Source organism: Dromaius novaehollandiae, chromosome 4 (genome assembly GCF_036370855.1).
Source record: "Dromaius novaehollandiae isolate bDroNov1 chromosome 4, bDroNov1.hap1, whole genome shotgun sequence".
Classification (NCBI taxonomy): domain Eukaryota; kingdom Metazoa; phylum Chordata; class Aves; order Casuariiformes; family Dromaiidae; genus Dromaius; species Dromaius novaehollandiae.
Genome location: NC_088101.1, coordinates 81,988,232 through 82,049,179, shown reverse-complemented (window position 1 = coordinate 82,049,179; position 60,948 = coordinate 81,988,232). Strand labels below are relative to the sequence as shown.

Genomic DNA, 60,948 nt, shown 5'->3' with positions numbered 1-60,948 from the left:
TATTTCTGTTTCCCCCTCTCAGCTCAGAGAAGCAGCAGCTAGAAAGCTGAGTTTAAGAGACTTTGTCATGTCAACAGCCCAAGCTCAGCAATCTCTGCAGGCACTCAGAGCAAGGGAATGGCTGCCTGTTGCCAAAGACCCTCTGCCAGCCTTGAGGTGTCCCTTTTCCACTTTGAGGGGCCAGAATTAAACTAAATCAAAACAAGCAGGTGAAGAAAATAATGCTCCAAATTAATCATACTGAGATAACAGCTTTTGCATTACTGAAAGAGAGCATTAAAACTAGGGGATACTCCTTTATAGGGCTGCTTCAGGAATTTAAGCCTACATCCATTACGCTTGCTTGTCCTTAAGGCATTTCAGGGATTCCAGAAACAAGTCCAAGGCCCTAGTGAAATCTATGGCCATACTGGTTTTTAGACTCTGGCCTGTCAGAATCTGCCTTGCAAAATTGTATTAAAACAAGCAAGAGATGAAACAACAACACCCCCCCAAGAAAAAAAACAAACAAACCTCAACTGAACAGGGAACAGTTGAGTGGACTGCTGCCATCTCCAAGAGAAGAAATCAGTGCTTGAACAGGAAAATATCTATTACAGGATGTGCAGTGACCATGGAATATATTATCCCAGGATTAGCTTTTCTAGGAATGGCCATTCCTTAAGTCATCTCCTAATAGAGTGGAGAAAGCAATCGACAATATGGTGAAGGGAAGGCACCTGCACTACAGAGTTAAAAATTACCTAGTGGGCATTTTTCATCTCCAGCCTGGTATTTCCACTAAGTTTCATCAAGCCCTGTCCCCAAGAGCTCAAGCAATCCTTTCTTCTCCAGCAACTACTAGCCTGGGAGTTTGTGGCTAACACTCCCAGCTGCTTTACCCTTACATTCCTGGCATGAAAGTGGGGAAGGAAAGGGGGTTTCTTTCAATGCAGTGTTTCTTCACAAAAAACCTTCTTTTGGGCAATAAATCCATTTGCAGAAGTGTTAAAAGCAGAGACAAGAGAGGAACAAAGGCAATAACAACTACAGGCTTGTACTTTTGCTTAAAGGCCTAAATGAAGGAGAAAGAGAACAGAGCAGAAGAGTCCTGTGCTTACAGGAGAGCAGAGAGCACAACAGAGCTCTGGAGGGAGAGCAGAGGCAGAGAGAAGACTGTGGTGGGATAACTAGACTGAGAAGAGCAGAGGGCTGGAGGACAAGGAATAGCAGAAGTTTAGCAAAAGCAGGCAGGAGGGACAGTCCCAAACACCCTTTCAGGGCAGCACTGAAGAGAAGCAAACACACTGGTATAACTGAGAGCCTCATTGCTAGCATCTAGCTCAGACACACATACCACCACACAGAGTCCTGGATGATCAGCTTGCACACCAGAAGGTCCCCAAACCTCAGGGTCCTTGAGGCAGGCAGTACACTTGCTGCTCCAGCAACCCCACAACAGCATTCACCCCCTGCAACAGGTCCCCCATCTTCCTCCAAGCTCAAGGTCTCATCCTTTTACCAGACCTCTGAATTTCTAGGGAGTCCTTAGCCATTAGCCTCCACTCCCAGAGCTACCTGCTGCACAGCAGCAGAGAACATTACCTTCCCAGGCTCATCAGGTGACTTACCCTGCTACACAGCTATTTCTCTTTTACTTCACTGTTTCTTCACTATGCTCAAAGCTGCTTTTCCCAGCTCTTGAGGCTGTACTCCTCCCATAACCAGTAAGTAGCTTCAGGGGATTGTTTGCAGACCCAAGACCTCTGCTTGCAGACCATACCCTCACTTTTAAAGGGGCTGCTATTCTCCTGCTTTTAAACTCTCCATCGCAACAAGAGACACCTGGTATCAAGCATGCAGTATGTTCTTGTGACAAGCTGTAAATGAGCCTAACTCATCAGCACTGGGGCCTCGCAAAAGCACAGACAGCAAAACACCTGTGGGCTGGTATTAGTAGCACCTAAAACTGATTTTAGTGAGTTGTATGCTGAGTGTGGTCTTTCTTAGAGTGTGTTTCTCAGCAAGCTGTCTCACTACAGGTTCAAGCAGCTGGGGAGGTCTGTGAAGGCTGCATTAGCAGTGAGCACTGATGCAGGGCAGGGCAGGGCTGGGCTGGGCCGGGCCCTGCTGAGGGTTTTGCAGGGAAGAGGAGCAGACAGCAAGAGCAGAACGAGCTCTGGGAGGAGCAGAGGACATTGATGCACTGAAGGATGGAGCGATACCACTGGCAGGGCTGATCCTCCTCTGCCATGAGGAGGGCAGAGCACTGCCTCAGCATGGGGAGATGCGGCTGCTGCCAGGACCGAAGCTCCTGGAAAGGTGATGGGGATGGCAAGCGCTTTCAGATGCAACAGCCACAAGCAAAGAGATTCTGGGAACTGCCGGGGTGGGCGGCTCTTCTCAGCAGGGCTGCCTGCAGCTAATTTTTTTCAAGTGGTAAAAAGCCTGAGCCTCTCGAAATGCGTGAAAACCTTTCCAGGGAATGCAACAGTCTTTGGATGAAGCTTTCAGCATATGTGAACCCACCTGTCTCTGCAAGAACACACAACGGTGATCATGCCATAGTAAGAAATGCAATCTGATTTGGGGAGACTTTCTGTTACATATGTCGCAATGCGGCTAATTTGGCCCTCCAGTTAAATTAGTTTTAGGCTAGAAGGTGTTTTGCCTAAATTCAAGAGGATGTATGGTATAGGTGATTATACACGGTAGCAAATCTTAACACCTATTTGCTCCTCTATGTGATGTCTAAGACAGCTTGATTGAAATAAAATCCTTAAGTGTTTATTTTTGCTTTTTGTATTTATTCACATCTTTTATATGCACATTCCTTGGGTAAATACAGTAAAATCTCATTATAGTGAATCTAGCACTTTTCAAAGCACTAGCAGGTGGCATAGCAAGCCTGGAAGTCTATCCTGTGTTGATTAGAACAGAAGCTTTTTGATGAGACCGTTTGCCCTGCTGACCTATTCAATTAATTGGCTCATTATGGAGCAAAATGGCCAGAAGCCATGTCTTGTCTGCTGAACTAGCTTCGTTCAGATATGCAGCCTGTAGAGAAATGAAATCTATTTCTTTTTCCTATTGCTAAGGCATCTCATTTTACTGTTAAGTAACACAAATGGTTGTATATCTCCAGCTGGATGTGGAAAGATTAGAACTGAATTAGCAGTTATTATAGCATATTTCAGTTTGACAATGTCAAATAAAATGGAAATGTTTAATACTGGCTTAGTTCAATGTTAAGACTGGCGACTCCTGAGACGTCGCAGGGACGAATGCTTGGTTCGTCGGTTGTAGGTCAGGGTGCCTGGCTGGGCTGTGGCTCTGAAGGTCTTACGAAGGCCTTGTGACCCCAGCATACCTCAGAAATGTCGGATCACAAGGTAAAGGGAGGGCTCATGACACCCAAGCTACAATTTTCTGAAGACCCTGTGGCAGATTAAGCTGCTAATGAGGAAAGCAAAACATTTGGGGCAGCACAGCCTTCAGATGAAACATTTCATTTTGAGCTCACTGAAGGAGAATTGAAAAATAGTGGCAAAATCAAAACTTCAGTATTACAGGAAATGTAGTTTCCAATTAAAAAAAAAATGGAAAATCTGAAGCAGCTTTACGGATGTGGTTTATATCTGACAAAGGCATAGTCAGCAAAATCAGCAAGCAATGTACAGGCTGACCACCACACATGCGGAGGTGTCAGTGCCAAGCCTAACAGCCGACCTATATGTTTTCCTCCAAAAGATACAGAACAAAAGCAAAGCATTCGGTACCTGCATCTGAGCTGAGCACAGGCAAAGCCATTGCATTTGCAATATTTGCTATTGATCATGTAGCTATTTATAGCTATAAGCCAATTTTTATCCTGTAATTGCTTCTGGGGTATATGTAGACAATAAATGGAGTCATTACTACCTGATAATACATTCCCTTTCATTTGAAAGAAAAGTGTTTCATTTTCTACTGGATAGCTCATGCAGTTTTTAACCAAACCAAACAAACTCTTTACATTTAAGCAAGCTCAGATAAAGGAAATGAAGACAACTGAAGTGCTTGTGATTCTTCTATGAATTCCGTATCCCACCTTCAAGCCCAGCAGATGCGGCCTCCAAATACTGACAGAGCTCAAGCTGCCGCATGGAGAAACAAGAGGAAAAAAGACATGAGGCCATTTCAGACTGTTTGGAAAGCAAAAGACTTGATTTGGGGAAAATTGGGGGGAGTGATTGACAGTTGCATTCATTCTCAACTGGCAATGCATTGGTTGCTTTGCAATTAGCCCTTCTTGCTTCTCTCTGTTTCTCTCAGTATCTTCTGAACTCTATTGTAGACCCAAGAAAGTTTCCTTAAAACATACGCTACTCCCAAAGCTTTGATTAATGTGCACTTCGTGGTAAAAAATAATATTTTGCTGAAATATGTTAATCGACCAGTTTGGTGCTGGTCACCCTGTGCTCATACTTCCTGCTGTGGCTGAGCCGCAGGCAGGACTTAGGGTGGAAACCTGGCAGCAACATACAGCATTTCCATATCATTAACTCCTGCTACTTCAGCTTCCTCCAAGGAAGGGCATTTCCAGACCTCACCGTGGTTGTTATTTTATGAAACGTTAAGTGAAGAACCTGTTCCAACAAAACTCTTAACACGCATTAACCTAAGCACATGGATTGCAATTAAGAGATCAGATACGGTGCATCGGTGGAGTGCCCTTTAGGGAAGCACTTCTCTTCAGTGATCCATGGGAACGCTGCTTTTCCAGCCCATTAAAGACAGTGTGAATACTGACATGCTCAAGGTTGTTGTGCTCTAACTATTAATTGCCACACTAGGCAGTGGGACTATTTATAAGACTAAAATTAAGCACATGCTGAATGATTTATTGCATAATTGCTGTGTTGGGCTGTGGCTATGGGGAGAATTTACTTAGAGAAGAAGAGGACGAGTTGTTTGCTCAGTGATGGGGCTGAGGATCATACATATTACAGAAGTTCGGACATCCTTAAAAGCCTTCCAGGAAACAGGGACTTTCAGTGAACGAGACACATTTTGGAGAGCAAATGGTTTAGGTGTTATAGCAGTGGTACTGCAGGTTCTTTTGTGAATTGCCTATTATAGCAACGAGGTTCCGAAAAACAATATTTTGGCTGTGCTGGGTTAAATTCAGCTTCTAATTATGTTTGCAGAAATACTTCTGCGATTTTATGACTGTTCTGTCACAAACCGTTAGTTCTTCCTAACGATGCTCCTCCAATGAAGCTTTTATGGGTCTGTTGCAGTGGTATTTCTGCCTGTTCCCATGCAAGTTGCACAGGCACCAATGAAAACATCTGACTGTTTGGTCACTCAGTGGTGAAAATAGGTGATGACCAGCACGGCCACAGACATATTTTTAGGTTCTCTTTCAACACTCCATAATCCATTAAATTATTCAATAAGGAGATTTTATACCTTTAACATCCAGAGATATAACTTGCAATGAGATCTAGAAAGCCCCAAAGTAAAGGAATAATCATTATGAAATTAACTTCTGATGTTTTTGAGTGAATTCTCCCTTAGAGGATGCATTTCGCAAACTGGACAATCCTTGTAAGTTCAGAGTTTAGTGTTCTTCCATGCTGGGAAATACAAAGACAAAATCAAAGATGGAAATTTGGTCTGAGATAAATATGCATTTCTGCCAACTTAACTCTTGGGCCAGATTCATCTTTCACTGGACTCACTGAGCCAGAACTAATGGACCTCAGATCTGAATGTCTCTGTGGGGCTGGAAAGGAGACAACTGTCAGCAAGGTTTTATTTCTAGAATAAATCCCTTTCCTTTGCTTTTGAATCTGTTGATTTTCAAGTCCCCTGTCCTCTTTTACCCAAGATCCTTATGTAGAAGATATTGAGAAAGGCAGTTGGTCTCCACATCAGAAAAGTTTTATCATCAGTATTGTGTCAGCCTGGATTTATCTGTAAGCGGCATTCACTTTTCTTCAGTTAACCGTACATAAATTATCGGATACCTCTTTATTTAACTGGACTAGCCAGGTCAGTTTGGTACTCCAAATTAGCCCATACAGAAGATGGTGGTGACAGCAGTCTCCAGTCGCCCCACCTGCCTGCAACAAGAACCTGCTTCTTTTTGTTGCTTTATTCTTGATAATTTCTTGGCCCAGGCTCATTTCTTACCCTTTTTTCATCTCTTTCTGGTCATCAGAGGGAGATCTGTTCCTCTCCGTGGATCGAAGGAGACCCTTGCCCAGAAGACGCAGCCCACCACCAAAGGAGGCAAGGAAGTGGGTTTTGGTCTGGAGCCCACTGCGTATGGACTGGTGTTCACCTAGACAGACTTGCCACTCTCATGTGTGCCACTTGTTGCAATGGCAATACAGAAATGCTCTACCTTTACAGTAATACAAGTGATTTGAAAGAAAGCAGTTAACTGATGAAAACTCTGTCCTACCGCGAGGTCAGTCTCAGCGAATAAGGCTGGAATGAGTGTTTCCCCTCAGGCAAGAATTGGCATGTCTCTGAAAATAAGAAACACCAAACTAAAGGGACCTACAAGACGAGGAGGGATGCAGAGATCAGTGGCATGGAAAACAAGCATTAACAGCTGCCTAGGTTTCAGTGGCTGTCTCTCATTTTCTAAGTTGTTTGTCCAGTGTTGTTCCTTCACTTCACTTCCCCAAACCTCGCACAACTTAGACAGCAGGATAACGAGAAAGAAAATACACCCCAGAGGCTGGGGAATTGCACAGATATTGTTGCAGAGTTGCTTGGATTCCCTGTAAAGGTAATGTAAGTAATAACGTGGGAAAAGCCTATATCCCTAGTACGGTGTCTTGTCTGACCCCGTTGATGAGGAGTGAAATAACGCCACAAATTGGCTGCCGCATCTGCTGTGGCACATCTGTGGCACCGTCAGGCTTCCAGTGCTGCACACTACAGCCACTTGGACGCTCATCGTGATGACAAGGAATAAATCCAGAGCACCCTTTTCCTAGGACAGACATCCCTATTATGTGTCTTACGGAAGAAATGCATTCAACAGTTACCGGGAAGAGGCACTGTGTGGTGTCCTGCTGCTGTACTCACAGAAACAGTTGCTAAATGAGTCAACCTGCACAGCCAGCGACCAAGCGAGTGGTTGGACCACATGTTGCACCTCCTGGCTGAGAACTTCCCCTTCCACCCAGGAGATGGCACTAAGGCACTCACGCAGAAAGCATCACTTTCACCTTAACTAAAACTTAGGTTTTTTGAGGTCATGCCCTGGGGAGAAAACCCACAAAATTTGCTGCACTATGTTGCTGCATCATGTGGTGGGACCAACTAAGTCTGATTTCTGACTGTTCTGTGGATGCCATTACTTGGATTTCAGCTGGTTTCACTCTCTCATAGCTTCAGTGTGTTTCCTACTGGAGAACTGCTCCGGTGAATCAGACCAGCCTCCTTCTAGGCATGTTCCCTTATTCTGGACAGAAGCCAGGACCAAATGCTTTGGAGAAATATGCCCAGCACCTACTGCAGCAGTAACAGGGTAACGTGCTTCTGGAAGACAGCTCCTGATCTCTGTTAGCCACGGTTTGACTCACATCCAGCTTGTTTCTCCGTGCTGTTTTTTTCCCTTGTTGCTAGTGTAAAGCTTGATGTCCTCCATACAAACGTCTCATCCCTTTCTGAATCCTGTTGAGATCATAGCTGGTGTTGTCTGGTGCTGAAAGCACAGGCAGCTAATTCGGGTTGTGCAGAAAAAGGACTGAAAGGCTGTGCTGAGGTAATTCCAGTGTTAGCTGGAGCTTTTCACCTCTTTTTGACCCTAGCACTCTTTGATTTTAAGCCTGTATCATTCACATGAAGAGGCTCCATCCCCCCGGTAATGGGAACATCAAAGGGAGCACCAGGGAGACAAGGGAAGTGGTCTGTGTCGCTGGCTCCCTTCTCTAATTTGAATATATTTGCATGAAGCCTGAATGTCCCCCATTACAAAATACTAAGCACTCCCTGGAGCAGTATGAGAGCTTGCTGAAGTCACACTTCACACTGTGATAACCACTGCCTACCCATTTGTGTGCTTGAGCTGGCTTGGAGCCATATCAGTTTCCATAGCAGGGAACAAAAAAAAAAAAGCATTAACAGAAATCACTGCCAATACCAGACAGGCCAATATCAGGAAGGGGCGATGAGGGTTTCCATAAACAGGCCTGGAAAGACAAAGGTATGGGAGAAAATAAATGTATTTCTGGGAAGACAAATGGTAGAACCTGAGGATGCAAAAGGCAGGATCCTGGCAGGGCTGTGGCTAGATCAGCAGTTCTGCATTTCTCTGCCAGGGAGCAATGAGCTCAGCCTTGAAGAGCTCCTACAAGAGAAGTAGCCTCGGGTGGGAAGGTGAGACCCCTCCAGCCATGCCACAGACTGGTGCTGAATGCTGGTGTCCAGACTGGTCCCCGTTGGCTGCAGGCAAGTGGGTTGCTGGGCCTGCAACGTGGAAGAGCAGGTTTTGAAAGCCTTGTCTCAAGTCTGGTCACCAAAGCTGGAAAGAGTTCAAATGAGTATACTGCCAAAACATCCAGGAAGGACAATTATCCTCAATATCAGCAGCTCCACTCCTTCTCCCTGGCACATTGTTAAGGACCACATTAGCAAATCCAGCGTTAGTATCTCTGATCGAGTTTCTTTCTTAGTGCATCCAGCAGTGTGTATCACTAACATACCTTCTGATTCATCCATTTGTTTTCTTCTTAGTTGCCTGTTTTGATTAGCATTTAACAACATATTTGTTCCTGGTGAAGATTACTTGCAATTACCTTGTGTATGTGCCCTGAAGACTCACCTAGACACACAGCCTCTGTCAGCATAACAAACTGGTGCAGTAGAGCAATCTCAAAAATCTGTTGGAGGAGTCTGTCTCCAGCATGGGGAGGCAGGTGAATGTCATTCTTTCATAAGAGAAGCCAATCAGGCAGGCCACGAGATTGATTTTAATTGCTGCAAAAGTGCATGCCCCATTAAGAATACTTCTATTCTCATGGTCCTGGTCTCTGAAGAAATCAAACCTCTCTGTCTCCTCAGGATCCCCTGATGTAGGCAAGTCTTATTTTTCCCCCATTTTTAAGTTAAATGCAGTTTCCTTCTGTCCTCCAAATTCTGCAGCCTTTGCAACCAACCTGGCTTCAAGTTATTCCCTGTTTTCTAACCATGTTCCCGATGACTCTCACACCTCTTTACACTACCTCACTATCTTTAGGTACAGTGGAAATAACCTCTAGTACCCAAAGTGCTGCACTGACTGTGCTCAACATCTCATCCCAGAGTGGGAAGAGGGGGCAGCTTTGCAGCAGCTAGAATCCTTTTACCTCCCAATCTCATTTGCTTTGAGCTTGGCCTTACCAGATGTCATTTTTCTAAATCTCCCAATACTTCTCCTCCTGCAGTGAAACAGCTGTGCACATCATTTTCCTAAGGTCCTGCAGCAAGTTAATGGCAACATTTACTGCAGGTAAGTGGTGATGGAGTGAAACATTTGCAGAGTATATGGAAACAGACAGCAGCAAGGTCACACAGCTAAGCAGGAGGGCTGGATGTGCCTGGCAGGCTCCTTTGGGAGCAGCATCCCTGGGACATCATCCTTCCCAGCACTGGGCTTTGCACCAGCCTGGGGATCGGCAGCTCTGCAATGCCATCTTCAGGCAAGCAGCAGCCTTGCTCCCTGCAGAAATCCCTGGAAATCTCCCCGAATTCAGGAAGGCCGGCAGAGGGAATCAATTCTAGCTTAACAACCATTAGTAGAAATTGGTGGCCAAACCCTAGAAGGTGTTAAATACAAAGAAGGCAAAGAGCTCCGCAAGGTACCAACCCATCTGCCCTGGACAGCACAGATACTTCCTTCCCTGTGAGCACACAAGGCTACTAAGAGAGCCCATTAAAGCAGTGCTACTAACACAAACTACTTCTTGTTGGAAGATGAAGTTTATTGGCAAGTTTTATTTAGAGTACATGAATTGAAACTGCCAGCGTGATTTTAGCTCCATGGACTGCCTTGTACAAAAGATTGTTTTTCTGACACTGAGAAGAGCTGGTGTTCTTGGGGGATTTTGATGAACATATGTGTATAAAAGGGTCTCTGCTGAGCACTTCACAAATATTCACAATGGTGAGTTTGAAAGATACAGTGTTTCCAGGCTTCCAGGGTCTCTCACCGACAGTATCACACAGATAACTTGGAGAGCCACTGAGGTGTAATCACAGAATAGTGTGGGCAACACATCCTAAAATAAATCAGAAAATGAGAGAATAATGTAGACCAAGAGACCTGTGGAGGCCTTCTGGTCTAACCTGCTGAGACAGGGCCAGCTTGGAAGAGGCTGCTCAGGGCACTGTTCAGTCAACTTCTGCACATCTCCGTGAGATTCCACCACCTCTCTGGTCCCCAAGCAGAGGGTGGTCTGACCACCTTCACAGTTAAAAATACTTTCCTAGTATCTAACTGATATTTTCTTTATTGCAATCTGTCGCCTCTCATCCCATCACAGTATAGTGATTGTCCTGTAACTATACAGTGTCTTAGGCATTAGCATAAAAGATTCCATTATGGAAAATGGTTGGAAAAATCACTTTTTAGTACCCCAGATGGGGAGACTGTTGCCATTCAGAACAGTATTTCAGTTGTGAAGCTCTTACTACTTTGTACCAGGTGTCACAATTGTGTGTACTTTTTCCACAGCCTCAGCCGCAGAAATCCCGTGATTACCAGGGACTCAGCTTTCAACACAGAAGTGGTAACTTCATGGATTATCTCGGCACTTACCACGGACAGCTGTAGCACCTCTCACTGGGCTGTCTCCACTGCAATCACTTTCTGAGAGGACAGCCTGCGGGGGACATGCCAGATGGGCTTTATGGCCGAACACAGCCCCGCAGTGGGGGTTTGAGGTGACCGGTTTAGCCTCTGCAAGAAAACGCTGTAGTTGTCCTTGTACTCTGACACCCAGTAGTTCCTGCAGAGAACATGAAGAAGGGGATAAGAAGGGGATGTCCATCCTTTGCTTGGCATACCTGGACACCAGGACAGGGCATCTGCCGCTGCTTGGGCAGTGGCTGCCACCCAGCCATGAAACTGTGCAGTGCAAATGAACGCACATGCAGACGGCATGGGCGAGACTGGGAACAGCCTGTCTCCCCCAGAACAGCACGGATGCTGCCACACACTCGGCTGTCATTGGGACCAATCTCCTACCCAGATTAACCATTACAAAAGCTTGGTCTCCAGCCCAGACATAACTCCAAGATCATAGATCAAAATCGAGACTTCAACGCAAATCTGATGTGTGTGTTAGGGGGAGGGAAGGGAATGAGGCAGCAGGGAAGAATTGCCTTTCCAGTGAGAAATAAGAGCTCAGGAGCAGTTGATGCCTGTTTGCTCATAGTGTGCAGATGAATCACATTGCAAACAGCTCCTGCCCTAATTTGAGAGTGCCCTTTCCCAGGGGCAGACCAGGCACTGCAGGGTTGGGAGACAACTCCCTCCACCAGTCCCACAGGGGCTTGACTCCTTCTTTCCAAGGGAGATATATCAGAGGTAGTCCCAGGAGGGGAAAGTTCCCCAGCTCATATCAACCCCACCGAAATTTTTTCCAGAAAAGACTAAGCAGGTCTTGTGAAAGGATTTGACCCTGAGGGAATTCGTTTGAGCTCATTGCATAACATGAGCAAGAAGAAATACACTTGAGAAACGCCTTCTGATCCCATACCGTTCCAAAACCTTCATATCCCCACTGCCAGCACCCACCCTCTCCCCTAGCCCTGCTCTCCCTTACTGGTTAAAGCACTCATCTTCAGCAAAAATGTGAGAGAGAGTCCTATTTGCTTTACAGCATCCACCATGGGCTCCAGGCAAGGGCTGGAAATCTGTGTTGTAGGTACTTCTGCAGTCAAGGTCAAAGCATTCTGGTAAAAGAGAGTTCAGATAATTGAAAGGCTTTTTAAAGTCTCTATCTTCTATATGCTGTAGTCTGTCTGGTCCCCCTTCACTGAGCTTCATCAGCTGTTAATGCTTTCAGCACTCCCGTTGTAGATACCATTACTGAGATGTAATGAGAATTAGCCACAACAGGAAATGCAAGAAGCACTTCCCTGGTCTAGACAAGGCCTTTTAGACAAGATTATTGAGCCCTGATTTTCTATGGCCGTTTAAGTATGATGGTAACTCATGCAAAGCAGGGCTGGAAATGATATCTTAAGTTCTTCCCTTATGGACATTGACTTGTCAGCTGCTATGTATTTTCTTCTATTTTCTGGATTTTCTCTTTTATCAGGCCAGAGCAATGTGTCTGCTTTATGTGATCAAGGACTAAATAAGGAAAGAGGTCCGGGGCCCACTGAATCTTTTCAGAAAAAAAAGAAATCCACTAACCATCTTGCACAATGTTGCCACAAGAGTATACACGGACAACAAGCCAAAATATTAGGCTAAACACTAAATATTCACTTAGGGCTCTATTTCCCCATTTGTGTGGAAATATGTGTGTAAGTGACCCTCCCCAAAATGGTTTGCCATGAGTTTGTGGAGCACCCGTGGTTCCTGGACTGTAGGCTGAAAGACGGCTGCTGAAGGGCTGGCACTAGCGCAGGTCTGATATAAAGCTGGAAACAGGGCAGCATCCCAGTCCTCCTCTCAGGGTGCTAAGGGAAGATCTCAGCAGGCAGAGGGGATATACACTGGAGAAAGGATCCCACAAGTGAGGACTGTCACTTCTGTTCTGCCCGCTTCACCTAAAATCTTCATAGGAGCTGGTTTGAAGGGATATTATCTCCTGTCCTGCTCTGCAGGGCTGCCCCACCTGTATATTAACAGCCTGTGTATGCAGCCTTCTGAGTGAACAGATCTGCCTGTGGAAAAACGTGCCACTATCTCTCACAACAAAACAAGGAAGATGCACAAAGAACTGCAGATTCCAGATGTTTCAATTTTTTTGTATATTTTAAAAACAACATGATCATGTAATGAGTCATTATTAAGGGGTTTTTGTTGTTTTCAGTAAAATTGAGGTTACAGATATTTCACAGGCATCCACTTGTCTATGTCCATGTCACGCAGTTAATTTCTACACAGGCCACACTTAGCAGGACTGCGCTTCATGGTGTGGCCCATACGGAAACTGGGAAGAAAGAAGCATTATTTAGAATGCTCCAACCTTCTCTGGAAAAAAATAGCAGTTCTCTGCTGTGTTTCACCCCCCTGGCAGGTAGATGGTTGTGGGACTGCTCACCTATTTGGGATCTTGCAGCTCAGGCAGCTGGCTGCAGATCAGAATATGGTGCTTAAGCCACACTCTCTCCAAGAAGTGGAAATCCCGTCAGAAACCTTCATGCCACCTCCAGTTGTTGTCCTCATCACGCCTGGTAAATACAGCCTGGCATTTCTGCAGCCAGCAGCCTGGTGTGCAGGATCCTGCACAAATCCTTTGGCGGGCACCGTCAGTAGGCATCAGCGTGGACCACAGTGGCTGTATGGGGGATGAGGTCTCTGAGGACTAGACCTTGGCCTCCTCTGGCCAGACCGTTCTTGTGAAATTGTGGGTGTGCAAAGCTGCATGAGAAGTGCAAACCCAGTGACAGGTGCCCATTGAGCGCATGGCAGTAACCTTCCCACCAAACCTGCTTCCAAGGACCTTTCCCATTTCATTCACTTGCCCTTCAGCTTCTTCAGTCTGTTCCTGCACTAACTTCAAAAGCCCAAAGCCAGACCTAAGGCCACAAGTCATCTATGTGAGGCAGTTGTCACAGCCTCCATCAACTGACCTTCCCCTAAAACAGATGAGCCTAAGACCATGTTCTTGTTTTGTTGAGCTTTAAATTGCCTTGCCCGACACGTCTCCAAGACGAATTGCTGGTAGGTAGCCCAGCCATGAGCCAGCTCCTGCTTGCGCAGCAACATCCCTGAGAGATTGAAGGACAAGAGAGCACATTAGACTGGGAGCACCATCAATTACTCACCCAAATCCTACCCTTGGGCAGGCATAAGCTAACAGCAATTTGGAGCCTCAGCTGGCATCAATCAGGGGAGACCCATTCACTTCAGCAGAGCCTTGCTGAGTTGTATCAATTTTGAATTGATTTAGTTCATGAAACCAGTGAGGGAAAGATATATAATGATGCTAAGCAAGTGGGTACAGCCAGCTTTGTGAAAGGTGGGAGCCATGCTGTCTCTGTGTTGCCCTGGGGCATTAAAAGGAGCTGAGACCCTTGGCAGGATGTTAAAGTATAAAAGGGAAAGACTTGCAGGGCATAGTGCACTGATGAGCTACACAGGGCAGAGTGGAAAGGGAAGGGCCCACAGTGGTTGTTTCATTAGCACAAGACAGCCTCAGATGGGCTTGGCAAGGAGATGCTTAAAGCCCTCAGATGTTAAGTGAAGGAATCACCTATCCAAATGGAGACATCTCCAGCAGGGCTGCTTGTCCAGACTCTCCTTCCAGTTTGTGGAGAGAGAAAAACCCTGCCAGGGTTTATTCTTCTCATCTTCCAGGTGGCATTTAAGCTACAGTAGATAGCTGAGGCATTTCTCTCCACTGATCATGAAGAGAGCTGAGATGATCATCTCCAGAGATGAACTCAGGGAGCAGAGAGAACATCCCTGGTTCATGTTCTCCTGTGTGGTCCCGGAGCACTGCTGAGAAAAAGGGACCCCCAGCAGGACTCCCCACCAAACTGAGCCAGGACGTTGTGTCTGACTGAGGCTTTGCCAGCTCACGGTCTGCAGCTAAGCACAGCTTGACACACAGAAGAGCAGGCAGGTCATCACCAGGAAAGGTGATGGAGCAGGAGGGAAAAAACAAGAAACTCTTAAAGTAACTTGGTACCTAAAAAGTCTGTTCATGGCTGAGTTTCCATACCTAGGAACAGCAACAAAATTCATGGCTGCTCCTGTGCACAGTAATGATGGAAAACAAGATCAAAGTTCTGAAACCCCATGGAGAACAACAAATAGCCCCAACTCTATTTTACAGCTTCCACCATAATAAAAGGACAAGGACCTTGAGCTAGCTGCTTCATGAGCAAGAAGTAAATCGTATTCTTTCTGCTGCCCTCTTCCCTTTCATGCAGGAGCTCAGAGGGAGATCTCAGCTGCTTTGGGAACGTTTTGCAGGGCTGGGTGACATTTGGTGATCACTAACTTTGTTCTCCTGAAATCCTAGCACAAAATTCCATCAGCATTTTCATCTACACAAGTAGACAGTGAACTGGAGATCAGCTGAGGCTTTGCTAACAGTCATTTCCTGCTGCATTTACTGCTGAGCCAGGAACCTCTGACAGAAGGGCATTAAGGGCTTTTGGCTTGTTCCAGTATCTTGAACACCAAAGCCAGAGTCACTAGAGCTCAACTGTGGAGCCCCTTTGCCTCTCTCTGTTCCTCCTGTTCCCCACTTCCAACGTGGGGTTGACTGCATGTCCCTGCTTCACAAAGGAGTTGTAAAGATAAAACCCTAAAGACTGCAGTGCAGATACTTTGGTAGCAGGGGCTCTTCAAACACCAAGAGTGGGTCTGCGGAGTTTTCTGAAGGCAAATTCAAACTCACTGTGTCTGCACTTTGAGCTGGCCTGAAAGCTGCATATTCGTGTTAAAAGGGTGCTGTGCCCAGGCTGCTAATCTTTGCTGGGCACAGCCCTGCGCTAATGCTTTGTCTGGGGTCTGGAATCCGCTTGTGTCCGGCCAGCTCAGTCCATGAGCAGAGGGAGCTCAGCTGGCAAAGGACCATGCAGACAGCCCCTCAGGTAGCTAGAGAGGGCTAGTCAGCTGTTCACCAGCAAACAGTGCCAACAACGTGGGAATTACCTTCTGTTCCAGGAGTTTGAACAGCAGCTGGAAGACACTGGGAATAAGAAAGCTCATTTTCTGGCTTAGTGAGAGCCTGTGGCCTCTCCATTTTCTCCTCCTGGGTTGCTGTTGCTTCAGTGGCAGGGTAGTATTTTGGTAGGTAGCTTTCTGAGTTGGAAAGGATTGAATTAAAGTACTTCCTCTGCTCTTTTTCGGCCTGCTGGAATAACTCAGGACTGGAGGAGCTACCTTCCTGCTTCTTCTCTGGCATGTCATCAGAAGGCCTGTTCACTTTACTGCATGGTCCTGGGATGACTTCTCTTCCCTCTCTGACCACACTGCCCCAGCAGTTCATCAACCGCTGCTCTTGAGGCACTGCAAACTCCTTGGCTTTTAGCTGGGAATCGGAAAACTTTAGCTTCTGCAAAAGGAAGTAATGTGTGAATGGAGATGCAGTGAAGGAGGTCAATTCCTATGGCAGCATCGAACACAACACTATCTGCCCACAGCAAAACATGGACTTTGGTGGTGTCAGTGAGACCAAGGACATAACAGCCACAAAGCAGCTCCATAGCTCTACCATTAAAATGCACAGGGCATCACAGCTTCCTCTTTCTGTCCTTTTTATGGCTGCTTGGGCTGTGTCACCTTGCACCCAAGCAGTGTTCCCCTGAACCATCTCCACCCAGATACTCTGCGGGGTCCAGCACCAGGAGGTCAGCTCTGCAAGCTGTGCCCTGATCTCAGGCTGTTGATGAAACCTGGTGGCTATGGCAGGGGTCTCGCCTGGGAAGGTTTCCACAGATGACCTGGAGGCTCAGCATCAGCTGGGACATTGCTCCACAGGCAGATGAGATGGATGGTTTGGGCTGGGCATGCCCTGCGCTGTATGGAGACGCACACTTGGGCCTCTTCTTTCCCCCACCTTCTTCTGTCCAGCTTGCTATGCCCAGACTCTGCTGTACCTGCAACACCCTCGGTAAATCCAGCTGAAGCGACACTCTTCGAGCCAAAATGGAGCTATGTGACTCTCCTGGGGACTCTGCTGGGCACCATATGGACACAGAGATCTACCTGTAGTAATCCAGTAGCAAGCCCAGAGTGCAAACCTTGACCCACAACAGATCCCACACCACGATTTTCTCACTGGTGGCATGTCGTTAGGAAATAAACCACCATTTTAGCCCGTCTTCTTTCTGCTGTCACAGAGAGCTGTGAAGCCTCTGCTAAACCACCTCCATGTTCTCATGTCATCGATGAGGACATCAAATAGCAGGCAAAAATAGCCCACTTAACCTTCCTTAATGAGTATGTTCCTGATAAACAGACAGACCAGACAGATATATGAAGGCATATAACACTGCAATGACCTGATTACGGCATTTGAGCCCCTCAGCCCCTGGAGATCACAACATAACCTATGAAGGGAGGGCAACGAAGATTATGGATGCAGCTAATTTTGCCAGCAGAGGGAAGACAATCAATCCTGGCACAAACAGAAAGACTAATGTGGTTGCTGGTATGGCTGCTCTTGGGGGTCTGCTGGCTTCAGCATCTTTTAAGCTGCATACTGCAGCTCTGTGAAGAGCAAATTGCTTCCTTTTAAGGGCCCAGTAAAAGACCCTCCTGCTGTGAGCTCCTCCAGGCCCCTGAGGTTAGCAAGGTTGCTCGGTGACCATCCTCATGGGGTTTGCTCCTCAGCTCCTCCATGACATTGCTTTGGACCTCCACAGGTTTCTGTTTGTCCCTCAAGATCAACTTCCCGCAGGGCTCCCCCCTTCCCTATCACTTCTCCAGCCCAGGCTGACTTCTCCTTAAACACACTTTCGACAGGGCAAGTCGGGGTTGCAGAGCTCTGGGAAATACCTGTATTTGGGGGCTTCTGCATTTGAGGGTGGAAAGGGCTCCTAAGGACCAATCTGAGAGAGTGAGATCCTCCAGAGGCTCACAGCGGCGACAGCTCACCAGACAGTTTCTGCTTTAAGAAGCTCTCCAACCTCCCCTTTGGGAGAGGGCTCCAATTCAAAATTTCATGTAGGAAAATGCCAAAGTGACTCTATCCTCTTTAAAAATACCTAGTGAATCTAAGAAAGAAATCTGGACCTCCTGAGTACCTCATCAGTAGGCTGCCCAGTAGGACAACTTTTCTTTACAGGCCTTTAGATTTAATAAAGGATCAATAAAGAGCCAAAGAGTCGCAGCCCAATGAAATCAAACATATACCGGATGCTTTCTCCCTCTTTCTCTCCCAAGCCAGCCCACCAACAGGTCAGGACCTCCACAGAAAGCATGCAGCCTTCCAAAGCCTTTTACAAAATAAAAATAAAAATAAAACAGCAAAACCAAAAAAAGCCTGAGAAAAGAGCTTAGGTGTGCAGCTCAGAAAACAAGACTTCTCCTCCCTCCACGCTGGCCCGGGGCTGCACTCCAGCAGGCAGGGGGTTAAAAGCCCTGCGCTCCAAGTCAGGATCTTGGAAGCAGAACAGCCACCTAAGGCTTGGGCTTCCTGCAAACCACTCGCCAGCCTCGGAGAACAGCGGGAGCCCGGAGCAGGGAATGTTAATGAACGCTGCTGGCAGCGGTACCCCTTCCCAGAGGGCAGGAGGAGGGGAGCTGACAGGGAGGGGAGAAGCAGGAGGGAGAGGGGAACGGAGGAGAGGGCTCCTGAGGCTGCTCCAGATAAGAGGAAGGCACCCGTAACCAGGAGCCTGGGTCTCGCTTGCGCTGGATTAATGTGGTTTATTACCGAGGCCCCTCCAGGACTAACACCACCCCTCCTGCTCAGACCGCTTCCCCTCTCTGCCCCACCGGGCACTTTCACACAATGATTTCTCTGTCGTTTTCCCCCAAGCCTGAACTTTTCTCCTCCCTTATGAGTGTAGGACAGATCAAGCCACTTTAGCAACTGAACATCCCCCCTGCTACTTCTCCCCAGTGGCCCAGTGCAAACTGCAGCTGTCCCAACTGGGCTGCCACAAGCAATTAGGCCAGGGCAGGCGGAGCGAGGCAAATCAGATTAAATAGCTCAGGGGGTCGCTCTCCCTGCAAGGAGATTAAAAAAAACATAACATTCCCTACAGAAGTCTTCTCAGGCCTGTGTCAGGGCAAGGAGACATCCCCATCACAAACACCCCCCTGCCTCCCGCAGCAATATCAGGATGGGCCCAATCGCGACCCACTCCATCAGCCCCAGAGGAAGCAATAAGACTCCAAGGCTTAGGCCCTGGTTCAGCAAGCAGTCATTAGTGCCCTGACTTAATGAGCGTAATTAGCACTGGACACCCGAAGCGGCTTTACCGGAGGGTACGAGGGGGATTTCCTGCAGAAGGGACGTCCCAACACGAGCCAGGGGACTTGTGCGTGACGTGACCCACCGGTGGGTCGCGAGCAGCAAGGACCGACGCAGGGCTCCCGCTCTGCCGGTGCAGGTGGCACCTGCATCTGCTGGGACGTCAGCAGCGAGTCCGGTCCCCAGCTGCCCATGGCCACGAGAGGGGCGCAGAGCCCTGTGGGGCAGCCTGCGCCATGGGCCATGGAGCCACGCAAGGAAAACCCCCCGTACCTGCAAGTACTCCTCGGTGGGCGGCTGGTACTCCTTGAGACCTCTGTAGTCTGTCGTGTACGAACTCCTGTACACGTCCAGCGACACAGGTGCCTGAAACAACAGAAGGGAAACCCAGTGGAGCTGTTATTTGCTCAGACTTCTCCTGCTAGGGCTTAGGGGGAAGCCTTTGAGGGCAGTAGTACAAGCATTGCTTCCTCAGGGCTCAGGAGGTGACAAGCTGCTCCTCTGGGTCCAGCGTCTGTCCCCTGGGCCAGCCATGGCCAGTCCAACAGGGACAACTCCTCGCTCAGTGGAGCCCCGAGCAGGGCGGGTAGGAAGGTCCGATGGTCTTTTGGCAATGGGCTTTGGGGGGTCTTCTAGTCTTGGAGGACCCTTGCGACAAACACCTTCCTCCTGCCTTTCTCCAGCTGACCCTGACTGCAGCCGATGCTCAGCCCTGGGCAGAGCACTAATATACAGCTGCTGAAATAGTTTGATCAGCTGCTGAGGTCCAGTGTCACTTGGGTTAAATAAGCATGTGCTCCAGTCTCATATTTCAGTAATATTTCCCTGCTGCTTATCACATATTTAAAGTTAAGTGCTCACTAATGTCAATACTTATTCTACAAAGTGATTGGAGAAATTATGGAAGAAAATGCTACCGAGGGCTACTAAGCACAACGGCACCAGCCCTAATGCTTCAAGTCACTGCAGTGCAAACTGCTGGAAATGGGGAGATGATTTTAGGGGGGATGATTTTCGGGAAGAGGCACTTTGTGCTTTTCTTGTTTCCTATGCCCCTCCCTTGGCATCCGCTACGAGCCACAGCTGGAGACAGGAAATCAGGTGAGATGAGCCTTCGGGCTGATCCAAGATAGCTGTTCTTAGGTTAAAGCATAAAATGTGCTAACCTTTAAACACGTTGCAGAGGGCCCTGAGAAATGAGCTCTGGTAAAACTTGTGCAGCAACTGAAGGTGTTCCCGCTGTCACCCGTGCCACACGAACATGCTGTCCAGGGATGTCCACCACGCAGGGACTAGCCTGGCCAGCCAAAGCACAAGCTTGCGCTCCCATGCCTGGTGTGAAGGGGCCATGGCTGAGACCCGGGGACTCACCCTTACCGACTGCCTTTGCAGGGCAGGGCGGCCTGAAAACCACCGAAGTGCCACAAGCTCACTCTGCCAAAGCCCAGTTCTCAGCTTTTCCTGGCTTTCAAAGGAAAATGTAGAACTTCAGTATTTCAGATGACCTTGAAATATTTAAACCGTCTACTGAGATAAAAAGGAATCAGTAACTGTACCAGCACAAGGCACCTTGGGGAAGATATCTTGTGCCTTGCTACCAGTGCTCTCCATTATTGGCAAGAATATATTTTATATACTCGTTCCTTTTTTTCTAACATTTCACCCTTTTCTCCTCCAGCGCCACCTCCCAGGTGAGAGGCTGCCTGTGGCCACCACGAGCTGGTTGTCACCAGATGCTGTTATCTTCCCAGCCTGGCAGGCACTGCAAATCCATTAGTCAAATGCTGGCGAGAAAGAGAGCTCCTTTTGGGCTTCACCTTCGACAGGGCTATTTTCCTCATCGCGTCCACCATGCTGAACCAGAAACCTGAAACAGAAGTCACTCAGTTAATGGGCAAATTCCTCTGTTCTACATAGCCCCTTCTGAGACGAGGGACCAAGCGACCTGGAATGGACACTGGTGGGAAGAAGGTGATTTAGCTGGGGGCTGTAGGACTCCTGTGCAGCCCAAACTGGGGGTTAGAGTATGAGCAACTTCATCCAACTCTAGCAATGCAAAAGGTACCCCTCTAGCCCAGCAACGAGCACCCACAAAGCTGTGCACCTCAGGGGACGCTGCTCGGTGGGACACAGCCAGGAAGAGACACTGGCACCCAACACCAGCAGCTCCAGGGTCGCCCGGGGCAGAGCTGGCCCTGGGGGGTGACCCTCAGTGTCCCCTCCCGGGGGGACAGCTGGGACCCTCAGTACCTGCGTGGTAGGGCGATCCGGCGTCTGCACGGCCGCAGAGCTTCCAGGGAGGGGGGAAAGCTCCTGCCCTTTGTGAGACACCCGGGCTCCAGAACCCCAGTGGCCGTGATGGGGCAAGGGGACCCTCTGTAGGTGCAGGGAGGGTGAGGTTTCCTCGGAGGAGAAGCCACAAGTGTCCCCGCAGTCACATGGCCAGGGACCTGCTCCCCACTCTTTCAGCTGCCGCCAGCCCTGCTGAGGACACGTGGCCAGGACAGGGACAAAGCCTGCCCTTCGCTCTGCTGAGCCCTCAGAGAGCCCTCCAGTGAGACCTGCTCTGTGGGTCTGCTGTGGGGAGCAGAAGAAAACAGCATCCTCGCCTCACTGCATGGAGGAGTGCGAAACCACCTGCAGAAATAAGGCAGGCAGGGATCTCTGCTCGGCTCTGGAGGGTGTCTGAATACACCCGAACTATCCCATCCAGATGTCTCCTTCTCCTTCCCAAGAGCCTCTGATGACCTGCAAAATAACACAGCAGGGAATGCTCAGATTTAGTCTTTTGTCACACAAAAAGACAAATGTCTGCCAGACTAGACCTACAAGGCAGTATTTACTCTTTAAAAAATGTCAAGCATTAACCAAGTTTGGGATCCATCCCATCCAAGACTGATTTCACCTAATTTTAGATGTCTACAAAGAGGACATCTCCCTTTGAGATAATCATTCCAGGCTTCCTAGCTTTTTTTAGGCTGATTCATTTGACTGGTGTAGATATGTAGTTTGGGATGAAATGAACTGCCTTCTCAGAAAGCCTGTGTTCAGTCAGCTGAATCTCAGCCAAGAGTCCAGTTTCCGTAGCTACACATGAGCCTGGAAATCCGTTCAGAAACTTGATTCTCTGTCACTATAGTAATTCAAATAATAAACACCAGTGATGCCACGTGAGTCCAAAAAATGTCATCTTGGCTTCAGGATCCTGGCTGAGTTTACTAAAGAACAATTAGAACAAAACTTTTTATTTGGATCAGTCAGACAATTTCTGCTGGAGGATGTGGAGAGGTGATTATGTGAAGCTTCAAGCTTATTTCTGAGGGGGTTTCTGACTCTAATGTAGGCAGAACCTTTCCTTTTGTTCTATGTTCATACAGCACTAGATACAGAGAAGATCTGGTCATGGATCCAGGTTCACAGGCCCCATCACCATGAACTAAATCACTGCAGTTATTTCTCTTTGCACCCTGTTATGCACCAGCACATACCTGAAGCCTTAGGATGCTAATGCACCGGCGATAGAGTCGTGTGCTGCTAATACCCCACCACTGAAGTCAGGCAGAATGGGAAGCCCTTGGTTGCCCACTGTATTTTATGCAAATGAATATTAGAATAAAGGATGCAGCAAGGAAAGAAATTATTTCCAGAAATGTGAAACTCTCATGTTCTACTGTGCTTATATTAAAGGGATTACACTCCATTTCCTTCTTAATACAGCTAATGCTCTATGGGAAGCCCTCAGGCCAGGGATTAAAGCACTTATTCAATTAATTAGGAACAAACTTCTGCCTTAAAGTCAAACACACAAATATCAGTAAGCCCCTGAGAGTGTCTTCCTTCCAGAGTAGGGAAAATAGATCCTACTTCTGATGTAAATGAAACCAAGTCTGCACTCTAAAATTACCAGGAATTACATAAATTAAGAAAACTTGCTTTTAAAATCTAGGCATTCTGTAAGGCAGCGTGGTAAAGGAGGGACAGTCATTTACACTGGGAGTAGAATCAGGGCCTAGAAGACTAATAAAAATGAAATACAATTTTAGGATGTAACATTGGCAACCAGCTCGCAAGCACACCAGTGTTTGGATATGTTTGAAGTTAGGGGTGAAATCCTGGCCCAGCTAAACTCAGAAAACAAAATGCTTATTCAGGAGAATCCGAATTTCACCTGGGGTGTCTGATTCATTACTGAGATAGGAGACAATTTCCAAAATCTGGCTCCAAATCCTAATCTTCCTTGATGAAGGCTTGATCCTTCCGTTTTCTTGCAGGTACAGCTCACATGAAAATTAAAAGGCATTTTGCCAGCATAGTTCATGCAGCAGCAGCCTGCTATTGCTGTTCAGCTTCCCATTTCTTCTCAAGTACCAAATGATGGGGCTGACAATTGCCAACATGATCCCAACCAGAAGCGAGTTGAACCAAAATCCCAGCTCACATCTTCCTCTACTTTCGAGAGAGCTTGTCTGCCTCCTTGTTGCTAATTCAGATACGGAGAAAAAGGTAAACCAACCACATGCCATTTTTTAGTGTTTTTCTACATTTGGACATTTTTTTCACTTCCTTCACACATGTGGGCTCTAATGCCATTACCTTTCCTCCTAAATTTCCTCCTAAAAATTCCCCGCAACGGTTCCAGACTTCTCCAAGCCTCCAGGACTGATGAAGCTTGGCATAAGGATGCTTCAGCACGTCAGATCCCTCCCCTGGCACTCCTGCGCTCAACGCTTAGCACGGGCTGTGCACAAGAAGCACCGGCAGAGAGAGGTCGAGCAGCCGCTGATCTCTCCCCATTGCAGCTCTCCTGCTCTTTCCTGCACAGCTTCTCCTCCAGAGAGCTGACGGCAGAGCTGAAAGAGAGAAGTGAAGTCTGAAGACCAACATTGCTTTACAGAACACCTTCAGGAGAAAACTACTATGAATTAACTAGTTTATTTTCATAATACTCCAGAGAGGTGATAGTTGAGATTTCCGGGGTCAGGATCCTAAACCAGGTACCTGAATGGAAGTGCCCCCATTTCTCAAGGCACCAACCACCCCAAACTCCCAGGGAGGTTTTCAGAGGGTGTTGGTGCTTTTCATCTCTCTACACCACTTTATGTGCATAGATATAAGAAAATTACGTGTGTGCCACTCAGGATCAGATTCTCAAAGGCAGGTGATTACAGGTTTAAACGGTGCCTTGGGAGAATTTCCAAAGTGCCTGAGTGTATGACTGTTGAGTTCAGGTCCTCTAAAATCAGATGTGAAGAGTTTAAATTAGACTTAAGAACCTTAATTCTAGCATAAAACAATGAGATCTGTGTACATAATCTGTGCAGCTGCTTTCTGACATCCTGCTGGACATTTCCCTGTGCTTTGAGGTGCCTGTGCACCTCCTGAAAGCCGATCTCATAGCTTCAGTAGGACTGCAGTAACATATAGGACTTGGCTCAGACACAAATTTTACCTAAATTTGGCCTTCACTTCCTCTGTTTGCCATCTTTTTCCACTCGTAAAATGGCAGGAGTGCTATCTAAGCCCGCACTGCTCTTGTGCTGGGTGCTGCACCAGATATTGGCAGCGTTCAGTAGAACCGTCAGATAATACTCAGCTATTCACAATTTAATTCAGGAAAACATGGTCCAGGAGGACATACCTCCCTGTCAGCCCACCTCTTGACAAGTGCTCTTTGGGCAGGGAATAAGATTCATTGCCCCAGCGTGGATGTTGAAAGAGGAAAGCGACCGATAAGTAGGACCCCCATCACGTGAAAGAGGCCAGGTGTAATCTGTGAGGGGAATCTCCATTCACGTTAACACCACGGGCAGATAAAGCGCAAAGAGGAGAATCTTCTTCAAGGGACAAGTGATGACAGCCTGTTCTGTCAGCATGAGGTCAGTCACCCATTTGGGTCTAAAAACACGAACTTTTGCGGGAGTGCAGCAGTCTGGCAGGGGAGGGTTTCTCATGGGGTTTATTTCATGTGTTTCTCCAGTTTTCTTGGTGAATTGGTGGCGGCGTTTAGATCACTCTGATCAGAAATAACTAGAGCCCTTCAACCTAAATTCAAGACACCTGTAGTTCTCTTCCAGGCACCTGCCTCACTTACTGGACTGAGCCCTGAAAGTCCAACTCCTCTTTGTGCAGATGCTCCACTCTTCACAGAAGATGAGGACAGCTGGTGAACTCGGGGTGGTGTCCCAGTTCTTCAGGCTGTTCTGCTCTTAAAACAATCAGCTGCTTGTTCACGGTCCCCCAAAAAGCATCCATCAGCAGAGGACTGCAGGAATCTCATCACCGTCTATGTGAGAGCGTTCTGTATCCTGTGATACAAATCAATGTATATTTATGCACCTGTGTAAGGCAAATACATATATGTATTGTTGGAGAACCTAAATCTGTTCACTAATGCTGTTGTTTAAATAGCCCTTTAACCACATCACTTTTCTCCTCGTTAGGTTAAGTCGCTGGAGGTGAAAAAGCCCTTCCAAAATGGTTTTCACTCACTCATTCAGTCCAAAGTAAACATGCCTCTGGGACCATTATGTGTATCAGATATCCAAGGCTTTGTTAAGAGCTTGCCTGCTAGGTAAATTCTACTACTCTTTCTCCTTGGAAGGAGAAGGTTAAAATTAGAGATAGGCTCACACAGGTATGGCAGGACAGCACTGGGAGTTATGGCCATGCAGGAATAATAGGATATATCAGAGCAGCACATACAAGCGACCCAAGTCTTGGGGAGGCTCCTGATCGAAGGTAATTCCAGTTACAATATGACATCGGCTTGACTTATGCCTGCCGCCTGAAATCACATTAGTCACAGGTCTCACAATGACCAAGAGTCTGACATTTTCATCAATAATCAATGGGCTGAGAGCGCAAATCACTAGCACTAGGCATTGCTAGCAATAAATACATGAGGACTGTACATTCACTGCATGCCATGGAAAATCTTCAACCCGCGTGCACACATCTCTGGAGGAACTAATGGATTTCAGCTGGCTGCACTTTCCCTGTACAGTCTCACCTCACAACACAGTCACATCTACTTCTTAAGTTTGGCAGGATAATGACCATTCAAAGTCACTTTATCTAGACCTCATCCAAAACTGACTCCACTGAAAAGGAACCTCTCTGTTTACTGCACCAAGGTTTGGATTGGGCCTCCAACCAGGAGATTTTCCCACTGTGGCCATTAGCGGTTCAGCTGATCTGAACTTGTTGGGGAGAATAAAGCAACCACCTGCTTTCAGTGACAGGAAAAAGTAAAGTGAGATCAAACGCTAGCAGGAGAAGGGAATTTAAGCAATGCAAGAGGTGGTTGCATGTCATTTCAGAAGTCGCCCTTTGTCTTTGATCTGTGCTTAGGAAGCGGGTACCTCCTGGATCTGATGGTCATTAGAGAAGTGTGCCACCAAACTCATCCCACCTTGAAGTTTCAAGTGTTTGCTTTCCCCTAGAAGCCTCCTCCTACTTCCGCCCCTGTGTAAACCATCTGCCCTTTAGCAGAGCCAGCTAATGCTTGTTAGGGAGCAGGAACCAGGACTCGTGTCCTCGCCTAACTCCAGTATCATTCACTGCAATGAAGTTGAGACTGCTCTTCTGTAACTGTATTATACATGCACAGGTGGGTCCTCTAGAGATCAGAGAACGGAGAGATATTATAGAAGGTGTCATGCAAACAAGAAAGCCCTGGCCCTGGAGAACCTACAGTCCAAATACCCAAGACAGATAAACGACTTTGACTTTAGGGATTGTAAGGATGAAGCACGCAGAGACAAAGTAAGCTGCAAATCACAGAAAATCTGTGACAAAACTGAATAAATCCCACTGTGCTGAATCCCCGCTTCTGCTCCTAACAGCTCCTTGGAGCTCTGCCTCTTACTAACAAAGCATTCGCTTTATCAGCACACATTGAGGAAATAAAATTATGCAGTTTAATGTGGCAAGCACATGCAGTTACCCTCTAAAAGCGGAGATTTAAAGCAGGTATGTGTGCAAATATTTGCCACCTCTCCGGGCATTCAATAAAATAAACCTGCATTTGGAAGAGAGTCTCCATGTTACCGCAGGGAGCTTCGGTTTGTTGATACCTTCGGTGAGTGTTAACAAGAGGCGACATCATGGGGAAGTGAGAACCTGGTCTCAGGTTACCCCATAAATTGGCTCAGGCCTCGGAGAGGATTACAGGCCCAGAGCCATCCTAAGTACTGGGATGTCATTACGGCGAAATCAAAGGTAACCGTGGGGCTTGGCAGGTAACTGTCAACAGCTAAGGGAAAGAGCAATCCCGTGAAGGAGCTCTGCACCAGGATGAAATTCAGCCACCTTTATTTTCATTTCAGGTGAGGGGTCAAGCAGAAAAGCTATCCCTAGCGGCCTTTATTTACAGTTTTCAAGGGAGCGGCTCGTGAAGCATTTAGAGGAAGAAGGATGAACCCGCTCGTCCCTCACCCACAGAGCCCGTCTCGATGACAGACGGAGGATGCTGTAATGACACCAGAGCTGGGAAGATTCCTTTTATGAATGAAATGCAGGAGGCGGCAGTGCCCTAACGAAGTCATTAACAAAACTCCCAGGGACTGGAACAGGGCTGGGGTTTCACCTGTAATATTTTCAGGGACAGCAAAAGAAAGATGCTCGCACTGGGACATTTACTTTCTGCAGCGTCTAACTCCTAGCACTGACAACGATAGCAACACCCCATAAGCAGATTTCAAGGCATTTCTTCAGTCTGGTGTTTCTTTTACACTTTTTCCTTTCTGTCTACCGTTGCCTGTCCTTCCTACCTAGGTGACCAATCTGAATTTCTAGAGAACCACAATATGTCCAGTTTTTCTCCCAGACATGCAGTCAATTCACCATCAAAATTTTGGGAAATTTTATATTTCTCTGGATTTCCTGTTGATGGATACAGAAGTTATAAATGGTTTCATATTGTCTGGTCACAGGAGCTACATCTATGCAAAAAATAAGAAGAAAAAAAAAAGACCAGGGCTGTTCTTTGGCCCCGAGCTCAACTGAGTGCATGGCTCACATTCCCACACCTAAACCAGCACTCTCCAGAGCAGACTAGTCCCACGGAAACTGCCTAGGGAGGACAATTTATATCCTGGGCATGGGAAAGTGCTGTTATCCCCAAAATACGCCAGGCCCACACCAATAATTTAACAGCATGGACTAGTGCAGGCCACCAGCTGGGCCCATGATCTGGGCCTGTTTAATGCAGTAGTGTACACACAGCCAGTGTGTACATACTGGGCATCCAGAGAGGTATTTTTAACATTGCTATCAGGGAAATGGTAGTTTTGTCATGGGGAGCAGACTTGCAGGGGAGTTTTAAGACTTCGCACTTAGCGCTGACCTTCATGGGGAGGCAGAAGTGGATCGCGCCCTGCAAGCGCCCTGCAAAGCGCAGCTCTGGTGCTCCAGACTGCGGGCTGCGGCAAGGCAGGGAGCTGAGTGCCTCCTCTGATGCCCTAAAAGTCCCACTCCAGGCAAAAAAACAACCATGAAAGCAAAATATCCCGTTTTCCACTCAGCCATGGGAAATCCTCCCTCACCCTCCCCTCCTCTTTAAAGATCTAAAATCCTACCAGCATCCAGTTTTGCAAGGGTTAACCAGCACGGAATGAATGTGGAGAGACAGTCCGGGACCATAATCACTTATTATTTTCAGGTAATATGCTTTATCTCTGACTAATCTCCTCATCTGGAGAAACACTCACTGCAGACAAGAGTCACCGAGGTTATCTCTGATGATGGGGCTCTACGGACTGCTGGCTGCGAGGGACCGAGGAGAGGCCAAGGAGAATACTTCAATTATGGCATGAACTATGCTCTGGTAGCTGAAAGGCCATTGTTTAATCTACTAGAAATCATCTATTTTAACAGATAAAGGGATTTACTTGGGTTTCCTGCTCCCCAAGAACAGCATGTTATTCCAACTGCTAACAGAACATTGGGTATTTAATTAAACAAAAAGCACAGAGAGAAGCAACACAGCCATCAACATCACTTCTGGGGAAATTCAAATTGATTGTCACCCTTTGATGCTGCTCAATCACCTCTATCTCACTCACCCTTCCTACAGTAGAGATTAAATCATCTGGTTCTCCCTATCCAGCACTGTTAACTTTTTGGGGGGGGATCCAGTTCAAAACTTTGGAATATGTAATGTGAATTCTCAACTCAGCAGAGCCCTGACTTTCAATGAGCTGGACTATCCCAGATCCATCTAGAGGAGAGTGTGGAAATTTGACTTTGGTTTTACGTCTTCTTCTGCACACTTGGTGCTGGTTCCTGTCGGACAGGACTCTGGTCTGTCTGGACCATTAGCACAATCTAGTGTGACAGGTCCAGTGTTTGGAAATTCAAATTGTCTTCATTGCTCAAAGACAAATCTGAAACTTCTACGTCCATAAATCTTCTGTTTGTCCCTTTTCCCTTTCAGTTCCTTTGTCTGTGCCTTTTCCATTTTCAGAGAGGTTTTCACTTTTATTTTTTTCATCCAGTAGTGTGACTGTAGAGGACAGTTACAGGTCATACTTTATCGCTCCACTATGTTCAGCAAATAAAGACCCATTTTCTTATGTCATCTACTTCTTTGGGTCCACAGACCATAGACCCAAAGAGTCTATGAAGGATGATTAAGAAGAAGCAGCCTACAGAGGTAGCTGTAAATTCAATATGTAGGGACCCACATCTCTGTTGAAAATACACAAATGAAAAAAAAAAAAAAACCACGAAACACAATAATCTAGTTTCTCCTTCAACCATCAGCCTCTTAATCCTCTTCCCTTTACCAGAACAAAGAACAGGTATCTTAAAAGTGATTATCCAGCCAGCCAGCAGCCAGATTGCTGAAGTTTCCTCACTGTCACACAGATGGCTGTCACTTTTGTAAATCCTATTGATGACTGTCCCATTCCTAACATGGTCTCACAATCCGTAACATTTCATTGCAAAGGCCAGCTGTCTTTTTTTGTTTTGCCTTCCTGAAAGTCCATTTCTCTGCATGTAGAACAAGGAAAGGCACCAGCTGAGTAGACTGAATTTTGCATCCATGAAAATGTCTTTGCCTCTCCTTGTCTGCTTCAGATGGTCTACACCCACATGGACTAGTTACATCATATCTCTGTAGAGACATCTGTTGCTGTCCCATGTGGCAAAATTTCCCAGATAAATGGGGCTGTCCATCTTGTCCACCCTGCTGCTACCTGCTTGTGTAGTTCTCTTTCTTTCTCCCTTTCCTCCTGGTCTTTGTCTGACCCACGCCAATGTTTGAGCTGCATCATTCACCATGGGACACATCAACTTAACTTGGCATATCAGATAAACTGACACACCAGTGAAGGTGTGTGATCAGTTTGTTGATCTCTTTGTTTGACTTTGCCCCAAATTTTTGGTGACTGTAACTCCATTCTTCATTTTTTACAGGCAGTTCCAGAAATTGCTGTGAATTATCAGGTCACTTCGTCTGCTACCAGTCATTGTGTTGAACCAGTTATTCAGCTTGCTATGGACCAGGACTGCTGACCTCACAACTTCATAACGTCTTTCAGCAGCTTCTTACACATATCATATAGCCCCAGGATGCTCCACACACCTATTGCAACACACTAGGTCAAATGACTTTTTGAAATTGCACAATTGAAGTTCTTCTTGATATCTCCGAACTTGCCCATGATCAGCTTCTTTCACTGGTTTTGCCATACTGTCCCTCTTGCTTTGTGGAAACTGGCCTGTTCCTCAACTAAGTATTCAGCTATCTGCTTTCTGAATCCTCCACTAAGGCAGGATTGGGGAATTTGCTCAGGCATCAGGAAATGTACAGAATTTGGAAGGTCACCATTGTGGGAATTTTCTCACTAGGATCCACTTTCCCTGTTTAGGTGATCTTTTCTTTCCTGATAACATGCAATTTCCTGACTGGGTCAACAACCCATACTATAGCTCCACGGATCCAGTCCCAGTCCCTCAGTTTTCTTCAGTTTCCTGACCCTTCTTTGCAACCTCTTCCAGAAAGATTCTTCTTGTCATCCTGCTCTTGAAGCATTATAATCTCCCAAACACTGAGAATCTCTTCATCTCTTGATTTGTCATCCATATAAAGAGTCTGGTAGTATTTCACCTTTCTCTTCTGCCTGTCCTTTTCTCAGAGCAGGGGTTGTGCTTTGACATACCATTGTGGGCCATATACTAGTCCTTCTTCCTTAGCATCTATTCTAAAAGCCCATCTTTACTGGGACTCTCATAATAATGTTTTAATGCTCCTTGCCTTTTAAAACAGTTCTCCTTGATTGACCTTGTTTTTTTTAACTTTTGCCTAGCTCTGGGTATGCCTGCTCAGGATATGTCTTTTCATCTTTGCATTCTGCCTTTCACTGGCCAGTTTCCCAGCTTAATAGCTGCCTGTTTTCTTGCCTATTAAGTCATTAACATCAAGGCTTGCTGAATCTTCTCTAGCTGGTTCTCAGTGACAGCTTCTGAGTTGAGTCCTTCAAGCTCTTGGCTGAATGAATCTTTCTTACTCCTTTGTACATTTGGCCATTCCAGTTCATCCACACTGTAGCTGACTGCACCATCTAGAAGCTGACCAGCCTTCACAGTCCACATTTTTCACCACACCACATTAAATAGATGTTGTTGGGGCAGAGATTGAGATTAAGACTACAGAGGACCGCTGCTCCAGAGGATATCCAGTGCTTGCCTTTCCTTTACTGGCCAGTTTTGTTTTTCCTATATGCCAATCAGAGCTTCTTAGCCCTGCTTCCTATTTAGTTTGCACTTAAAGCTATTTTTGCGTATATATAGTCTGTGGAGCGTCATGAAAACCTGCAGGAACTTGCCATATTTGCTCATGGCTGGTATTGCCATGGCCATTCTTTGACACGTGCCAATCAGTTACGTACCTCAGTCACTGTGTACATGAATGGTTCACTCAGAGATACTGCTTAGAGATTCCTTGCTGGTAGCAAAATAGCCTGAAATTCTTCAGAGAAATCAAGGAACTTCTTCCTTGGCATTTGTCATAGGAGCCCTTGTGTCCGTAAGCTGTACAGAAGCTGTTCCACAGCCCTGTATCCTGGTGAAATAGGCTGATTTCTGAATCGTGACAACCCTTGAGTTGACCAGGGCTCTTCTGACTATTGTGAATCCTACTGAGGTCTCTCGTTCTTTGTGCCACTGCCTTAAAACAAGATTTTGCCATCTGACACCACTGCCCTGACTGTCCACCTGATTTTCAAAAGGCTGACAGGATTATGCTAGTACACCTCTAACTTCCTCATTAGCACTGAGATTTTTCCCAAACTGATTTCAGATCCTGCTTCTGCTGGCCAAAGCTTCCTTTAGCAGCTATCCTTTTGCTGGAACATTTCCCCTCATCAGACACACTGACCTAGTAAGTTATTAGATAGCATCTGCACGGCAAAGAAGACCGAACAGAGCTCATCACATTTCTTTCCAGTAGCCTTCACGGCAGAGCTAGCCCTGTGGGCTCAGCACATGCTGCTCTGCATTTTTTGAGCATCTCTCACGAGTGGGTTTTTGGCTTAGGTGATAATGATGGTGCTCAGCCTTTCCCATGGGAGCCACACTTCCAAAAGAGGGCAGTTCTTGTTTAGGGGTAGGGTATCCTGATTACCAAAAGCACTTGGCAAGCTAGGTCCTGTGAACCTAGACAGAAATGTCACAGAATTTGTCTGTACTGGGCAAAATTACGCAAAGCGCAAAGATAGCAAGATAGTTGAGGAAAGCTCTGACTCTGGGGTTGGAATCAGCAAAGTACATTCTTTGGGCTAGAACTGATGGTGGGAAAATGGGAGATCACTATGAATATCCCACGTGCATGCAGAAGGACTCGGGCCATAGTTTCCCTCAGTAGCTGTCTTCTGTCAAGCACTTATCAGATGAAACATCCAACCTTCATTTTAAAAGTAGTGATGAATTTACCATAACGCTTGGTAAATTATTCTGATAAATATGTACTATAGTAGAAATGGACATCTTGGACCTAACTCAGTTGCCCACACAGGGGTGTTTAGAACTATCTGAGGTGCCCCAGGCTATCTGAGACATCTGCAGTGCCTAAGGGATGTGAAATAGTATCTATGGGAGACCGCTGGAGAGTGCAGAGCTCCTCATATAGCACCAGATACCTATGTTTGAGCAGCCGAATTGAGCCCCGTGTGTTTGTCCTGCTTCAGTTCTGGCCACTGGGTCTTGTTACGGCCTTGTCTGCCAGGAGACAGGTCTTTACCCTCATGCTTCTGCTCCTGTGTACGCATTTATAGACCACAGTCAAGTCACCCACAACCTTCCCTTCTCATAAGCAATTAAAGTAAGTTCCTTGAGGAGTTTCAAGGCTTAACTACACGTTGTGTGAAGTGGTGTCTTCTCTGGCGCATGCTTCCTGCCAGCTTTATTTGAGGTCCCCTAGCTCTTCTATTTGACTAGATACTAAACAATAATATCTGTCACTTTCCCATGCCACTTATAATTTTATACGTGCCATTGTAACTTGATACAGTACCAAATATGAAATTATTATAACTCCTTATTCTTACACCTCATTCTCCAAAGTAACAACAAGGAACAGCTGATTATTCACAAGAACCACAAAGATTATTAAAAAAATAACTAATTTCCAGGACAGACTCTATCACCTCAGCAGCCTCAGATTTTGTTCTTAGATGTGTCCTTCTACTTCTCCATATTAAAATGTCTCACTTATTTGCTCCCAGTTCCAATGCAGAGATTGAAGTAAGTCTGTGTCAGTGAACTGTCGTCTTCATTATTTAACACTCCATAGTCCCCATTTTTGCCTCCTACACATTCAGTCGGCAATGACTCTCTATTTTTCCTCCAAATAAACAACAGAAATAGAATAATGAATCAGTTTCACAGGATTTCAGACTCGAGGATTCCTCATTCACAGTGGCATTCTGAGACCTAGTATTTAACCTGCTAGGTCCACTTAATTTGCACCGTGTTGATTTTATACCATCCAATACGATGTTTACCACTTTCAGAAGTCAGTTACATCAACAACTGCTTATTCGTACTGGAGGACAACTGCAAATCAATTTAACAAAACCTATTTTCTATATTTGCACATCCACTGGCATCAGTTATATTGTCTTTCTTTAATAATTCGTTAATCAAGTGACGTGTCCACTATTTCTTGCCTGTGATAGTGACAGGCTGACAGCCTTAATGTCACTCAACTCATTTGCCCACCCCTTTCAAATAACAAACCAATACTGGCTTTCTTCCAGTCCTGTAAAATCTTTTGAGTGTTCCAGAATCAAAAATGAGCATTAATGGCTCACCATGTTCCTGGTTCCAAGAATTCTAAAACTCTTGGATATAAATCACCAGGACCAGCTAATTATAAAATATTTAACTTATGTGGCTGCTCTTCAACATAATCCTTACCTATCAATGGAGCCAAAAATGTTCTTTCACCAGCATCTGATACTAATACACTGTCTGATCTGCTCCCCCCAAAAAAGCTTGGAAAAGAAATATTAATTTAATACTCTTCTATTTCCTTATAGTGGTGGTGGCTACTGCCTTTATCTATTAATAGTTTTGACCATTTTTACCTTAGCTGACTATAAATTCATCCTTATGTCCTTTTATTTCCATTATTCATTCTAGGCCAGAGGTGGCCTATTCAGATGACTTAAGAGCAAAGGATGCTGGCGTTTACCTTTCTGTACAGGAGTGATCACAACAGGGCAAGCAGCCCAGAGCACCAAGCTCCATCTCAAACATCCCATTATGCATCAAAAGGAGGTAGAAACCACCAAGATATTATTTCAGCCCACATCAGTTTCCAGCTTTAAGCAGGAGAGATAAAGCCCCCTACTTAATACTCCTCCCAGAAAAGACAACATCAGATACTAGCAAGTGAGTCCCCGCTCTTTGTCAGGTGGACTTTTTTTATTCTTGCAAAAATAAAACAAGGAGGGATAAAGTTCATGGGATCAGAGTGGGGATTCGTTAATACTTTTCGTGAATCTTAGGCATGAAGAGAAGCTGTTCTTTGGGCACAGCAAGAGAAATGCAGAGCGCGCTGAGTGCTTCTGCAAACTTGTTTCCAAACACCTGCAGTGTGTGCTTAATCCATGGCATACAGTCGACTTCCCTCTTTTTCCTACCAGACTCATCTCCCTTTCCTTCCCTCCCCTCTCCCCGCCCCGCAATCCGAAAATCAGGCTTCTTCCCCAGTTCGGTAAAATCAACTCTGACACGCAGAGCTGCTTAAACCATCCCTTGTCCCCCAAAACTCAGAGATTCCCACTTGCAGCGGCCTCCCTCCCAAGGTGTCTATTTAATCCCACTTTTATTAGGAGCACAGCTAGCAGGAGCCCACAAAGGTTACAAAACAATGAAGCTTTTATCAAAACTGGGGCTAATCAGTTGCTAACAAGCTCCCATTCAGGGAGAAACTAGGCAGGAGCCTGATTTGAATCTGAAAGTCACCCACTAACTGCACTGGGAGAAGAAAGTCAGGGGAGAGGGAGAAAGGTAGGGCCTGTGCTCAGCCTGGGGCCAGGGAGGGTTCACCCCAGGGCTTCGGTACCACACATGCTCCCAAGCAGCTCCAGAAGATGCAGCTCCACTCTCCCACACGAACACTTGTGTGAGCACAGCAGCCAGAAAAAGCAGCCAGGAGTGGACAGAGAGCAGAAATGCTTCTTTCAGCAAGGGCGTTCGCTTAGGACAGCTTAAAGCGCTTGTATAACTGCAGCTTGCAATAAACTGTAATGACTTATTCCTTGTCTTGTGGCAGAGTCCACAGGCTCCGTCACACTCAGCACCATAGAAATGCAACAGGAAAATACTTGCTATTCCAAAATGCCAACCATCTCAGCAGTTTTCAGTCTACAGCCTCCAGTGCTTTTAGGGAGACCATGAACAGCAACTAGAAACAAAACCGAACCGAGACTGTTGTCAGCAGGCTGAAAATCGTGCAACGAGGACACCTCCCCCGCAAACGTTGTAGGGTCTGAAAAATCAAGAAAGGTTGAAAACCTCTGATCTTATCATAAGGTAATTTGGCAAAATTTGATTGCCAGCACTTCAGTCCAATAGATGACTAGATACAAGGTGGGAGGAATATATATTATTTTCCTTAAAGGATAAAAATTAGTTCAACCTGTATACACGTACACAGAACACCCTTCTCGAAATCACGTCAGGGAAACATCTCTTGCACACTATCATATATTCTGTGTTACCTATTGACAGAAAAAATCAGAGAGTGAGTGAAAAAGAGAATTTCTTAGAGCAGATTAATGGGCATAAATTACCTAGTCTAGGAAGGAACAGGCTTAGCTGTGAATAAGTGAGTGGCAAGCTCCAATTTAAGATCATGAGTTTAAATTTAATTTGAGCTCTTCTTGGTCAGTTCCTTGCGGATATTCTTGAAGAATGAAGGTAGAGCAAAGGTCCTGGACCACTGCTAGGAAAAAGATAATTCTCCCAAATTGTCTTGGAGGATGAAGAATTCACTCCCAATTTTGTTGATGACTCTGGAGAAAGACACAATCCGCACATGAAGAATTCTTTTGTATGCGGGCCGCAGAGTTACTGCCTTGCCTCTTGTCAGCCCTGGGGAGAAAGCGAGACTTACATTGCAAATGCAGCCAAAACAAACCAAACCTGTGGTTCCAGCTTCACTGTAGCAATTCGGAGCCATCGAAGGGATTCTGGTCTATATCCTACTGGTAGAGCCAATAGCAGCCAACATGAGCTATTGGGTCCCGATCCTCCAACATGATCCCTATGGCTAGATCTCAGCATTTTCAGGAAATGGAGGGAGACCCAGGTAGGTGGAGGTGTTCATTCCCGCTGCAAGGCTGAGCGCTCAGGTCTGAAGCATTTTCAGGTTTTGGTGTTCAACTGTACACACCTGAGATTCACACAGTAAAGTTAAGCTTGTACCTACATGTTCAGAGGAGCAAGGCCTTAGAGGCAAAGACGTCTTCCTCCCAGCGAGAAAAGTGCCTACCGCATGGACAACAAGGACCAGCACAGCACCAAAGCAAACGGTATCGCTAGTACAACCCAAGGACGGTTAAGACCTCGCTCTCCTGCGGCGCTTCCCCTCAACTGGTCTTGAAACACCTTCAAAGGAAGCTGGAGAGGTTCGCGGGTAATCACAGAGCTGGCTGGGGATACAGTTCAGCCCTGACTCCAAGGTGCCATGGGATCTCCTACCGCAGACCTCGCTGCCGCGGCTAGTAACGCCGGTGTTAATGAACGTCCCAGTGACCTGGTAATAACAGAGTAATTTCAAAGCATTGCTCAAGCCTGACTGAATCCTCCTGCAATGATGGACCATAGCCTCAGACACTTACCTCGAAACCAATTTCGCTTTTGAGTTTCAGCACCTCGCTCGCTGGCTTCTTCTCGCATTTCTCGAAGGCAAACATCTCCCAGGCCTCTCTGGAAAAGAGTGCGGTTTAGCAAGCACAAAGGCAGAGTGCTGGATTTCTCAGTGTTGCTCTTCTCGTGTCTTGGCAAAAGGGAAAAGCAACAGGTTTATACTGAGAGCTCACAATGCACTGAGGCAATACTGAATACCATTTGGAGGAGAAACGCATTAAGAAAATTAAACATTTCTAAAGCCATCGCACCATCAAAGCTTTATTCTCTCCACTCTTTAAATTAAGTGTTGGTTTGCGTATCCGTGCCATCCTGGCTATGTAATAACCTTTATAAAGCTATTTCTGTTTCACGTTTCCTCCTGTTTGGTAAAGCGAGCTGGAGTTTTCTGAGGACACGTATTTTGATTACAGCTAATTCAGCATTATTTTCTCACCTGTTTCCTTTGTTGGAGGTAGAGGAATCAACCGAAGAAAACTGGAGGCAACATACCCTGCCTTGGAGGGAAACAGCCTTTCGCACGGCCTCGTAATAGCCGGGCTGTGCCTCTAGATGGCTCTGCCTTTTCCCAAATGCATCACGTCCCCGAAGCAAAAATCGCAATTTCGAGCGATACGGCTGATACCACTAACTGTTCCTCTCCCCACCGGGACGATCACAGGCTTTTTGAGCAAACGGATAAACACGGACTTGTTGTAATTTTAGAGAATAAAATTTCCAGCTTAGCTCTTCAAACGCGAAAGAAAGTTTCTTTTAAAATCTACCTGCTTCTTGTCTTTTAGGTGCCCTTATTAGCTATGATTTCCTTATAAACTTCTTCTTTCAGGTGCCAGCTTTCTGTTTAGCCTACTAAATAGCATTTTTGATATGACCCCTCTCCAAAGGGATGCAAAACAGTTAAAAATAATAAATGTTTATAGGCAAGGAAGGACAGAAGGAAACAGACACCTTGCAAAATAAAATGTAAAAATTCCTCCTGCTGCTGTGACTCCAAACACACACGCACACAGCGAGCTCTTCCCCAAAAAGATGCAAAAAAAAAAAATCAGTAGCAGCAACAGTGACAGAAAGAAAAAAAAAAACACCGCAAAAAAATTCTCTTCTTATGATTAAAGGAGACCCAAAATCATACTTCTTCATCACGCTCACTTTAAGCGATTCTGCATTCCCAAACTGTCTGTTTGCTCACTTTAAAACGAAATATAATGGGAAGAATTCTCCAGTTATTATGTCCCTGCTTAGATCACACGAGGGATGAAAAACTGCGACTTGAGCTAGCCCAGGAGAGCTGCTCCCATTCGGCTTCACCGATTTACAAGGGCATTTCTAAGTATTTTATCGAAGACGTTAAACACAAAGGCGTTTTATAAAGGATCTTCTCTCCATTTGCCCCGGCTCCCCAAAATCCCGATGTCAAATCAAGACGCCCGCGCTAGCAGCCCTGGGGACCGCGCTTCGCATCTGCATCCTCAGAGGCGACTTTTACACGCTTCGCATTTGTACCCTGAGAGGCGATTTTTCCTTTTTCCGCATCTTTATCAGCAGAAAATGGAATTGAATAACAATCATATTTAAGACCTGGGGATTTGCATTTTCAAAGTGCCGGGCGAAGACCCTCTAAATTCCTCCGCACCATTTGATCTCGTTTTTCCTCCTTGTTCTCCCCGCGGCCGGGGGGCACTCGCGTCTCCGCGGATCCCCGTGCAGACCCGGGACGGGGGGGGGGGGGGGGGTCCCTGTAACGCCGGGGCCCCTCGGGCACCGCGGCGCTCGCAGGGATGCGCGGGCTTTCGTCCCTGGAAACCTCGCAAAACGCGCGGGGAACTCGCTAAACCACAGGAATACGGGTCCCTGCGAGAGAGTTTCTTTTTTATTATTATTATTTTTTTATTATTATGATTAGAGGAGCGGGTTTTTCCCGGCGAAACCCCCCCGGTTTGTTAAAATTTGGGGCCGTTTCTCGGCCGGGATTGACCCGGCGGCGCCGTAGCCCGACGCGAGCGGCCGCGGGCAGAAAAACGCGCGGAAACGGGGCAGTTCGGGCAGTTTCACGCGCGGCCGCGACGGACCCGGGCTCGGGGTAGGGGGGGGATCGGGGGGGGGGAGGCTGCTGGCGCTGCCCCGCGCTGCCGGTCCCCCCCCCTCCCCCGCGGGGCGCATCCAAATCGCTGGCGCCTGCCGGAGCCGCCGCTCCCTCCCCCCCCGCCTCCTCCGCCCCGATTTTGGGGCCCGGCCTCGCCCCCCCCCGCCTCCCTCCGCCGCCGCCCAGCCGCGCTACTGGCTGCCGCGGCGGGGGGGGCGGGCGGGGCGGGCACCGCGCCTATAAGGGCGCCGGGCCGCAGCCCCCCGGGATTTCGGGACGCGGGGCCGCCGCGGCGGGGGGGGGGGGAGGGCGGGCGGCCGCCCCGCATGGCCGGGGACTATGAGCGCCGGTGAGCCGCAGCAGCAGGCGCAGCGCAGAGCCGCGGCGGCGCCGGTGCCGCCGCAGCCGCGCAGCGCGCAGGAGGCCCCCGACATGGCGGTGTACTGCGGCGACAACTTCGGCGTCTACCCCCAGCCCAGCCTCCACCCGCCGGGCGGCGCCGCCGCGGGGCAGCGCGCGGGCGGCTACGCGCTGGGCGACTACGGCGCCGCCAACGGCGGCTACCTGTGGGGCGTGGGCGGCCCCCCGCCCTACCTGCAGGGCCCCCCCGCCGCCGCCGCCGCCGCCGCTGCCGCCGCGGCGCCGTTCCTGCCGGCCTCGTACGGCTGCGCGCGCGGCGGGCAGCTGGTGGCGACGCCGCCGGCGCCGGGGTCGCCGCCGGCGGGCGGCGCGGAGCTGGGCTGGCTGAGCCTGGCGAGCCAGGAGGAGCTGCTGAAGCTGGTGCGGCCGCCCTACTCGTACTCGGCGCTCATCGCCATGGCCATCCAGAGCGCCCCCGAGCGGAAGCTCACGCTCAGCCACATCTACCAGTACGTGGCCGAGAACTTCCCCTTCTACAAGCGCAGCAAGGCCGGCTGGCAGAACAGCATCCGCCACAACCTCAGCCTCAACGACTGCTTCCGCAAGGTGCCCCGCGACGAGGACGACCCCGGTGAGGGAGCCGCCGTGGGACCCAGCGGCGAGGGGGGGACGTGGCGGTCGCGGGGCTCGGTGCCCCTCCGGGGCCAGGCGCGGCGGGGCTGTGTGTAGGGACGGCTGGTGCCGCCGTTGTCCCCTCGGCGTCGGTCATGGGCGCTGGGCAGCTCTTCGTCCCATCGTCCTGCTGTCCCGTCGTCCCGTATGCCCATCGCACGCCCGTCTTGCCGCGGGCGCTCCCGTCCCGTCGTCCCATAGCTGGATGCCCGTGACAGGCCCGTCTTGCGAGGGCGCTCCCCAAGGAGGGTCACAGCAGGCCGCCTCCATCGCCCACGTCATGGCCAAGACGAGTGCCCCCACTTGCTGCGACACGCGCAGAGCGAGGGGAGCCCCGCCAGCCAGGTCTGAGATCAAGGTGCCCCCGGGAGGTTCTCCTCCGCCGCGGGGCCTTAGATCCGCCGGGCTGCGGGGGGTTGATGGTGTCTGGGGTCAGGCTTTGGATTCCTCTGCCGGGGGGCGGACTGAGGAGGAACGTGTGTAGGAGAGGTGGGGGTGCTGCACCGATCGTGGTCAAGGTGCGCTCAAGGCGTTCAAAGTGGCGACAAGCTTGGGACAAGGGACAGATATTGCTTATCTTGTCTGCATTAGGGCTCACTATCACAGAAGCTGACTTTCTCCCTCCTTTCTCCTGTTTTCCACCAGGGAAGGGAAACTACTGGACCTTAGACCCCAACTGTGAGAAGATGTTCGACAACGGGAACTTCCGGCGCAAGCGCAAGCGGCGCTCAGAGCCCAACGCACCCGCTTCTGCATCCGTAGCCTCCTCTCTCGGGGGCCTGAAGGCCGAGGAAGAGCGGCCCATCCCGGCCGCAGGCAAACCCTGTGGGACCAGCCCAGCGCCAGAGCTGGACCCATCGCCTGCTGCCAGGGACCATCAGAAAACCTCCTCTCCCTCCAGTATCATTTCATCCACCCCTAGCTGCCTCAGCACCTTCTTCAGCGGCATGAGCTCCCTGAGCAGTGGAGGCACTCGGCTGGCAGGGGGGCTCGGCAGCGACCTGCATCACAGGAACTTCTCTGCTGGCCAGCTGAGCAGCGGCACGTTCACCCCTTCCAGCAGCTCTTCTCAGGAGGTGCCTTCGCCAGACCAGCTGCAGCGGGTTGCGGGACCTTCCCCTGCCTACTACAGCTCCTTCCATCCCAGCAGCAGCAGCCAGGGAGCCCAGTACAACCACTACTACAACTTCACGGTTAACAGCCTCATCTACACCCGGGATGGGACGGAGGTGTAGGATGCTGGGGCAGCTGGCCAGCGAGTGCTGCCGAGGGAATGGGAGATGCAGGTGTATTTGGCAGCACGGAGGACCATGTGCTTTTGCAAACAGCATTTCAATGTGGACACTTCCCAGGAGTTTTTCCAGGAAGACAGATCTTCTCGCCTTTTAAAATGAAAATGCCCCATAAACACCAGCAGAAGACAGATGCAAAGTCCTTTCGCCATCCTGGAAAATTTTAGATGGTTTGCCATCTAAATTCTGCAGATGAAAATGAACTGAATTAATGATGTCAGAGGTTCCTAATCCTGAATGTAGAATAAGAAGTTTAAAAAATATAACCATAAAGTGGCATCAGCAAAAAGCAAGTGTAGACACCCAGTGAGTCTTAGAAGAGAACAGGAAAAAAAAAAATGAAGAGATTTCTTATGAAGTGCCTTGTACAATATATTAAAAAAAAATTCTTCTGCCAGCAATTGCCTCTGTAAGTCCTTGCTTTCTGCCCTGCTCTTGCAGTACGCAACGCATGGGTAGAGGCTCTGGGTAAATACCCATCCCAAACCTCCTTGAAGCCCACGGAGGGTTACTGTGGTCTTCCTGTGTATGGTATATTGTGCAACCAGGGCCATGTTTTGTAAAACAATCTTTTTTTCCCCTGAGCTTAGTACCAAAGATAACACTCTAGCCATGCAGCTTTAGCAAGAGAATAAACACCGGGGTATTTTTATACATATTTGTATGTAATGTAACTCTTCTGTAAATATGTTTCTATGTGGTTTTATATTTGTAAATTATGCTCTGGAGCTGTACTTATTTATAATGTGTTTAAACTTTGGTAAAGTTTATTTTACTTTGTTTCCCCTTCTTTTTTGTTGTTTTTGTTTATTTGTTTCTGTTTGTTAGTGTAGTAATGAAACTCTTCAGGCTGAACAGCAACTGTTGGGAATAAAACGTTAACAATTGTTAGATTTTTGCCTGCTTGTTCCTCAGTAGGTTTGAGGCATTTTTAAACTCTGTGGGAGACAGGTTTTGCTTGCACATGGTTTGAGATAAAAAGTGCAGAGATTTATGAACAACTTTGTCTGTGCAATAAGACAGAAAAAACCTGCTCTCAGCCCAGAGGAGAGGCATATGAGCTGGTTTGCAGCCTCTTGTAGTCTCGTTGTGCGGAGTGGGCACTGTGGGGCTTTTGTGTTCATTTTTGCCATTGGTCTGAATTACAACTGTCCTTTTTCAGCCTGGTTTAGTAAAAATAATAAAAGCTTGCAAAAGTAAAAGAAGCAGGGCTAGTTCCAGCTTGATGCTCGCTAGAAGTGCTAAGTCTGAGTTCGACTGCGTTGGCCTGATGCATTTTGCAAATCAGTTTTTTGGATATGATTGCACCTGCTTAAAATTACAGGCTAGTTTAGAAGCTGGACCACATCTAGTGGGGCCGTGATGAGCTGTCTGCTGTAAGCAGGCGCTCCTGAGAATCCTTTCTGATTCATGCTATTGTGAAAGGAGAATCCATCCTATAGCATCCATTATGCAAAACAATAAACTCCCAATTCTGGCAGATTGCATAAGCTGTTTAGCCATATAGCATAAATATGAATGTCTTCTAGAGGAATGTAACATTAGTAATGGAGTTAAGCATGGAATTGCAGCTGTTTAACATATATGCATCTAACTTAATGTAAGGCCATCCCTGCAGGCTATTCAGAAAACAATATTGTTGACGGTGCATTTCAGCACCTCACTGGTACCTGCGTAACATATATGGTGGTGATGCAAGACAAACCACTGGCTTGATCCAAAATATAATGAAGTATGACAAAGTTGTCAGATGACTGCCATGTGCTTGGGATCAGGACCAAGTACTTTCCCCAGCGCTGGCCAACCACCATCTGTGGGCGGGTGGCAACTCTGCGACCACCAGCTGCCTAATCCCTGCCTCGCTCACCCCTTCCCAGCACAGATCTAGTTTACCTGGCTTTTGGGGTCATTTCCCCATGTCTTACTGCATTGCAGGTGATGCAGTGGTAGTGATGATGGGAGAGAAAGGAGAGATTGCCGTAAGCAAAAAAGCAAGGCACTCAGTCCTGTCCTGCTTGGGCTCAATCATGCAAGCTGAATAGCTTGTTTTATTTAGGTTTTGGACTGCTGAGTTTGATCTAAAGGCAGTGGAGAGATTCTCATTACCTTAAAAAGATTTCAAATAGTCCTTTGGAGAAGTAAGCAAGAAACTGCTTCCTTGGGTTTCTAAGTGACTGTTACACCCATTCCCTGCTCCACCGTGGGGCTGCAGTGGGAGGCTTTTGTGTTTCCATCTCATGTTCTTCTACCCAGAAGATTGTTTCAGGATTTATGCCCTGCCACTTCCATCAGCTATATGTTCTTGCAGAGAGTACCCATACGTATTTGCTCCTGAAGACCCCAAAATCAGTGCTTTCTTGCCAGTAGTGCCGTGTGGACTGCCTCTGCCAGTCTGCTTTCAGCAAATATCCCATGGCTCAGTGGAGCTTCTCCTGCCACAACAGTCCTGGCATAGCCAGAACCTGGTAGAGCAGGTCCCAGGAAGGATTTGCCCACCATGGTGCCCCAGCCTCTCTCCTGGGGCACCCTTGGGCTCTAGGGAGACCTGGGCAGGTCTAACTGTCCCCATTGCACGTTTCCTGCCCTTCACACATATCCTGCTCCCTCCAGGGAAAGTGAGTGGGAGTCCTCAGCTGGAGTCAGGGGCTTTGGCCGCTCTTGTGGACACATCACTCCCAAGGCTGGTGCGTTCATGCTAAAGCAACCTGCCCAAGGACACATGATAGCAGCATTCAGCAAATAGACACCTAGTCTGCAGAGAGGAGCCAAGTGAATGAGTTAATGGCAGCCTTTCAGGTCTCCTTTTGTCATTAAAAGAGACTCTTCTTTTAGCAACGCCCAAGTCCTGGGAGAGGGAAGGCAAGAGGATTGAGCTTAATGAAAGACACTTAAAAGCAGCAGGGCTATTGTCATGGGCTTTCTGGATTTACTGTGATTCCCCCACTGAGGGAGGGGGGAGACAAAGGCAATTAGCCCTCTGGTCCCACCCTGAGAGCCCCCACTCCCCTCTAAATGCCAAGGCCATGCATGGGCCCTGCAATTCTCCATGACAATGAGGCTGTCCCCAGCCTGGCTCAGGCCCATCGTGGGGGTTTAGACCAGCACCTGAGGGCAGAGCCTACTCCCAGGGAAGTCATCAGGGAAAGGCCTGTCTCTTGGAGAGAGGCTCAGACTTCAGGCTCCGTCCTCTCTGCCCTGGGAGCTGTAGGAATCGCCCCCTAAAATGACTCCTTCTGGCTTTGAGGGAGCAGTGACCTCTCCGGGAGTAGCTGGGAGCCCCCAAATCCCTGACTGCTGGAAGCTAAACTAAGTCACAAGAAGGCTCATCTTTGCGTGGTGTCACCACTCTTCCCAAGCATCTGCTGCTGGTCACTGCCAGAGCAGCCAGGCAAGACTGATGCAGCACAGCCACGCTTAGCGTGAATTCATGGTCACGCTCAGGACTGCAAGCACAGCTGACTGGTATCTCTGGATCTTGCACTGGCTTGTTCCCTCTGAGACTCCCCACCAGGGACTGCAGCTCCTTCAGTTGAGCACTGCACATACAACTACCCAAAAAGGCAGTCCCCGCTTGAAAAGCAGTACGCTCCACCTGTGTTTCAAGAGACACGTTGGATCAGTAACGTAGATGCTTACTGGCTTCTGTGTGTGGCATCTCTCCAGCACGGGGTCGTTAAACTTTGCGCAGTGCTGGCCTCATCGACATGCCGGCAAAGGCTGAGGCAGGCACCCACTGCAGGTCTGCACTCGAGCAGCTGCACGTTGCAAGGGTTTTGTCAGTACAGCTGGATCAGCCCAGTCCCCTAGAGGAGACCCAGCTCCTATCAACAAGGGAAATCCTCGTGCCAGTAAAGTTACCCCCCCACCTCCTCCAGCACGAGCTGTATTGTGGGGTGGTGGGAGGGGATTCGAGAGGCACAAAACACCGCTCCGCGCTGCATTTCATCCCCGTCAGTTTTCTTGGAAATAGCATTTCAATTACTGCCACTGGCCATGGGCTGGGGTTTACATCTCCTCTGAAGGAGGCTTTTGATTTACTCCATCACTCACAAAGTCCCTGCAAGTCAGTCACGGAACCTTGTGCCTATGCAGAAGATCTTATTACCTTTGTTACGTTCATTGGCGGGGACTTTTTTCCGTAATATTTAGGAACAGAGCAAAAGAGGCAGCAGTAGATCTAGTCAAAGATGCTCTACTGATATCTTGACCTCACTTTCCCTGTATTTCTAGCAACAGAAGATCTTTGTCAAACTTTTCTAAGTAAAGCCCAACAGCCCTGCAGATTTCATCTGACTTTGGATAAGACAGACCTAAACCTGCCCTGCTCATTCCTGGCGGTCAGTCCCGTTGGTTTGATTCTGATATCCCAGAAGATAAAAGGGACAAAGCTTCATCTTGTAGCTTGACCCAAGAGAGGCAAGGTGAGAATCAGACCTGTCCGGTGATAATATGGATGGCTGATGCATCAGCTAGAAATAGCTTTGCCAGATGGAGACTATGATGGTTGTGAAATTGTTGTTTCTCCATAGGCTTTGGCAAAAGCACACACACACACACACACACACACACACACACACACGCACACACGGCTAGTTTCATTGTCCTGTTAGAAAATCGCTCTGAAACAGATTTTTGTTCCCAATTATTTTCTCTGTTGAAAGAAGAAAACCAACGGCTTTATCTTTTCTTTTTCCTTCTTTTTGGCAGGAATCTCTGTCAAGCTGAACTCCCCCTTCCCAAATGTTTTCTGTTAAAAAGAAGGTTGGTGGAATGTTTTTGACCAAATTCCCAAGCGCGATATTCACCTGGGTAAGGTGACGAGAATATGCCCCTCAAGGAATAACTGAAGTGTAATGTAAAACATCAAAGGGGGTGGGTTTTTTTTAACCTTATACTTGAGCTATCTCTGAATCATATCAAATAATCTTCTCGTTTCATAACACCATACAATGCAGGCTAAAACTGTATGTGATCTGCTTTGTGTATTCCTGAATGGATGATTAAACTATCTAACCTGAGGGATATTCATGCGGGGCCTGCCCCAAACACAGTGAAGTCAGGAGAAAGACTCCCACTGACTTCAGAGGGCTTTGGAGCAGACCCATAAACAGCCAGGCTCTAATATACTTCAGGTGGTGTCTACAAGACTGCCCCAGGACACGTAAAAGTAGCAAGATTGCACATTTGTGAATTAAACACCACGGGCCTGATGGGGGCAACTGGCTGCCGTAGGAGAGCAGAAGCCGTCTCCCCATCCGCACGGGCTCCTCGGATCATTTTCCCTTTCCAGCAGTCCATTGTGTCCAGGATTTATTGACAAAGCAAATCTCTCGCCGTGCAGCCGGTCCATGCTAGCAGTAAACAGTGACAAATCAGGTCAGGACTGATGGTTAATTTGCCCTTGGACCCTTCAAGTAGTGCTGATTTTATATCTAATTAAAGTAAATAGTGATGCTGAACTGTGCCATTTCCCTCCCAGGCCGGTTCAGAGGGTGGCAGAACTCACACCTTGCGCTGTGACTTTTGGGCGACCACGATTAGTGTGTATTGCTGCTTTGGTAAACACCGTCACTGAAAGGATCTTTGAACAGTCAGCGTTGGAGCCTCCACTGCAGAAACGCGGCGGTGTCAAAGCTAACACATAGCGGGAGCAGGCTGGGCCCTCCGCAGGCAGAGTGAGTGGTTTTCAAATTGGGCTGAAGTTTATTTTCCTCTTCTCCCTTGGTGGTTGTGGTGGACCCACTCACTCCGTGTCCCAGGGCAACAGGGAGGGGACATCTAACAAAGCTGCCAGGCAACAGGTTCAATGCCGACAACACGCGGCGGTGGCTTTTCGCCAGAGCCATAGGGACGCAGTGCTGCTCCTTGCTCCAGGATGCTGAAAGCTGGTGGGGAGGCAGGAGAAGTCCACAGAAAGGAAATCCGGCAGAGGTTAGGAAATGTAAAGGCCCCATCTTCAGGTGGAAAGTCCCTGAACTGCAAATTGTTGCAGCGTGGGAACGTATTTTGGGGAAGTACTACTCTACACTTACAGTCTTCACTAGGCAACCATCTTTTGGCACTGTTTGAGTCAGGGCAGTGAGTTCAACAGTTTGTCGGATCCAGCAGAGCCACTTCATGGTCCTACGTCTATACCAGTGCAGCTGAAAGCAGCATTTCAAGTTTCCTGCTGACTGCAGGCAGATGCAGAGTTCTGTCCGCTCCTGCTGATTCGAATGAGCACTGAAGATGCTCAGTTTGACCACAGCAGTTCTCACCCCAAAAAAAGCTGGCTGAATGAGGACAAGTGACTTGCTCCCTGGAGGTGCCCAATTCTCTCCATCCAATGCAGAGGGAGCCTAGAAAGCTGACTTGGGCCAAGCTGTAGACCTCTCCCAGGGCAGGAATATGAGCATTTCTGCAGAGATGCAACAACTGTCATGTGTGATCTTACAAACAGTACTGAGGCTATCGGGGACTGAGAAGTCCAAACAATTTTCAAAGCAAAATACAGGCGTAATCCATAGGCAAGCTTCCTTGGTCAAGGGAGAGGTAAAGGAGAAGGAACCCACTACACAGTGTTTCCTTCTCCCACACAGCACCATCCCAGCTTTGCTCTGGTTCATTCAGCTCCAGGGAGAGCTGTTACAGCATGGAATTTCTCTGACGTGGGACAGGAAAGCTTTATAAGCTATTTTATTCCACTTATTTTACTCCCGTTCATACACTACCCTCAGCAGTGTAGGCACCTTCCAGAGGTGCAACATGATTTATATGTCACACACATTCCCTCTTTCCTGGTGTGAGTACTGCTCATGAATTGTAAGGCTCTTGGTTTTGCAGGGATATATTGTTGTTTCTGGCATGTCTAGACTGACATGCATTTCTTGCAGAGAAAGCTGTTTGCGAAGGTCAACTTGGCTGTGGGGGTGAGCTCTGCGGTGCCCCACAGTTCCCATGGGCATGGGGGGAAGAGCTGCCTCTCGCATGCAGCAGCTCCACGGCAGCCTGTGCCATAAGCTCTCCCCAGCCGTTGGGCAGTAGTTTGGAAACTGTGAGCCCACATCATTATTTGATCAGTAGCATCAAAACTGTGGCAGTCTTGGTGGCAGAAAGTTGGCCAAACTTGTCTGGGGCTGGGGCTGTTGCTGCTCTCTGCTTTGTATGAGCACCAGAGCTGCAGCACAGCATGGATTTGGGCATGCTCTGGGCTAGGGGATGCCTTCCCTCCCTCTGAGGCATCGCAGCTACTGCAGTGTCTGTGTTAAAACAGAACTGTGAGTTTCGCGCTGGCCCAGACTGTCTGCCCGTCTCTTCCAGCATCTTGACCCCATGGAGCCACCAAAGCAAATGTTAGAAAACAGCAGAAAAATAAGTCAAGTGCCTCCCCTGGTTCTTACTTTTCTCCAAATCAGCTCCAATAATCAGATATTTTAATACTTCAGGTCAAGTATTTCTCCAAATTTAGGGATGTTGTCAAAAGATAATAAAAGCTATGATACATGCTCTTTAATACTTTAGTGAGAGGGGAAGAAAAAAAACCCTTGTCTTTTGCATCTCCAAGATTTGCAGTCTGTCCTTTGCAGCATGGCAGGGAAGTGAGCTGACAAGAGACCAAGGAGACCCTGAAAGAATCAGGGAATGCATTTATTATAATTGAACAAGGGAGTGTATTTATTTTCCCTATCTCAGGTGGGGTGTATGTGAGCAATGGGAAGACTAGAGCAATGTACACGTCATGATTGTTAAGGTTATTTATCACAACCCTGAATGCTGTTTCTTTCCAAAAAGCAACTTCTACCACAGTGCAAAACATTATTTTCTACCTTGGAGTGGTGACAATCCAAAGAGACAAGTAAGACCAAAGAAGTGTTTCTCGTCCTGTTTTACAGCCAGAGATAAAGGCATATCATGGGAAAGTGATTTTCCATGGGAAAGTGATTTTCTAAGGGTAACACAGTGCCATAGCAGAGTTAGGCATCAAATCTGTATTTCCAAAAGCCTCCATCACAAGACTGCCCTTTCCCTCCTGAGCCAGCCTGGAACACACTGGGATGGCTCTGAAATCATCTTTCCTTGGTGCTGTTACAGGAGACCGTGATGGACCATGACATCTCTTGCCTAGACCTTATGCATAGCTGCTTTACATGGGAGCATGGATGCTGCTGGGGGGAACAAGGCTCCTGCCTAGAGAAGCCAGTTGCATTAAATCTTCCTCCCTTCAAGCCCCAAGAGTCACCCGGACAGTCAGGGACCGATTCTCTTCCCAGGGATTTTCACAGCACTGTTCTTATGGGAGGATTAACAACAAGACAACTGGAAATGTGCTAAACCTGCCAGAAATAATATCAGCATCTGCCCAATGAACAGAGTGATGCAATCCCCTTTCTATGCATTACAATCTGTTCAGGTTTTACAGTAGCAATGTTTAGTTTGCACGCCATGCTCTTAGAAAAAGGAGTTAACATGCGTTATGAGCTGAATCCTCCTCTGGAGATCCGATAATCTAATTACAGCAGTTCAGGTCCCTTCTATACCCGCAGTGCAATCACGTTTGCATCCAGGAATGATACTGATCTGATTCCATCCAGTCTGAGCTCTCTCCAAGCAGCAGCCTTGTTCTCAGCCTAGCACGTGCTGCTTGCACTTGTGCACTTCCACAGAGCTGCTGCAACACCGAGCACCTCTGCTCTCCCTGTTCTTGGCGAGGGGAGCTCTCTCCCCTAATTCCTGCTGGGCAGATGAGCCCCCGACCTCCAGAGATTGATGAAATGCCTCGGATGCAGGGAAGCTGGCTTCCCCCTTGCTGCTGGCAAGCTGTTTCCACTAGCAGAAAGAGATGCTTGGTGCTGCTGCAGGAAGGATGCTGGAAGCAGGAGGAGGAACAAACTCTGAAATGACCAGGAAAGTGGCTTCTGTCTGGCCAAGCCACCACGAGCAGATCCTTGGCTGTTGGTTCAATAAGCCGAGGAAGTCATGCTGATTTACAGCAGAGGACTTGCCCCGGTTCACTTCCCATCAAACATTTCACCTATGACTCACTCTCTAGGCTCCTCTGACTGTGCAGAGCATATTTCCCCTGCTTGTTACAGGAACTGGACACTCTGCTCTCTTATAGACACCTGCCTGCAGACACGTACAATTCAGTGTCTCACCTGCGAGCTGCATCCTGCCCTCTCTGCCCACCTACATGTCGGGCTGTCAGATCCTCACCAAAACTCCTCAACCCTTTGGTAAGAGTGGGATTAGTTTCACCAGCTTCAGGTGTTTCCAGTGCAGATATCTACATCTGAGCTAATCACCCTTGTTCCCTCTGGAGCTGAAGTGGAGAAATCAGTGCTCTCAAGGTGCAATGCATCTGATTTATTTTTTGGGGGTCTCCTTCAAGATGAGAAGAGACGAATCATTTCCTAGATCTCCACTGACAATAGAAGGGGGCAGATCTTTTTTGGTCAGATGAAGTGCCTCCGTGCAGTACTACAGATGTCATGAAAGCCAGCAAATGTCCGGAGTTCAGAGACCCAGATTAGTGCCTCCACCAGGGAAACCCAGCTCTAGTTCAGCAGTGCTGGCTTGCTGGCCAGTCACCACACATACAGCTTCAAACCAACTGCTGCCGCTAGCCTAGACAGGAGGGAGCTTGGCCCTGGCGCTGGGGGTTGAGGGCAGGTAGGACAAATCGCAAGAAGCATTCATTCATTTCATCAGACATTCATGTCAAACATCAAATGTTCATTCATTTCACTGCTCATAGAAGAAGTCTTTTTTTCTTTCACTATAACGCATAGGGAAAACCACTGTGTTTCTCTAATTGTTGAAGGAATGAGGCCAAGTCCTTCTGCTGATGTAAATCACCCTAGATCCATCTAGCTTTTCATAGTGCCTACAACTTCATTTGCTCTGAAAGCGGCACAGGGAGCCATGCTGGGCCCAGGTTGACTGACTGACACCAGGAAATATAATTCAATAGGTCTGATTGTTAAAAGCTGCTCAAGCAAGGGAAGAGAAACAGCCCACAAAGGACTTTCTTAAACAGTGAGTTGCTGCAGTTGTGTTTCACTGGAAGGATGCAAGCGGGTTCATCTTCTGACTGACAGGGGCTTTACACTAGCACTGCTCCTTGGAGTCCTCCATCACGAGTCATGATTACGCCAGCGCAACTGAGAGCAGAATCAGTGCCCCAGGTCTGGGAGGAACACGCGAACTGCAGGAGTGATTCCATACCAACGTTAGTAGTACAAACAGCCCTGGTCAGTGCAACAGGGCCAGTCTAGGTCCTGGTACTCCCTGGTCTAGTGACTACCCCTTGTGAGTGTGGAAGGACGCTGGGTGATGGGGGACACCACGGGAAGGTGGCTGGGGCCAGGCTCTCGGACAAGACCTGCCTGGGGCTGCCCATGGCCCAGCAGGACGCAGAGGAAAAATCTCCCTTCGTCCTCGCCAGGGGCTTCTCCTTAGAGAAGCTGGTGAGGGCAGAAAGTCCTCTGTGTTTTGCTCCCCTATCCTCAAGGGTTTCAGCAGAGGGGAGGAATAGCCCCAAATCCATCCTTACACATCGTGTTTCCAACACTTGTCTGGTCTAGAAAAATCAGGGCTGAGCACAATGCACTGGTGATGATGGGTTACACCAACCTGCATCCAGACTTAAATCCCTTCCAGGTTTACAAAGATTTTCCAAAGCTTAACTACATTTCTAATTGTCCTACCACCTGTATTGAAATGTACTTTATGCGTTAATCTCAAATTCTTTTCTCTTTCCATAATCTTTTCAAGTTTTCCTGCGCTCAGGCAGTAAATCCAATTAGGTCCATGGGTGAGCCAAATATACTTTTTCAACTCCAGACATCAATGCACTGCTGGGAAATTTTCTTTTCTTTTCTTTTCTTTTCTTTTCTTTTCTTTTCTTTTCTTTTCTTTTCTTTTCTTTTCTTTTCTTTTCTTTTCTTTTCTTTTCTTTTCTTTTTTCTTTCTCCTTTCCCTTCCTCTCCTCTCCTCTCCAGAAAATGGTTATATGTCATTCCCTCCTCTTCTTTCTTTCTACATGCTTCTAGAAGTTGCATGAGTAGTAGCACTCTGCACATTCCCCTCTCTTCTGTAGGCTGAAACTGCTGGAGGTAGAGGTGTGGCAGTGATGTTTGATCTTATTTCCAATTAAAACTCTTCTACCGTGGGCTGATCCCCCCACCCCACGCACACATTCATCTTAAAAAGCATCCTACTCTATCAGTGCTCCTGCGGGAATAAACAGGCAGGTTTGTAGAATAAGATAATACTCACTGTAAGTAGGGCTGGCTGGATCGGGCCTTGAGGAAGCTGCCATCCCTGTAGGGTACAAAATCTGCAGCCTCCTCCAAAATAAAGGTGAATATGATGATGATGCTTTCAGATGGTTTGTGTGGTTCATGTCTCAAAGCACATTCTGGCTCCAGCTGGTGATAAAACTTCACCAGGGCCAAGATTTTACCTGCCTCTCCCTCAGAGAAATATCTTAGAACTGCCTGTGTTGTTCCTGCTTTATTCCTATGATGGTAGAATCAGGCACTTACGAACATCCTAGTCTGTAGTCTTTTAACTTCCCAAATGCAAATGAATTATGCAGTGTCTGACTAAGTGAAATAGAGAGAGATGTAGAGGAGTCTGTGTGTGTCAGGGCTTGATAAAGATGAATCAGGTACGAGAGACCGTGCACTCCCTGAACTGGCAAGGAAACAGCAGGGTTGTCTTTTTTCTGGTCTGTCTGACGCACTTACTGAATCTGGGATCTAAACAAGTCCTTCCTTTGTGTCACTGTAGAGTTTTGGGGTTGCAAACACTGAATAGTTTCCTCCCAAAATGTTTTGAAGGTTGCAACATGAAAGGATGCACGTAGCCAGTGCCTCTCCTCAGCTCTCTTCAGACCTGCCTTGTGCTCTCTACCTGGGGGCCTGGGAAATACCTGCTAATTTTTATGCCCTTAGTTCTCAGCTCAGAGACCATCAGTGCCCAGGACATAACTGGTGATGTTCGTGGTCAGTAGCTGCTCACTGTGGCCCAGCAGAGAACTGTCCAAAAGGCAACCCTTGTCTGTCCCGGCCTTTCTCCAGGACTGGTAGAAAAAGTGCCCCGTGTGCTTTTCTCTTCCCACAGAGGTGGCCACAGAAAGCTCAAGTTCTCTTGAAGTCAGGTCACTCACAGGACTTTTGGGCAATGCCCCCAAGGCAAGGGCGTAGAGCAGCTCAGAGGAGGGCAGGCTGGGAGCATTTTTGTGTTAGGGATCAACACTTGCAGTGCTCACCATGTGGTACACCCACGCTGGGGACGGATATGAAGTGGAGTAGCAGGAAAGCAAAAGCCACTGCCCGTGAAGGCTCACTTTGCAAGCAGTACGTGTGGCAGGGAAAGTAGGAATGCAAGCCAGGAGATGTCATGTCTGTCCCCAAGGCATGGAGAGCTCACCCAGCCCCAGCTGAGCAGAGCCGTAGGGGCTGGAGCCACCGTGCCTGGGTCTGGTCCCCGCAGTGACATCAGGCTTGTCCTTGAGAAGGTGCACAGCGCAGGTCTCCTCCATGCAGCTGCGTGAGTTGCACGGTGGACGGCAGAGGAACCAGGATCTCGGCTCCCAAGGGAGAGATTCACTGCCAGCTGCCCCTGGGGGGTCGGGGGGGTGCTAAGTGCGGGAGTTACCAGGAGACCAAAATGGCACAGAGCTCCCCCCCGTCTGAGAGGTGTCAGACTGCACAAGGCAGCGCTTCGGAAACCATGGGCAGTACAGACCAGCGATGCCAGGTGACCTCGTAGGTTGTTCCCCAGCCCCTCCATATCCAATGATTACGATTATTTTCAAATCAGCATTTGTTAGAGACCCCTAACACAATACAACGTGGCCCACTGTGACAACACTAAAGGTTTTTGAGGAGCTGTGGCTTCTATAACTACTCTTAGCTGACCTAATCATGAAGGCACTTGAAATTACCTAAGTGACAAACTGCTGCTCAGGATTTTGATGTGATACCTCGCTAGTAGCTTTCTCAGGCTCCATAACTGTGAAAGACGCACTGCCTTCACTCACCCACATCCGCTGCATGCACACAGGATGCGTACGCAGGAGTCCTTGCATCAGCAAATCAGCAAGTCTTCTAAAGCCTTAGTAACGTACTTCATTAGTATCGATCTGTTTGTCTTGCTAAGTGCTTTTCCAGCCCCAGCACTGCTGTATCTCCATTTTTCAGACCACTGAAAAGAACAATCTTTTCCCTTCCTCCGTTAAAGGGGAAAACCCTTGCTGCTTCCATGCCAGCGAGCAGGGTCGTGTGCATGCGTCCGTGTCCAAGGAACTGCGGGGAGGCCAAAGTAAGGTGATGCATTCACCACTTGGTTTCAAAGGTGGCATTTTTCAGGCCGTTTTTTTTCCTCTCATGGGCTCAAACTCCCATGGTTTCATCCAGCTCCAGTGAGAACACTGTTGTTCTGCTGGAGGATAACCGACCCCCGAGGGAAAGGAGATCTCACAGTACCTGAGCCAAAACCCAGACAGGACTTCTAGAAGGGGAGACTTGTGACTGAGGTTTGATCAGCTGAAAATCCAGCACAGCTGGAGCACTGAGGCAGACCCTGAACATCTGCAGCTTGGATGGGAACAAGAGGAAGTGGAATGGCACCTCTCTCCTGTTTCTTGTGACCCTGAGCCTGGAGCACACTGAGGGACATTGGTGCAGCGCTGGCATTCCCTTTGCTTGTCCAACACTGGATGTCAAAGACAGACCACATGGTTTCACAGACCTGCAGCTGCCTGCCAGAAGCTGGGGTAGATTAACCCCAAAATACGGTGTGCAGAGGTGGAGCTTGGACATCGTCCCACCCAAAGGCACATGGCCTGATCTTTGGCCCATTGCAGCAAGAGGTGGGTGCCTTTTTTCTCAGTGCTTTGCTACTCACCTGGAGGCACTCCAGGCAACCCCAAGGCTTCATGCTGACTGCATGCTCCAGGGTAAATATTCCCTTTGGAGGAGTTGTTCTAAAACAGGCAGATTCCCAAGTGCTCCGTCAGAGCACTGCTGGTGCCAGGAGGAGCTTGCTGCAGCCTGGCCAATGCTTGCAAATCCCACAGATTGGACCTGGGACCTGGCGTAATTTGCTGCTTCCCCCTATCTCACAGCAGTGTTATAGAGATGAGGAATAACCAAAGGACAGACTCAGAGCGCCCTGAGACTCCCACAGGTAAAATAGATTAGGAACATAGTTATTGTCTTGGTGGGGTCATACCCAAATTCCAGCTCTTGTTTTCTATCTGCTACTTTATGACAAGAAAGATTTTAGTCTTCTTCCCTTCCTGTCAAGCCTGTTTTAATTTTAGATACTCCTGTGGACACAAAAATAGCCAATCTCCTTTTTAAATCCATAAAGTTTTAGACAAGAGTGACATCTAACAGGCTGGGTCTGATAGACCAGCTGTGCTAGCGTGGAAAAAACTTTTCCTTTCATTGGCTTCAAATGTCTTCCCTTTTAAATTCTGATAACATCGTGTTGCTGTAAGAGTTGCCAGGATATTAACCTACCTGGTTTTTCTGTTTGCATGGCTGCTTTTATGGGAGTCCTTCCCTTTCAAAGGACACGTGTCCCATCACAGTGCTGCCCTGAGAGGAGGGACAGGAACCACTGCAAAATGTTCTGTTTGCTCCCACACCCAGATAGAGTGAGGAGGAGACAGCTCATGGTCTGCACGGCATCCTCACCCAGGAGAAGAACGGCTGCACTACCAGTGTCTTTGAGTAAGCCAGGGCTGAGCTCGTGCTAAAGCACTCCTGTGTGCACTGCTCCGGAGGTGCGTTACCCCTCCAAACTGTGAAGCTCTCTTATTAGCTCAGACCATAGTCACTCATGGTGGTAGAGACTCCTAGTTTGGTTCCCATTCAACTAAAATAGCTACCTTTCTGCAACCACAAGAGAGGATGGTTCATTAGAGGAGCCATTGCTACCTGAAGACAATATTTGTATTTATCTGAGATTACTTTGGACATCTCTTGTCAGCAGGTCACCTGAAGGGTGATTTTGTCCTCTTTAGGTTGGGCGTAGCCCTACATGGAGTATATATAGGTTATCTTTGGCCCCAAGTTCATGGGCCAATGTGGTGCCCTCAGCATCCAAAATGGCCTTTGGTTGGGTGACATCTGGCTAGCCTCAATTCACAAGGAGAATTACTCTCCTGGACATAACCCGAACATGCACCACAATACTGACATATTTCCCTGCTCCCATGTCCTGCCACCATAAACATGGATAATCCCTAGCTCATGCTCACTCAGTCCTTCTGAAAGCACCTCATCGGCTTGAATTTAAGCTCTGCTTTATGACCAAGGGAGCGCAATCCTTGCAAAGCCCCAGTAATCATAATACGCAGAGGCAGAATTGATACATGTGGGCTTTTTCTATCACTCAATTAAATGGTTAGTTTATGCAACATGCCGTCTTTTTGAATCAAAGCTGGGTCACTGTTAGGCTGAGGTAACATTAATTATTTTTCCGCTTGTCGGATCCCATGAAAAGGATGTGAAAATGGCCTGTTTATGAAAGAGTGCGGGCAAAGGCTGTGAGCTGATTATGTCAAACATATTCAAAGCTTCCTCTGCAAAAGGGATTGTGATCAACAAAGCATAGCCCACACCTGCACCCATTTCACAATGAGAGCTGTTGGGGCCATGAAGCTACTGGGGAGAAAGAGAGGTTGCATTAACCCTTTTGGGGGACAGGACCCTTTCCACTGGAAGATTTCCACACACGCACACATTCCTTTTCTCTTTCCCTCAAGTGGATCCCAAAAGCATTACCCCAGGAGAAAAGGCAGTCGTTCCCATCTAACTTTTCTCGTGCATGGGCTTTTCTAAGCTGGGTGAAAATATCAGCGTGCAGAATTTCCTCCTCCTCTTTGCTAAACTCCGTGGGAAGTTCCAAAAAGGGAGCGATCTCTGCTGGAAGAGCAGAAAAGCAGTGCATGCTCAGACCCCAGTCCTGAAAGAAGTTTTGTTCAGGCCGATCCTGGCTCCCCCAGGGCAGGTGTCTACTCACAAAGAGCACACTGCTGGAGCCGGGCCATCTCCTTTAAAAAAGCATAGCTGCTTGGAAGGCAGCAAGAGGGAGAGATGTTCTCTCAGACAAAGTTGAACTGGATCCTAAATACAGGGCACCTATCCCATTTTCTTGCAGCTCTGCTAGTCATAGGACAACTGGAAAAGCTGGTCTGAATTCAATATTGAGCTTGCTTTGAGCAGGAGGTTGGACTAGAGATGTCGTGTGGTCCCTTCAGCCCATGTGCTTGCATGCAGCTGTGATACGCAGCGTTGTGCCCTCGTGGGTCCTTGTCACGCAGGGCAGTCTTGGGTCTGCTGCTCTACGAGGGCACAGGGGACAGAGGGAAGTGCCGTCACACCACTCCGCAGGGACCAGCACATGGTGAACCTCAGCCAGGCTGCAGTACAAGCTCAAAAGGCAGAGCAGCAGCATTCATCAGGCATTTTCCTGACGCACCCTGAGAAAGGTGTCAGGGGAGAGCTGAATGTTTGATTTCTGTACGTAGAACCCCAAACTCGGCCCCAGAAATCCTTCCGCTTGGAGCTGCTATCAGGTCAAAATCCCACCTGTGTTCCCCCAGAGTGAAACTCTGCCTGCATACAGCATTCATTATTCAATTACTGAATAAATATTAAATAAATGAAATGAAATAAATATTAAATTATTTAGTCAGAGACAGCTGCAACGTGTGCCTCTGATTAGTCCCTCTCCAAACTGAGAGCAGGTAGGCACCTCCATGACCTGGTAGCATGATCACCTAGGAAGAGCTCAACCTCTGTTGTGAAACCAGAGAGGAAGATCCTGATCCATAGATGTGTCTATTGGTGCACAACAGGTTGCTCGATAGCTCCGACAAGATGTTACTTTAGATAGGCGAGTGCCCATGCAATGCAGTTAAAAGACAATACCCAACATACCATGACATGGCTGGTCCCACAGCTCAGTTCAGACAGACTCAGACCTTTTGCCTCCTGAGGCTAATAATCTGAGATTATGGAGTCTTCGCTGAAACACAGGGCAGACGTAAGGGTCCCCTGGTGAGTTGGAGGGATCACCCTAATCTAAACAGAGGGGAAGGGCTGGTTTCTCAGCTGTTTACTCAGCTGGGGCTGGTGGAAGTCTGCAAAGGGACACACTTGAATGCAGGAAAAAGAGTCTGATGTCACCTCAAAGTAGACTAATTAAATTGCATGAAATCCCTGTGGGCACTTTTGTCCAGCAATAATGTTATTTATCTCCTGTTGGTTGAAAAGTGAGTTGAGCTAGTTCAAATCACAGCCACTTTTCTTCAAAATTAGAGTGTTCTTTTCAGGGAACACTAAAGGTCGGTCAACATTCAAGTCACGCGCTTAATTAATGCAGATAAACTTTCCATGGGCAGAGGAGCCCTATGAGAAATTCCCTTGAAGTCAGTGGAGATGTCTGCCATCATCCAAGGGAAGTAAGATCTGCCACGGGGTAAAAATGATACTAAGGTTAAAGGTTCAGCTATCCTTTTTGTGATTCAACAGATTTCACTGGTTCTGTCCTCTAAATCCTTTCAGGTTCCACTGCTAAATCAGTACTGCTTTATGGGAAGAGCTGGGACAACCCTTTAACTGGGCAAAACTTCTACTGAATAAAGAAAGAATTTGGTTTTAATAAGGATGCTATAGGCAAACTAACTGCATCTGCCCTCATTTGCGCTCCTGAGGAGAGGTCTAGAAGTGCCCTGATAAGCACTGACTCTTCCCTCCCTCTGACTCTTTTTAAGGATGGAGTTTTCCCTGAGCCATTGCGTATCGTGACAGCAAAAACTGTTCCACTTCTAAGTATTAGCCACTTCCCAAAATATTTTCCTGAATGCACTTGCTTAAAATAATGTTGGAACAGTTCTACGCTGAGCTTGGAGCAAATGTAATTACAAATGGCAATAAAACCCTGAAAAACTATTTTCAATTTGGGCTTCAGAGCTGAGCTTTCAGAGTAAAGAAGAAATGTTGTAAAAAGCATCGGCTAAATGCTTTGACCAGGTTGCAGACATTGGCCAGGTTGTAACCTAATCGCTGGGCCACGTTAATTGGAAATGAGTAAGAAAGTAGGGCATGTTATAAAAAGGTGTCAGTGACTCTAGGTAAGGCTGTGAGTAGGTCACTTTTCGTTATCAAATGTTCTAAAAGATACTTTAGCCTTGTTTGAAAACAAACAATCTAACGAACCCTCCAAATATCTAATCTAATAATCCTCATAATTAGCATGAAGCAAGAAAAAGTGAGTTTGGTAAACATAAACTCAGCTAAGAAACTATTCTTGAATAATATGAACAACAGTCATTGGAATAATAGTTTTCTTTCAAAAATCTTTTCTTTTCTTGTCAATAATTTAAATCCTTTCCCGCAGAATTTTAAAATAGGTTCAAATATTTAAAATGAATGGAGAGCGAGAACACCTTAACATATAATATGTAATACTAAGAGCTCTTTTGATGGGTATAATAAAAGCCATGTTATGAATGATGGACAATAGCCATTATTTTATTATAATTACATATAAATATGCTAGATTTCTCAATAGTATTTGCAAGGATCATTACACAAATCAGAGTATGACTTTCTGCACAGTAGTTAGTTCAGTCATAGATATACATAGATATAAATATAATTCATACCAGAATTTCCCTATCTCAGGAAATTTTCATATTTCAAATGTTGCTTGTTTCTGACACTAGAATTAAAAGCCAAAATACTGTAATTTTTCTGGAAGTAACACTCAGAAAATATTTGAAAATTGAAAATGTCAATATGTGGACATATTCTCAATATTTTTTCCCAAATCTCGAAGTTTTTATGTTCTACATAGTAGTTCAAACCAATATATTTCATTTTGATTTTTTTTACCTTAGAAAAACATTAGAAAAGCTTTTGAAATTGATAATTCCTCACAACAATTCTGAGGGGAGAAAACGGTGAGCTAGGACGTGTCAAGAACTTCAAAAAGCACTTAAAAATGATGGTTGAAAAATGTGAAAAATTAAGCCTTCCTGAAGAACACTTTGTGCTTTGAGGAACCGTGA

General features: G+C 47.5%; 2 protein-coding genes and 1 long non-coding RNA gene across 7 annotated transcripts; 1 reads left to right on the top strand and 2 right to left on the bottom strand.

The window, feature by feature from the left end:
• Positions 1-9,939: 9,939 nt before the first annotated feature.
• Positions 9,940-19,814, bottom strand: LOC135328325 (uncharacterized). 5 transcript variants are annotated; one of them, XR_010389162.1, is made up of 6 exons: positions 15,812-19,814; positions 13,777-13,914; positions 13,245-13,564; positions 11,793-11,922; positions 10,784-10,973; positions 9,940-10,244 (listed from the first exon to the last, which is right to left on the bottom strand). XR_010389162.1 is itself a non-coding variant. In XM_064511619.1 (6 exons), exons 2-5 carry the CDS (start codon positions 16,146-16,148, stop codon positions 10,805-10,807), a joined length of 774 nt encoding a protein of 257 aa, XP_064367689.1. In that variant the 5' UTR covers positions 16,149-16,214; positions 19,356-19,814; the 3' UTR covers positions 9,940-10,244; positions 10,784-10,804. The 5 variants fall into 5 exon arrangements, 2 of the variants coding, with proteins under 2 accessions (XP_064367689.1, XP_064367688.1); XM_064511619.1 differs by lacking the exon at positions 13,245-13,564 and having other exon boundaries at positions 15,812-16,214; positions 19,356-19,814; XR_010389161.1 differs by having other exon boundaries at positions 13,245-13,914.
• Positions 19,815-35,273: 15,459 nt separating this feature from the next.
• LOC112990781 (uncharacterized) lies at positions 35,274-39,188 on the bottom strand. The gene is made up of 3 exons (XR_003261153.2): positions 37,903-39,188; positions 37,439-37,526; positions 35,274-37,353 (listed from the first exon to the last, which is right to left on the bottom strand). It is a non-coding gene; the product is annotated as an uncharacterized LOC112990781 (long non-coding RNA).
• A 661-nt stretch (positions 39,189-39,849) lies between these two features.
• Positions 39,850-42,764, top strand: FOXI3 (forkhead box I3). The gene is made up of 2 exons (XM_026112699.2): positions 39,850-40,540; positions 41,227-42,764. Exons 1-2 carry the CDS (start codon positions 39,889-39,891, stop codon positions 41,814-41,816), a joined length of 1,242 nt encoding a protein of 413 aa, XP_025968484.2. The 5' UTR covers positions 39,850-39,888; the 3' UTR covers positions 41,817-42,764.
• Positions 42,765-60,948: the final 18,184 nt, after the last annotated feature.

What these genes read in the sequence shown, in the direction of transcription:
- FOXI3 (XM_026112699.2), top strand. Translation starts at nt 39,889, where the DNA reads ATGAGCGCCGGTGAGCCGCAGCAGCAGGCGCAGCGCAGAGCCGCGGCG. An exon ending in CCGCGACGAGGACGACCCCG is followed by an intron (nt 40,541 to 41,226) that starts GTGAGGGAGCCG and finishes GTTTTCCACCAG; the next exon opens with GGAAGGGAAACTACTGGACC.
- LOC135328325 (XM_064511618.1), bottom strand. Translation starts at nt 16,148, where the DNA reads ATGAACTGCTGGGGCAGTGTGGTCAGAGAGGGAAGAGAAGTCATCCCA. An exon ending in TCAAACTCCTGGAACAGAAG is followed by an intron (nt 13,915 to 15,811) that starts GTAATTCCCACG and finishes TCAATCTCTCAG; the next exon opens with GGATGTTGCTGCGCAAGCAG. An exon ending in CTCATCTGTTTTAGGGGAAG is followed by an intron (nt 11,923 to 13,776) that starts GTCAGTTGATGG and finishes CTCTTTTACCAG; the next exon opens with AATGCTTTGACCTTGACTGC.